At 44.2% G+C, this 72,089-nt stretch overlaps 1 protein-coding gene across 1 annotated transcript; it reads left to right on the forward strand.

The window, feature by feature from the left end:
- The first annotated feature begins 8,473 nt into the window (after nt 1–8,473).
- Nucleotides 8,474–21,086, forward strand: LOC120021104 (GDNF family receptor alpha-4-like). The gene is made up of 8 exons (XM_038964745.1): nt 8,474–8,492; nt 8,998–9,261; nt 9,364–9,456; nt 9,671–10,022; nt 11,074–11,183; nt 11,490–11,624; nt 14,450–14,613; nt 20,889–21,086. Exons 1-8 carry the CDS (start codon nt 8,474–8,476, stop codon nt 21,084–21,086), a joined length of 1,335 nt encoding a protein of 444 aa, XP_038820673.1.
- Nucleotides 21,087–72,089: the final 51,003 nt, after the last annotated feature.

Here is a 72,089-nt window from a genome sequence, read left to right on the forward strand (position 1 = left end):
CGTTGTGGAACGGGGAGGGGCTGTAACTTCCCTCTAGGCAAGTGCCGAGGAGCCTTGCTCTGAGCGCACACCGAGCAGGAGGAGACATAAAATCTCACGTCCTTAGCCAACGTGGGCCACCAGTATCTCCCTCTAAGACTCCGCACTGTCCTCTCGATGCCAGGATGACCCGAGGAGGGGAGAGTATGAGCCCAACGGATTAGCTTATCCCGGACCCCCCCCGGCACGTACTGAACCCCCGCTGGACAGTTAGGGGGGGTCTGCTCTAACCGTGAGGCTCTCTCTATCTCCGCGTCCACCTCCCATACCACCGGTGCCACGAGACATGAAGGTGGAATGATGGGAGTTGGCTCAATGGACCGCTCCTCGGTATCATAGAGACGGGACAGCGCGTCGGCTTTGGTGTTTTGGGAGCCTGGTCGGTATGAGATGGTGAACTGAAACCGGGTGAAAAACATGGCCCATCTAGCCTGACGCGGATTTAGTCTCCTCGCTTCCCGGATGTACTCGAGATTACGATGGTCAGTCCAGATGAGAAAAGGGTGTTTCGCCCCCTCAAGCCAATGTCTCCACACCTTCAGAGCCTTGACTACAGCTAACAACTCCCGGTCCCCCACGTCATAGTTTCGCTCCGCCGGACCGAGCTTCCTCGAAAAGAAGGCACAAGGGCGGAGCTTGGGTGGTACGCCCGAGCGCTGGGACAGCACGGCCCCGACCCCCGCCTCGGACGCGTCCACCTCCACTATGAACGCTAAAGAGGGGTCCGGATGCGCCAACACGGGCGCATTGGTGAACAGCTCCTTCAGACGACTGAAAGCTCTGTCCGCCTCTGCTGACCAACGCAAGCGCACCGGTCCTCCCTTCAGCAGTGAGGTAATGGGAGCAGCCACCTGACCAAAACCCCGGATAAACCTCCGGTAGTAATTGGCAAACCCTAAAAACCGCTGCACCTCTTTCACCGTGGTCGGAGTCGGCCAATTACGCACGGCTGTAACGCGGTCATCCTCCATCACCACCCCGTAGGTGGAAATACGATAACCCAGGAAGGAAACGGCCTGTTTGAAGAACTCACATTTCTCCGCCTTGCAATACAGGTCATGCTCCAGCAGTCGCCCAAGTACCTTACGCACCAGAGACACATGCGCCGCGCGTGTGGCAGAGTAGATCAAGATGTCATCAATGGGGCCTCCCGGGTGGCGCAGTGGTCTAGGGCACTGCATCGCAGTGCTAACTGCGCCACCAGAGTCTCTGGGTTCGCGCCCAGGCTCTGTCGCAGCCGGCCGCGACCGGGAGGTCCGTGGGGCGACGCACAATTGGGCTAGCGTCGTCCGGGTTAGGGAGGGTTTGGCCGGTAGGGATATCCTTGTCTCATCGCGCTCCAGCGACTCCTGTGGCGGGCCGGGCGCAGTGCGCGCTAACCAAGGGGGCCAGGTGCACGGTGTTTCCTCCGACACATTGGTGCGGCTGGCTTCCGGGTTGGAGGCGCGCTGTGTTAAAGAAGCAGTGCGGCTTGGTTGGGTTGTGCTTCGGAGGACGCATGGCTTTCGACCTTCGTCTCTCCCGAGCCCGTACGGGAGTTGTAGCGATGAGACAAGATAGTAATTACTAGCGATTGGATACCACGAAAATTGGGGAGAAAAGGGGATAAATTAAAAAATAAATAAAAAATAAAATAAAAGATGTCATCAATGTACACTACCACTCCCTGCCCGAGCAGGTCTCGGAGAATCTCATCTACGAAGGATTGAAAGACAGCTGGAGCATTTTTCAACCCATATGGCATGACGCGGTACTCATAATGGCCAGATGTAGTACTAAATGCGGTTTTCCACTCATCTCCTCCCCGGATACGCACCAGATTATACGCACTCCTCAGGTCCAATTTTGTGAAGAAGCGCGTCCCGTGAAATGATTCCACCGCCGTAGCGATGAGAGGTAGTGGGTAACTAAACCCCACTGTGATGGAATTTAGACCTCGATAATCAATGCACGGGCGTAAACCGCCATCCTTCTTCTTCACAAAAAAGAAACTCGAGGAGACAGGTGATGCGGAGGGCCGAATGTATCCCTGTCCCAGTGATTCAGTAACATATGTCTCCATAGCCGCTGTCTCCTCCTGAGATAAAGGATACACGTGACTCCTAGGAAGTGCAGCGTTCTCCAGGAGGTTTATCGCGCAGTCCCCTCCACGATGGGGTGGTAATTGGGTCGCCTTCTTTTTACTGAAGGCGATAGCCAAATCGGCATATTCAGAGGGAATGCGCACGGTGGAAACCTGGTCTGGACTCTCCACCGTAGTCGCACCAACGGCAACTCCTATACACCTGCCTGAACACTCCTCTGACCACCCCTTAAGAGCCCCCTGTTGCCAGGAAATCACCAGGTTGTGCTGAGCTAGCCAGGGAATTCCCAACACCACTGGAAACGCAGGTGAGTCGATAAGGAACAGACTAATCTGCTCCTTATGACTACCCTGCGTTACCATGTCCAGTGGTACCGTGGCCTCCCTGACCATTCCTGACTCTAATGGTCGGCTATCTAAGGAGTGCACGGGGAAAGGTAGGTCTAACGACACAAGAGGAATCCCTAGCCTTAATGCGAGCCCCCGATCTATGAAATTCCCAGCTGCGCCTGAATCGACTAGCGCCTTATGCTGTAGAGAGGGAGAAAACCCGGGGAAAGAGGTTAACACATACAGTCGTATGAAAAAGTTTGGGCACCCCTCTGAGGCTGCATAATAATTTACTCTGTCGTCACAGAAAATGATCACAGTGGCATGCCATTCATTTTCTAATAAAAGCTGAGTACTGGGGTATTGTCCAGACAAAGATTTTTAGTGTAGCAATATTAAGTTGTATGAAATTAAATCAGATGTGAAAAATAGGCTATGCATAAATGTGGGCACCCTTGTCATTCTGCTGATTTGAATACCTGTAACTACTTAGCACTGATTAATTGGAACACACAATTGGTTTGGTGAGCTCATTAAGCCTTGAACTTCATAGACAAGTGCATCCAATCATCAGAAAAGGTATTTAAGGTGGCCAATTGCAAGTTGTTGTTGTCTTTGACTCTCCCCTGAAGAGTGGCAACATGGGGGCCTCAAAACAACTCTCAAATGACCTGAAAACAAAGATTGTTCAACATTATGGTTTAGAGGAAGGCTACAAAAAGCTATCGCAGAGATGTAAGCTGTCAGTGTCCACTGTGAGGAACATAGTGAGGAAATGGAAGACCACAGGCACAGTTCTTGTTAAGGCCAGAAGTGGCAGGCCAAGTAAAATATCGGAGAGGCAAAGGCGAAGGATGGTGAGAACGGTCAAAAGCAGCCCACAGACCACCTCCAAAGACCTACAACATCATCTTGCTGCAGATGGTGTCACTGTGCATCGTTCAACAATTCAGCGCACTTTGCACAAGGAGAAGCTGTATGGGAGAGTGATGCGGAAGAAGCCTTTTCTGCACACACTCCACAAACAGAGTCGCTTGAGGTATGCAAACGCACATTTGGACAAGCCAGCTTCATTTTGGAATAAGGTGCTGTGGACTGATGAAACAAAGATTGAGTTATTTGGTCATAACAAGGGACGTTATGCATGGCGGCAAAAGAACACAGCGTTCCAAGAAAAACACTTGCTACCCACAGTAACATTTGGTGGGGGTTCCATCATGCTGTGGGGCTGTGTGGCCAGTGCCGGTACTGGGAATCTTGTTAAAGTTGAGGGTCGCATGGATTCCACTCAATATCAGAAGATTCTTGGGAATAATGTTGAAGAATCAGTCACAAAGTTGAAGTTACGCCGGCGCTGGATATTTCAACAAGACAACGACCCAAAACACTGCTCAAAATCTACCCGGGCATTTATGCAGAGGAACAAGTACAATGTTCTGGAATGGCCATCCCAGTCCCCAGACCTGAATATCATTGAGAATCTGTGGGATGATTTGAAGCGGGCTGTCCATGCTCGGCAACCATCAAACCTAACTGAACTGGAGATGTTTTGTAAGGAGGAATGGTCCAAAATACCTTCATCCAGAATCCAGACACTCATTAGAGGCTATGGGAAGCGTCTAACAGGCTGTTATTTTAGCAAAAGGAGGCTCTACTAAATATTGATGTGATTTTTCTATTGGGGTGCCCAGATTTATGCACCTGTCTAATTTTGTTTTGATGCATATTGCACATTTTCTGTTAATCCAATAAACCTCATTTCACTACTGAAATATTACTGTGTCCATCAGTTATTTGATAGATCAAAATGAAATTGCTGATCCAAACACCCAATTATTTATAAATGGAAATCATGGAAATTGTCAGGGGTGCCCAAACTTTTTCATACGACTGTGCATATGACTGATAGGAAGCTCTGGGTAAGTCTGGTGCTGACTCACCTGGGGTGATCGAGTAGTGTTCCGCCTGCCCTCCCGACTCCCAGAAGAGTTCCTCCAGCACCGGTCGGCCGTGTGCCCTCGCCGACCACAACTGGTGCAGGAGGACACTCCTCCTCCGGTCCCCCTTGACGCTGCCCCCCCTAACTCCATAGGGATAGGAGCAGGAGGGCTGGGAGGTGGAAACGACAGGACCTGTTCCGAACGTCCGCGGGTAGCCAGCAGGTTGTCGAGACGGATGGCCATGTCAATGAGTTCATCCAGCGTGAGTGTGGTGTCCCGACACGCTAGCTCCCTGCGGACATCCTCCCTAAGGCTACATCGGAAATGGTCTATTAAGGCCCTGTCGTTCCACCCTGCTCCTGCGGCCAAGGTCCTGAACTCCAGGGCAAAGTCCTGTACGCTCCTCGTCTCCTGACGCAGGTGGAACAGCCGTTCACCCGCCGCACGACCCTCTGGTGGGTGGTCAAACACAGCTCGGAATCGGCGGGTGAACTCAGGGTAATGATCCCTCGCCGAGTCTGGGCCATTCCACACTGCGTTGGCCCACTCGAGAGCTCGTCCAGTCAAACAGGAGACGAGGGCGCTCACGCTCTCCTCTCCGGAGGGAGTAGGACGAACGGTCGCCAGGTAAAGCTCCAGCTGGAGAAGGAAACCCTGACACCCGGCCGCCGTTCCATCATACTCCCGTGGGAGCGCCAGCCGAAGAGCCCCGGAGCCGGATGCGGTAACAGGAACAGGAGGTGCTGGAGGAGGGGGTGCTGGAGATGAGGTGGGAAGGCCACTCCTCTCCCATCGATCCATCCTCTCCATCATTTGGTCCATCGCTGACCCAATTCTGTGGAGAACACTGGTGTGATGGAGGACCCTTTCCTCCATCGATGGGAGAGGAGACGCGGCTGCTCCTGCTGATTCCATTTGGTGGTGCGGGATTCTGTCACGCGGGACTAGGTGGGTGAAAGAATCAGACGCAGAGAGAGAGCCGCTTGGGAAAAATATTCCTTTTTACTACTTCACAAAAAATGATAAGCCCGAACATACAGGGCGGAGAGAAACACTTGCAAAACCCAAAACACACGCACGTAACCAAAAGAAAATCCCGCACAAAACAAGGGCGGGTCAAACTCCTAAATATAGGGAAGCTCATTTACGAAACAAAAAAACCACAGGTGCAACTAATCAGACAAAACAAACAGACAAACGAAAAAGGGATCGGTGGCGGCTAGTAGGACGGTGACGACGACCGCCGAGCACCGCCCGAACAGGCAGGGGAGCCAACTTCGGCGGAAGTCGTGACAGTGTGTGTGTGTGTGTGTGTACCTTGTGTGTGTGTCTTGGATTTGTATGTGTTTGTGCATCAGGTGTTTTCTGACAGATGTTTTGCCATCTTTGCGTGTATGTATTTGTGCACATCACACACAGCTCACAGTTTAGGCCTAGGTGAGTATTTGTGCGCTCTTGTGAGTGTGTGCCAGTATTTGGCTGTGTATGACCCCCCCACAAGATGCACCCGTCATTCCCTGCCCTATCAAGGGCTGCTGTACATGTCTTGGCCAGTCTTATTAAAACTACAAGTCTTGTATGTATAACACTTACAAGAGCACAAGACCAACTTCCACAAATCCCAGTAGATGCATTTTCATGTTTCTTTTCATCTGACTAATCATTGCATATTTCCTCCCCTTTTTTTAAAGACCGTTAGGAACACAAAGTAAAGGAGTAATTATCTTTTTACCCTTCCTCTCTCTCCTCTCTGTCCCTCTTATCTTCATCCTTCCGTCTTTGTTTGTCGGTATGAATAAGCAAATAGGCCATCTTGGCTTTGCCTGTAAAATACAATTAATGATCAGTGATTTCAGGATGCTGTTTTCTTTTTCATTCAATCATTTTTCAACGTACTTATGGTTCAGGTCAAAATGACAAAACATTTTCTACCTTTTTGTATATGTCTACAGGTTTAATTACTTTATTTTGCTTTTCTTTTTGAAACAAAATAACTCAACTCACCCTAGATATTTGAAGGCTTGCTATAAGAGGAAGTACTGCTTGTTCTGCTCATTATTGTATATCTATGTCTTTCCCCACGGCAAAGAGTTGTTTTTGAAACCTCATACTGGGCTGACCTTGTAGCCCTGTGATATGAAAACCCCGGGAGTGGGAACCTCTGAAGTGGACCCTCCCAACATGTTTGTCATCATAACCACTTTACAGAGTTCACTAAAGTTGAGCGAATTTCTTTCATTTTGTTTCTCTTTCACCGTATGTTTGTAGCAGTTATTATCCAATAGTCAACCCTCAATTACACCAGAACAACAAGACTGATGTGCACTGAGCATATTAGATCCTGAAACTCCTCCAGTGTTTCCATGTTTCCAAAATGGTTACCAAGATGCCTCCTAAGGAATTGTTGTAGACGAGAGAAGCTAGATGGTGGAATCGACTGGTTGCAGAACTACTCTGTGACTAGGCAGTGTAGGCGTTTTGTGTGTTTAACTTACTGTGTATGGGGGAGAATGGATGAATAAGTAAATGTGTGTGAACTTCAAATGATGTGGAACAGTGTGTGTGTTGATATGTGGTTCGTGGCTGCTCTTATGACATTAACCTCAAGCGGGTCACTGAGCTAGAAAGCCATCAGCTTTGCCTCACAAATTCTATAACTCGCCCCACTGAGAAATCAATAGAGCGCATTAAGCCTTACATACCACAGGTATTCATCTCTCCTCCTCACTCTTAAGATTTTCAGTCCTTTCCTCTTACGCCTTACCTTTCACCCATCACACTCCTCCCTCCCTCCACCCATTTTGTCGTCAGTGAAACTGCCCAATGTAGCGTGGCGACTGTTCATCATTGTGTCAATAAAGAACACTCAAGTCATTACCATAATTATCACTTCTCTGCCTGACAAGATTTAACCGAGCTGGTCTGTACCTGATATGGGTTGTAATGATGTGTTTGTGTATTAAGATAGGCCCTCTGAAACAAAAGTTGCTGATGGTGTCTATCTTGGTCTTAGTCAGCCAGTACATGCTGGAGTGGAGAGTAATGAACAAACCACTGTCCATAATGGAGATTACTGGCAGGCTGTTAAATTGCATAACCTAAGCCGGGGGCCATGCCTGCTTTTCTGTGATTCTACTTTATTATGAGGTGTCATTGTGTGTGTGTGTGTGTGTGTGTGTGTGTGTGTGTGTGTGTGTGTGTGTGTGTGTGTGTGTGTGTGTGTGTGTGTGTGTGTGTGTGTGTGTGTGTGTGTGTGTGTGTGCCACATCTCCTAATACTCCTCATCCACCACATTTTTCATGGGGACATGAACATGGCAGTAGCTAAAAGACAACAATAACAATGTCTTCTCCAAATTAACGAGTTAAACTCTTTGGGAATTAATGTTCTTCACATTTCAATTTATTCAATAACTTCTCTCTGTAACCAGAGGACTTTGAAAAGGGCAGCGCTCTTATCTGTATGAACATGCTGGCTGCCCCACAGGACTCCATATTCCCCAACCTATCAAATGAGCTTAGAATGCATGTGATTTATTCAATTGACTGTGCTTCATTAGGATGTATATGGCGTTCTAGATGTTCATAAAAATGCACATTTTGCAGTTAGTTTAATATTAATGTATTTAAGTGCTTGGTGTCCTTAATATGATCCGTTACACTTACATTCTTGATCTCATTACCATATAACGTTACATGGCTCGTGGTCCTGTATCTTGGTGGGAGATCCAGAGTTTAAGCGCTTGCCTTGCCAGCCTCGTCTGCGAGGGTCCCCTGCCTGCAGTGACGGACCGTATCCCTCTGGTTTTGATGTGTCTCCTGCCCGATTGAGATGTGGACCTCATGGGGCGTCTGTGATTGTAACCACACGCCACTGGAATCTGATTTCAGCTGTACTGTGCACTCCCAGCCAGCATGGGCTTAATTGAAGCGTGTGACCATTTAATCAGGATGCCCCTTAGTGTGTGTGTGTGTGTGTGTGTGTGTGTGTGTGTGTGTGTGTGTGTGTGTGTGTGTGTGTGTGTGTGTGTGTGTGTGGTGTGTGTGTGTGTGTGTGTGTGTGTGGGCCTATAGCTATATACATGGTTTGTTTGTTTGCAGGTATGTGTGGGTGTGAGCAAGAGAGAGAAAGAGTCTGAATAACATGTTGAATGAGGATATAGCTGCAAATCCGGATCCCATTTGTAGTCGGACCTTTAAAACCATCTGGGGAAAAGCTGCATTTGCCACTTGGCAAAAACTATTTCAATACTACCACGAATGAGCTGAATTGAAGTTCCCCTTAACTGAAAATGGACAGTTGTGAATTAAACAACGTTGCTATCCACTCTTTTACTTAACCTCTTCAGTCTGTGACTCTGCCTGGCCTTTATCCTGACAACTGATGGGGCTGTCAGTTCTTCACAGAACAAAATCAATACTCTAAAGTGTTTTGTACACTGTCACTCGACTCCATCTCTGACGTGAGGCTCTTGCTTTTCACCAAATAAGCACTGAAACTCTTTGTCAAACAGGTGCTAACTGACAGAACGAAACTGTAAAAATAGCTGGTCAGGACCACTGGTGACCAACTATAATCATGTTCCCCATCCTCCACCTCTTCCAGGCAGCGTGCTGTCAGGCTCCATAGACTGTCAGGAGGCTGAGCGAGGCTGTGTACAGGATCAGGACTGTACAGCAGTGTACAGGGTGCTGGAGTACTGTGCTGCCGAGGAGGCCGTGTCGCCCCTGGGCCCAGACGCCCGGGGGGAGTGTCTGGAGGCCCAGAGCGCCCTGCAGCAGTACCGCCCCCTCCAGGCCTGCAAGTGCCAGCGCGGCTCCCGCCGGGAGGAGCTGTGCCTCAAGGTCTACTGGACCGTCAGATTCGCTGGTGAGTTTCACTGTGTGTGTTTTTTGTCTTTTTATGTGTTTCATTGTATCTCTGTGTATGTGAGATGTTTTTCTCTTGAATGTCTCTGTGTTGTTGCTGCAGTGTATGATGAGTACGAGGTGTCTCCGTATGAGGATCTGGAGGTGGAGTTTGTGAGGCACATAGAGATGTCACGCATGGCCTCCATCATGGCAGGTACTGCTTCACTCCCGTCACTACACAGCTCGCTCTTATCTGCCTCCTCTCTGAACAATGACTAGGACAGTCTGGGATGTCCAGAATCATGTCTTTTATGATTGTGTCTTCCTTTCTCTCTTATTCATTGCCCCTTTTCCCAAAACCCCACCTTCCTCCATTCTCCTCTCTGTTTTCTTCCTCTCCTCACCCTACCACTCCTCCCTCCACCCAGCCTCCTCTCTTCCTCTGGATGGGCAGAACCAGTGTCTGAAAGCAGCCCAGGACTGTGGTCTGTATGAGAAGTGTGGTTCTCTGAGGTCGGAGTATGTTGTGGCCTGCACCAAGCGGGCTCCGGGCTCCGACGGCAGCTGTAACAGACAGAAGTGCCACCGGGCGCTGCGGCGCTTCCTGGAGCGGGTACCAGAGGAGTACAGCTTCGCCCTGCTATTCTGTCCCTGCTCTGATGCCCTCTGTGGGGAGCGCCGGCGGAAGACCATTGTACCGTCGTGTTCCTATGAGGAGAGAGACAGCAAACCCAACTGCCTCAGCCTGCAGGGCTACTGTGCCAGGGATGAGCTGTGTAGGTGAGCTGAGCTGGCTGGGGAAACATGGTTTCTGGGAGGTGTGTGACATCAGGCTAAACTTTTCCACTCCACATTAAGTCCTGTATCGAGGCACATTAACAGTTATAATCACAATGCAAATAGGTTATAGAGTGTGAGGTTAGAGGCAGAGAGGACTGGATGTACCTATTTCATCAACCATTTGAATGTTTGCAATCCTCTCAGCACAAGAGGTTCAGATAAATAGTTACAGTACAAATAGGTTTGAGTTCCCTACAGGGAAGAGGTTGTTCACTAATCTTCATCATTGATAACATCCAGAATAATAAGGAGCAATGATACGTTGATAAAGCTCTGCGATGACTCCGACCCAGGCTACAGTGTTTTTATTCCACTGGCTGCTCAGTGGTGTTTTGTAGGGTTGAGTATGCCTGTGGAGCAGGTGAGAGGTGTTAGATGGGAATTATGAATACACAACTGGGTTTGACTAGCAGACTCTAAGTCCCAGTGTTCTTATCAAGTCAAATCAAATCAAATTTAATTTGTCACATGCGCCGAATACAACAGGTGTAGCCCTTACAGTGAAATGCTTACTTACAAGCCCTTAACCAACAATTACGTTTTAAGAAAAATACCTACAAAATAAGAAATAAAAGTAACAAATAATTAAAAGCAAATCTATATTCAGAAAATATGATATATATAGATATATATATACATACATATACATACAGGAAAAATCTAATATTCAGAATAATATTGCAGCACCTCGAGTCTCATGTTTCAGGTCAATGTTTTGAAAAATGTGTATTAAGAAACATTGCGGGTGCTCACACGATTCCAAGCTGGAACGTTCTCCTCCTCTATGCTTTCTTGTGCTTCAGATTCTGCCTTTCGCTAGGTACTGCATCCAAAAAACATAATTGTAAAGACGCCCTCAGAAAATTACACTGCCAAGTTGCCAACCCAGTATTGGCACCTGTGTACAATTATGTTTTTCTCCCTTTGTGTGTTTGTGTATGGGTGTGTGTTTGTGTGAATGTGTGTGTTGGTGTGTGTGTGTGTCTATCAGATCTCGTCTGGCTGATTTCCAGCACAACTGCCAGCCCTCGTCACATTCTCCCTCTGGCTGCATGAGAGAGAGTGGAGCCGTCTGCCTTAAGGCCTACGCCGGGCTCATAGGTGAGCTGGAGAGAGAAAGGGATTGAGGGGGAGGCAGACAGGAGATGGAGGGAGAGGATGGAAGAGGGATTAACAACACAAGGAAGGAACAATGTTAGAGAAGAAGTGCAGAGTTGACTCCAAGGGCCTTTTAATCAGGTCATTGTTGTTAGTTTTTGCTAACCTTAAGGTGTAGGTAGGCACTCATTTCATTGCCAATGGGCTTGTTTGGCTTTTCATCATACGTTCCATGTTCGTATGGAAGTCAGGTCTGCTGACACATCTCTGTGAACCCAACCTGCTCCTGTGTGTGTCTTTGTCAACCAGGCACCATCATGACCCCTAACTATGCCAACAATCTCAGTATGGACGTGTCCCAGTGGTGCACCTGTGAGGGAAGTGGGAACCAATGGCAGGACTGTCTGCGCATCATGAACATGTTCCACAGAAACGTCTGTCTGCGTGAGTCATACTCCCTCCCTCACCCACCCACAATGACACCCCCTACAGGCTACTGCAGCAAGAGCACTGGTCCTGTGAGCCTACTTGAAATCAGCAGATGACACAAATACATTAGCGGGCGGTCTGTAGCCCAGTAGCCCTAGAGAGCTGCTTACTTTTTCTGTATGGTATACTGTAGTATAGCGCTTAATTACAAATGTTGATGGACAGAGTTGTTAAATGAAAACGTTTTATTCACATATGATTTTACATATTGAGCATGCAACTGAGGTAAATAACTGAATTATTGCCAAGCCTTATTAAAGAGGGACTGCCCCTAAAAAGCAACTTCTCGTATTGAAAAATGGCCTATGTGGCATCGATATGAGTCAGAAGTATTTATTCTAGTGTCAAAATGTACTACAAGTAGTAATTGTGTTCAATTTGGTCATAAAGTCAGTCTCGTCCAAAACTGAGATGTATAAGATGATAGGAAAAAATGGTATGTCACAGAATGAAGGGTACTGTAGCTGAATGAAGGGTACTGTAGCAGAATGAAGGGTACTGTAGCAGAATGAAGGGTACTGTAACAGAATGAAGGGTACTGTAACAGAATGAAGGGTACTGTGACAGAATGAAGGGTACTGTAGCAGAATGAAGGGTACTGTAACAGAATGAAGGGTACTGTAACAGAATGAAGGGTACTGTAACAGAATGAAGGGTACTGTAACAGAATGAAGGGTACTGTAGCAGAATGAAGGGTATTGTAGCAGAATGAAGGGTACTGTAACCAAATGAAGGATACTGTAACCAAATGAAGGATACTGTAACCAAATGAAGGATACTGTAACCAAATGAAGGGTACTTTAACAGAATGAAGGGTACCGTAACAGAATGAAGGGTACCGTAGCAGAATAAAGGGTACCGTAACAGAATGAAGGGTACCTTACAGAATGAAGGGTACCGTAACAGAATGAAGGGTACCGTAGCAGAATAAAGGGTACCGTAACAGAATGAAGGTAACAGAATGAAGGGTACCGTAACAGAATGAAGGGTACCGTAGCAGAATAAAGGGTACCGTAACAGAATGAAGGGTACCTTACAGAATGAAGCGTACCGTAGCAGAATAAAGGGTACCGTAACAGAATGAAGGTAACAGAATAAAGGGTACCGTAACAGAATGAAGGTAACAGAATGAAGGGTACCGTAACAGAATGAAGGGTACCGTAGCAGAATAAAGGGTACCGTAACAGAATGAAGGGTACCGTAACAGAATGAAGGGTACCGTAGCAGAATAAAGGGTACCGTAACAGAATGAAGGGTACCTTACAGAATGAAGCGTACCGTGACAGTTTTCCTTTGGTTGGGTTTATTTCAATCCTGCCCACATGCCTACAGCTGGCAGCACCCAAATAATAATCAATTCAGAGTGCAGCTGTACACGACCGGATCATAATGCCCATGGTCAATTTGGTTTGACATAAGATATCCCTATGGGGCTCGTTAGGGACCATAAGTAAATTACACAATGTACATGGGACAATATTTTTAAATGTCAATAGCTCCAAATTTCGAAGAAAACCTCAAACCAACTATACATTGTAGAAATTCATATCCAAATATTTAAAGGATTTAATGAGACCACCAAAAGATGTGCAATATGAAAACATTGTCTCATTTACATTGACGGTACCTGACTAGCCCCAGAGATAGACTATCCAATGTTAAACCAACTTTGCCACGATCGCACACCAGCCAGCTGAAGCTAATTGGCGAAGGAAGTTGGCTATCACTAGCTATCCTAGGCGACTTCAAGACGCAAGACCTGCTTAGACGGTTTCAAGTTATCTAGAAGGGTGAATGGCTGTAACTGTGTACTGTTTAGGCAGAGGGAATGTACAAATGCTTGCCCCACACACGAGTGAACACACCCATTAACCCCCCCACCTTTAAGGGTTCAATGCCCAGTTGATTAATGAATTCATGACTACTATGAATAATTCTGAGGACATTTGCATCATCAGCAGTGGGTAAAATAGAGGTGATGATGTTGACGATGATGATTATGGTGATGATAATGGCAACGATGATGATTATGGTGATGATGATGGTGGTGATTATTATGACGATGATTATAATGATGGTGATGATGATGATGGTGACGATGATGACGACGATGGTGATGATGGTGACAATGATGGTGGTGATGATGGTGATGTGACAATGATGATGGTGATGATGGTGATAATGGTGATGATGATGATGGATGGTGATGATGATTTTTGGATGGTGATAATGGATGGTGATGATGATAATGGATGGTGATGATGATGGATGGTGATGGTGATGATGGATTGTGATGATGGATGGATGGTGATGATGATGATGATGGATGGTGATGATGGTGATAATGGATGGTGATGATGATGATAATGATGGATGGTGATGATGATGATGATGATGATGATGATGGATGGTGGTGATGAAGATGGATTGTGATGATGATGATGATGGATGGTGATGATGATGGATGGTGATGATGACATGGTGATGATGATATGGTGATGATGGATGGTGATGATGGATGGTGATGATAATGGATGGTGATGATGATGGATGGTGATGATGATATGGTGATGATGATATGGTGATGATGAATGGTGATGATGGATGGTGATAATGGATGGTGATGATGATGGATGGTGGATGGTGATAATGGATGGTGATGATGATGGATGGTGATAATGGATGGTGATGATGATGGATGGTGATGATGATATGGTGATGATGAATGGAGATGATGATAATGATGGTGATGATAATGATGATGTCTGTTGTTGTCTCAGGTAATGCTATCAGTTATTTGGGTGGCTCTTCCCCTCGCCCTGTGGAGAGCACGACCCTGCCCCCTCGTCACCACGCATCAGCCACCCCCTCTCCACGCATCTTTCAGGACAAGGACAAGATCAATGTCAACGTTAACATTTTATCAGAACGCAACAGTGTGAGTGTAAGTACTCTTCATTGCCTTACCAAACCCAGTCTGCATAATGGCTGTACACTAACTTAAAAACAATGGTGGACAAAAAGCTTGTTCCGTGAGTTTTTCTAAAGTGGGTTCTCACTGGGTCAGGGATGCTCTGTGAACTGCATGATGACCCACGGTGTGACATGAGCGCCAACGGAGCTGCTTGAGTGTCAACGCTCACTCACAGACCTGACCTGAGATACACTCCCAACACATCTGTCTCAACACAAGGCTCACAGTCAACACATTACTGACGCATTGAACAGAGACCCAGGATTTCCTCCTTACCTTTTTTCTCACTATCTCTCTGTCCCTAGCTTCTTCTCACTCCCTCTCTCTCTCACAGTGTGTGAGGATTAGGCAGAGGTGTTTGCAGGAGGGAGCATCAATCCTCTTGAGTTGTTGATATTCATTTATTCACACCCATCTGTCTCCTATCCTCCTTTCTCTTGCCATCCTAATCCTCCTCACTCCCTTTCTCCTCTCCTTTACACAGTTCCAATCCCTCCCTCTCTTCTCTACTGCTAACCTCTAAGTCTCTATTCCCACAACAAGATATGAAGGAGCGTCTGAGGAGTTGGGTGGCGAAAGAGAATTCTACTTTTCAATTCACATTACATCCTTGCCTTACCTTTCGTTGTCGCTGGCAACACAACATTCTTGGTATGCAGCTCAAATTGACTGTAAATATCACAGTAGTCACTAGCCAGTAAGCACAAACTATTCAACAATGACAGAAACTTATCTTCTAAAACATATTACACTATTGAATAATGCAACCTAACCATATTACACTCTTCAATAATGCAACAATTCAAAGCATGTATGTGCAGACAATTAAAGGGTTTATTTTTGTTGTCTGTAGGCTACACTCTACATTTTAACTTCAAGACAAAAGCACGGCGTTACTATGACGGCCTTCATCAAGTACGGTTAGCCTATCAAAAATGAATGATTGATTGATCACACGAATAGAAAAGTACAGTAGGCCTACCTTACAACAAACCAGGCTTCATTTGGATTAATATGGGGCTCTCGAGTGGCGCAGTGGTCTAAGGCACTGCATCTCATTGCTAAAGGTGTCACTACAGACCCTGGTTTGATTCCAGGCTGTATCACAACCGGCTGTGATTGGGAGTCCCATAGGGCGGCGCACAATTGGCCCAGCGTCGTCCGGGTTACGGTTTGGCCGGGGTAGGCCGTCATTGTAAATAAGAATTTGTTCTTAACTGACTTGCCTAGTTAAATAAAGGTAAAATGAAAAATATCATGCAAGTCATTACATGTGGTAAAAGCAAATTGTGACTGAAAACATGGGTATAAGTGAATTCACCACGACAAGCTCTTTAATATGGAAGCCCATACCCGCCACCAAAAATATAAATAAAATAAAAAACCTCATGATTTGCCAACTTGCACAATTAGTCTGTGATTCAGTCTGATCAACTGTAGCCTACTGATAACAACTACTATTTGGTAGCTTTGTCTTTAAATTGTTTAACTTGGGTCAAACGTTTCGGGTAGCCTTCCACAAGCTTCCCACAATAAGTTGGGTGAATTTTGGCCCATTTCTCCTGACAGAGCTGGTGTAACTGAGTCAGGTTTGTAGGCCTCCTTGTTCGCACACGCTTTTTCAGTTCTGCCCACAAATTTTTTATAGGATTGAGGTCAGGGCTTTGTGATTGGCACTCCAATACCTTGAATTTGTTGTCCTTAAGCCATTTTGCCACAACTTTGGAAGTATGCTTGGGGTCATTGTCCATTTGGAAGACCCATTTGCGACCAAGCTTTAACTTCCTGACTGATGTCTTGAGATGTTGCTTAAATATATCCACCTAGTTTTCCTCCCTCATGATGCCATCTATTTTGTGAAGTGCACCAGTCCCTCCTGCAGCAAAGCACCCCCACAACATGATGCTGCCACCCCCGTGCTTCCCGGTTGGGATGGTGTTCTTCGACTTGCAAGCCTCCCCCTTTTTCCTCCAAACATAACAATGGTCATTATGGCCAAACAGTTCTATTTTTGTTTCATCAGACCAGAGGACATTTCTCCAAAAAGTACAATCTTTGTCCCCATGTGCAGTTGCAAACCATAGTCTGATTTTTTTATGGCGGTTTTGGAGCAGTGGCTTCTTCCTTGCTGAGCGGCCTTTCAGGTTATGTCGATATAGGACTCGTTTCACTGTAGATATAGTTACTTTTGTACCTGATTCCTCCAGCATCTTCACAAGGTCCTTTGCTGTTGTTCTGAGATTGATTTGCACTTTTCGCACCAAAGTACGTTCATCTCTAGGAGACAGAACGCGTCTCCTTCCTGAGCGGTATGACGGCTGCGTGTTCCCATGGTGTTTATACTTGCGTACTATTGTTTGTACAGATGAACGTGGTACCTTCAAGCATTTGGAAATTGCTCCTAAGGATGAACCAGACATAGAATTTTTTTTCTGAGGTCTTGGCTGATTTCTTTTGATTTTCCCATGATGTCAAGCAACTAGGCACTGAGTTTGAAGGTAGGCCTTGAAATACATCCACAGGTACACCTCCAATTGACTCAAATTATGTCAATTAGCCTATCAGAAGCTTCTGAAGCCATGACATCATTTTCTGGAATTTTCCAAGCTGTTTAAAGGCACAGTCAACTTAGTGTATGTAAACTTCTGACCCACTAGAATTGTGATACAGTGAATTATAAGTGAAATAATCTGTCTGTAAAACAATTGTTGGAAAAATGACTTGTGTCATGCACAAAGTAGATGTCCTAACCGACTTGCCAAAACTATAGTTTGTTAAGAAGAAATTTGTGGAGTGGTTGAAAAACTAGTTTTAATGACGCCAACCTAAGTGTATGTAAACTTCCGACTTCAAATGTATGTATTTATAGCCTAAAATAGGCCCAGTTATTTGTATTCTGAGAAAATGTGAATTTGATCAAATGTGGTTTATATTCACACTTCGGGGGGCTAGGTGACCTTGGCCTTTTTAATCCAAAGTTATTGACTGGAATTAATCAATCGTAAGCTATAAAAAACAAAGAGAGTCGCACACTCCATATATACACTGCTCAAAAAAATAAAGGGAACACTTAAACAACACAATGTAACTCCAAGTCAATCACACTTCTGTGAAATCAAACTGTCCACTTAGGAAGCAACACTGATTGACAATAAATTTCACATGCTGTTGTGCAAATGGAATAGACAAAAGGTGGAAATTATAGGCAATTAGCAAGACATCCCCCAATAAAGGAGTGGTTCTGCAGGTGGTGACCACAGACCACTTCTCAGTTCCTATGCTTCCTGGCTGATGTTTTGGTCACTTTTGAATGCTGGCGGTGCTTTCACTCTAGTGGTAGCATGAGACAGAGTCTACAACCCACACAAGTGGCTCAGGTAGTGCAGCTCATCCAGGATGGCACATCAATGCGAGCTGTGGCAAGAAGGTTTGCTGTGTCTGTCAGCGTAGTGTCCAGAGCATGGAGGCGCTACCAGGAGACAGGCCAGTACATCAGGAGACGTGGAGGAGGCCGTAGGAGGGCAACAACCCAGCAGCAGGACCGCTACCTCCGCCTTTGTGCAAGGAGGAGCACTGCCAGTGCCCTGCAAAATGACCTCCAGCAGGCCACAAATGTGCATGTGTCTGCTCAAACGGTCAGAAACAGACTCCATGAGGGTGGTATGAGGGCCCGATGTCCACAGGTGGGGGTTGTGCTTACAGCCCAACACCGTGCAGGACGTTTGGCATTTGCCAGAGAACACCAAGATTGGCAAATTCGCCACTGGCGCCCTGTGCTCTTCACAGATGAAAGCAGGTTCACACTGAGCACATGAGCACGTGACAGACGTGACAGAGTCTGGAGACGCCGTGGAGAACGTTCTGCTGCCTGCAACATCCTCCAGCATGACCGGTTTGGCGGTGGGTCAGTCATGGTGTGGGGTGGCATTTCTTTGTGGGGCCGCACAGCCCTCCATGTGCTCACCAGAGGTAGCCTGACTGCCATTAGGTACCGAGATGAGATCCTCAGACCCCTTGTGAGACCATATGCTGACACATGCACATTTGTGGCCTGCTGGAGGTCATTTTGCAGGGCTCTGGCAGTGCTCCTCCTTGCACAAAGGCGGAGGTAGCGGTCCTGCTGCTGGGTTGTTGCCCTCCTACGGCCTCCTCCACGTCTCCTGATGTACTGGCCTGTCTCCTGGTAGCGCCTCCATGCTCTGGACACTACGCTGACAGACACAGCAAACCTTCTTGCCACAGCTCGCATTGATGTGCCATCCTGGATGAGCTGCACTACCTGAGCCACTTGTGTGGGTTGTAGACTCTGTCTCATGCTACCACTAGAGTGAAAGCACCGCCAGCATTCAAAAGTGACCAAAACATCAGCCAGGAAGCATAGGAACTGAGAAGTGGTCTGTGGTCACCACCTGCAGAACCACTCCTTTATTGGGGGATGTCTTGCTAATTGCCTATAATTTCCACCTTTTGTCTATTCCATTTGCACAACAGCATGTGAAATTTATTGTCAATCAGTGTTGCTTCCTAAGTGGACAGTTTGATTTCACAGAAGTGTGATTGACTTGGAGTTACATTGTGTTGTTTAAGTGTTCCCTTTATTTTTTTGAGCAGTGTATATAACTCCCAGTAATTTATTGGGTAAATCACCAACGTTTCGGCATCACTGTGCCTTCTTCAGGGTGATGTCATGAGTGCTTGTGCAACCAGTGCAACCAATGACAATAGTGAGGGGTGTGTCATAATTATTAGATTGATTAATTCAATCAACACAATAGTGATGACATACTGTATGAGTGTCTTTTTAATTACCCATCAAAGACCTAACGATGCAACCCTGCATACAGCCAGCTCAGCCCTGTTCGTTTTTTGTTTGTTTTTGTCTGATCGCAATTGTTGTCTCTGTCTGTGTAAAGGGTTTTAATGTTTTCATCCTTGGACGAGGAGTTTTTCCAGTCGTTTAAAAAAAAAACATATAACCTGATTAGAAAAGTAATCTGGTCCCATCATAGGCCATATCATAGGCCATATAAAACAGTTTTTTTTACAGCTGATTTATTACTATGACCTATGCTGCAACTAGGGTCTGGAGTTGGTTAGGTTAGCCTACTAACAGAGCAGGAACAATTCTACGTCCCAGGAAAACAATTTCCCCCCTACCGCTCGCTCCAGGACCTGCCACCTCTGAAATCACCACACAATGTTACAAATGAAAAACAAGTCTCAAAAATAAGGAAAATGTCTAAACATTGCTGCTGTTTCAAAAACATTGCTCTGCTTTTACCATTTATACTGTAGGAGTGTTGGCTCAATGAGACAATTATTTTTACGCTGCCCTGCTTCAAGGGGGCAACTGTCGGGGGAGTGTCGTGCACTACCTCCGGCGGTAGCGTTCAAGACATAGCAAGTACGCAAGTGTTCATTTGAGTAATATGTGTAGCCGATGGTATTTTTTACCCTACTAGTGTATTAAGTGTGAAGAGGCTGTAAGCCTCCCTCCCCCTGAGTGCAGGTTCAAGATGTTCCTTTTTAATACACTTCTCACTCTGTTGATCCAATACCATGACCAAGATTCTCACCTTTCTTTCTAATAAAAAAAGATGCTGACACCTTTTGGATTCTGAATTCAACACCTAAATACAACATGTTTTGCTTAATGCTGAGTTGCCATTCGTGTCTGGTAGGAAGCTCATGACTACTCACTGCAAATAATGGATCTTATTTTCTTCCAAGCTTGATCTTCGAATCCAATTTTCTATCACTATTTAGTTCTACCAAGCAGATACAGCATGCACAATGTGCGGTAGTTACCTGCAAGTTCTGCTCCCTTTATTTTAAAGTAAATGCCCAGTGTTTCCAGATTTCCATGAAATAAAAAGCAACTTTTCTGTGTTGGAATGTTGTGGGCGTATACCGGTCGTTAAAAATATTAACGCGAGTAGACTACTGATTGGCCAGCTCATCCTCCTCTAGAGCACTGATTGGCCAACTCATCCTCCTCAGGGAGATGACATGTTCTATGAGGAAATAGCAAACATTTTTGAAATGGTACGTTTGAGATACATGTTTGAGTTGGGGTTTTTGATGTGGTTTTTCTCCAATTTATGCTTTGGCCACAAATACGAGTATAGGATGAGCATTATTTGGATATGAATTAACAGAATATGAACTATTAAAAGTGTGATTTTCACTGGGCAGTTACTTTAATAACAAATGATTTATTATATTACATCCCCTCTGTCTTTCAGGTGGAGGACAGTGAGGAAGAGGAGGTAGAGGAGGAAAGCCAGGAATTCAATGTTATCCCACTGTATTCTGAGAAGGAGAAGTCTAGTGTGGGCTCCGGGACCCGAGGAGGCCGTAGAGGAGCGGCAAGCCACACAGCACCCATGCTGCCCCTGCTGCTGCTGCCTGCTGCTATGCTGGGCTGGTGGTGTCCGGTATAACGAGCCCCCTACTACCCCTCTTATGATCAGCTACAGTATCACATTCACTGGGTCACCTCCACCATGGCACTGAGACTGATGAGGAGACTTAAGGTTGAGGGAAGAACAACCACAATGAGGAAATGGACATTCACACCTTTCTCCTATGGCACTCTGTCTTACATCCGTTTCATGCTTTCGGTTTTCCTTTGTTAATTTCCATCATTATTTTTCTGCAATCTCTATCTCTCCTGCTCCGACTGCTCATGTTCTTTAGTAGTCCTAGCTGCCAATCTCTTAGCTCTTCTCTCTCACATCAGTACACATGGAGTTGAACAAGCTGTGCAGATAAATAAATAAATGGATGAATTAATAAGGTCTGTCTGGATGAATCGATGTGGCTGTCTGTCCAGTGCCTGCCTCAAGATTGGGCATCCAGCTTCACTCTCCCTCTTCATGAGGAGCCCACATCGCCCAAGGCCAGTAACAGCACCTATCTCAAAGAAAACATGACCAATGATTGGTGGAACCATGATAGTTCATTCCTTTTGATTTTTGGGCCATGCCTCATATCTTCTCTCTCCTCTGTTATCTTCCCTTATTTCATCATGCTATGTTCCCTTGGATAGCAGGGTTGTTGGTTAAGCCACTTTGTCTATGTTGTCTTTGCCATAAGCCAATAACTAAAGAAAAGATAGATTGAGGGATGATGTTGTTTTGTAGTTCTGTAGTTCTTCCTCCTATCTCTGTTGCTCCCTTTGTTTGCTTCCTTCTTCACCACTTCAGACTAGAAGCCACTGGCCCGTTGTTTCCCCTCTCTAGTTCATACACCACTTATTCTCCGCTTAGTTGAGGAGGTCTGAAAAATCCACCACAGGCACAATGAGACAAAATTCTAGTAATGACAATGGTCGAGGAAAACGGAATAAGCAATAAAAAATGAAATCAGATAGCTCAGCGGGCAGGTGCTGAGGCCGTCTGGGTTTGGGCTCAGGGGAGAGAGGAACCAATTTACTGCTGTCTGAGGTTCACAAATGCTTTCTGTCCCTAGGTGTTGTTATAGTTTTGGAGAGACAATATCACACTTAGCCATCCTTTTCCTGACTGTGTTTGATCAGGGAGAAAGTGGGGAGATGGGGTACTATAGAGCCTCTGGCAACTCTGATCATTGAGCATCACATTGAGCCTTTCTCTCTCTCTCTCTCTGCCTGATAAATCTTTTGCTGATGTTAATGTTTTTTTTTCTTGCGTCACTCATTTTCTTGTGAACTTGGAAAATTAGCTCCCACCTGAGGGGAAGTAGGTAAAATACTATTGGTGATGGTTAAAGGGGGACCTACTTTACTGTGGAATTGTGAATGTGTCGTTTATTCATCGACATCTTTCCCTTCTTGAGGGAGATGTTAGATAAGACTCATGTTCTCACAGATAATACATGATGCTTAAAAGAGATAAATATTTACTGGGCATATCAGTGCTACAGATATCTCTGCCAGCAGCATACCACCCTGCATCCCACTGCTGGCATGCCTCTGAAGCTAAGCAGGGTTGGTCCTGGATGGGAGATCAGATGCTGCTGGAAGAGGTGTTGAAATGCCAGTAGGGGGTGCTCTTCCCTCTAAGGAGATCCCAGGGCTGTGAAGGGGACATTGCCCTGCATATGGTGCTGTCTTTTGGATGGGACTTTAAAATGTCCTGACTCTCTGTGGTCAATAAAGATCCCATGGCACTTATTGTACGAGTAGGGGTGTTGACCCTGGTGTCCTGGCTAAATTCCCAACATCAAATCAAATTGTATTTGTCACATGTGCCGAATATAACCTTACAGTGAAATGCTTACTTACAAGCCCATAACCAGCAATGCAGTTTTAATAAAAATGTGTTAAGTAAAAAATAGATGAGTAAAAAATAAGAAATAAAAGTAACAAAAAATTAAAGAGCAGCGGTAAGAGAGGCTATATACAGGGGGTACTGGTACCGAGTCAATGTGAGGTAATTGAGGTAATATGTACATGTAGGTAGAGTTAAAGTGACTATGCATAGATAATAAACAGAGTAGCAGCAGCGTAAAAGAGGGGTCTGGGTAGCCATTTCATTAGCTGTTCAGGAGGCTTATGGCTTGGTGGTAGAAGCTGTTGAGAAGCCTTTTGGACCAAGACTTGACACTCTGGTACTGCTTGCCGTGTGGTAGCAGAGAGAACAGTCTATGGCTAGGGTGGCTGGAGTTTTTGACAATTTTTAGGGGCTTCCTCTGACACTGCCTGGTATACATGTAGAGGTCCTGGATGGCAGGAAGCCTGGCCCCAGTGATGTACTGGGCCGTAAGCACTACCCTCTGTAGTGCCTTGCAGTCAGAGGCCAAGCAGTTGCCATACCAGGCGTGATGCAACCAGTCAGGATGCTCTTGATGGTGCAGCTGTAGAACCTTTTGAGGATCTGAGGACCCATGACAAATATTTTCAGTCTCCTGAGGGGGATTAGGTTTTGTAATGCCCTTTTCACGACTGCCTTGGTGTGCTTGGACCATCATAGTTTGTTTGTGATGTGGACAGCAAGGAACTTGAAGCTCTCAACCTGCTTCACTACAGCCCCGTCAATGAGAATGGGGGTGTGCTCGTTCCTCCTTTTCCTGTAGTCCACAATCCTCTCCTTTGTCTTGATCATGTTGAGGGAGAGGTTTTTGTCCTGGCACCACACGGCCAGGTCTCTGACCTCCTCCCTATAGGCTGCCTCATCGTTGTCTGTGATCAGGCCTACCACTGTTGTGTCATCAGCAAACTTAATGATGGTGTTGGAGTCGTGCCTGACCATACAGTCATGAGTGAACAGGAAGTACAGGACGGGACTGAGCACGCACCCCTGAGGGGCCCCCGTGTTGAGGATCAGTATGGCGGAGGTGTTGTTACCTACCCTTACCACCTGGGGGCGGCCCGTCAGGAAGTCCAGGATCCAGTTGCAGAGGGAGGTGTTTAGTCCCAGGATCCTAAGATTAGTGATGAGCTTTGAGGGCACTATGGTGTTGAATGCTGAGCTGTAGTCAATGAATAGCATTCTCACATAGGTGTTCCTTTTGTCCAGGTGGGAAAGGACAGTATGGAGTGCAATAGAGATTGCATCATCTGTTGGGGCGGTATGCAAATTGGAGTGGGTCTAGGGTTTCTGGGAAAATGCTGTTGTGAGCCATGACCAGCCTTTCAAAGCACTTCATGGCTACAGACGTGAGTGCTACGGGTTGGTAGTCAATTAGGCATGTTACCTTAGTGTTCTTGGGCACAGGGACTATGGTGGTTTGCTTGAAACATGTTGGTATTACAGACTCGGACAGGGAGAGGTTGAAAATGTCAGTGAAGACACTTGCCAGTTGGTCAGCGCATGCTCGGGAGTCCACGTCCTGGTAATCCATCTGGCCCTGCGGCCTTGTGAATGTTGACCTGTTTAAAGGTCTTACTCACATCGGCTACGGAGAGCCACATTACCTGGTAAAGTAAGGGTCAATAAATAAATAATTGCATCATCTGCCACCAGTGTCTAAGAATGGATGGGACCAGGGTGAGGGGAGTAGCTGTGACTTCATTCTGAGTGTTAATTAAGCAGGCAAGATGGCATTAGTGGAGCCCAACACCCTCTCCAATCTGGACAGTGACGTTCATGATGACTGTTGTTGTTTTTTAATAGGCAGTCATTTCTCACTGCTTGGCAATGGATCCTTATGCTAGTGATCGTCAAAGTGAGTGACAGCACCAGAGAGGATATGAGAGAGGCAAACCTTGATTTACACACTGAAACATCCTAAGTAAATATGAGCATAAGCCATACAAGCAAACAGCAAGAGTTATCGAGCGTGCCAACTCTGAATTTTTTACGTTTGTACAGCTGTACACATATTTCCCTCCCCGGCCCAAACGCTTTTAATAATATCCAAAGATGTCTGATTTTGCGTTCTATTACCATACCCAATGGTAACATACCCAGTTGATATAGTGTTTTCGTACTAAAATAAATCCACGGATAAAGGGAGAGGTAGGGAGGGAGGGAATGAGAAAGTGAGACAGTGGGGGATTTGGGAGAGTGACCGACATAGATGCAGAGAGACTTAGAGAGTGAGAGAGTGAGAGAAAGACGGCAATGGCTCCTAAGGCTCTCAGTAGCATTAGTGTTGTAGTCAAGCCTCTGAGATGTATTTTTGTGCCTGTGGCTACGAGGCGAGTGTCTGTTCCACTGCACTATTGCTGTGCTTTAATGTGCCTTCACCTCAGTTTCTCCTCACAGACAGACAGCGCCACTCTCCCATACATACTGTACATTCCCATCACTGTCTGTCCTCAGGTCCATGTTACGATCAACTGCTACCCCTCACAGACAACATGCCTCTACGTCTACTACTACTACTGCTCATCTTTTCCTTTTATGTGGAAACAAACACTGTACCATCAAATACGTGCAAATATTGTTTTTGTTATTGTTGGTATGTATACTTTAAACCAAAAATGTATATACATTTGTTTGGTTTTGTTTTCTCTTGTTGTTATACTCCTTGAGAGCGGGCTGTGCCATATAGGGTTGTGTCTTCCCTGTTACATCACATATCGGATCTTATGTAATTCCTCTTGTAAGTGTTTATATGCATTGATTATGGTCAAGCATCTGTCAGTCTCTCTGTCTGTAACAGTGTAACCCTGTTATTCTGCAGTGTTCTGTTTGTGTTGCTGGCGTTGGCACAGGTAATAAACAGTAACGACAGCACCTCCATAGCTTGACCTTGATATCCATGTTGATGGTCATTTGTCGTCGGGTATATGATGATCATCATGTTCCACATTAGAATCAAACTGCTCATTTACTCAGCCAATGCCACCAAGCCCCTCTCAGTCGTGTGAAATAGGATTAGCTGTCTGAATCACACCACTCCTGAGAGTTGTTGCACTCTGTGGAAATGGTGTAAGACCACTTCTTGAACGTGATCCTCAGTTGGCAAGCTGGTTAATACGTTCAACTTGAGCAGTTGCCTGCCTCTCTGCCAGCCTTCTAAAACAGTTTTGGGCTCTGTCCATTAAAATCAAAATGGTCATCATTTAGAAAATGGACCTGTTATTTATGGCTGAGGCCAGTGAAAGACTTAGAAATTATACATGTAACATAGTAAAGCTCATTGCACTGAAGTGCCTATGAATACTTCAGTTGGAGCGAGGAACGAAGGACTCTAGGTGGTCTGAGTTGTACATGAAACAGCCACTGGATTAGCAGAAACATTAATCCTTGTTTTAATAATGAGTTTTTTTAGAACTTCAGAAAGTTCAGGAATGCCAAAATGTCCCAGCCATCAGCGCTGTTTTAAGCCACACAGTGCACTGCTCACCCCTACCTGTGTCACCATCCATCCACCTCCTTGGCCATGAGTTCAGTCTGGCCCGATTCCTAGCTGGTGAAATGGGTTTACAATCAGGTGTGAGCTCTGTGTGGTTCTTCATTAAGAGTGAGAAATGTACAATGCTGTGTGAAAAAACAACTACATACTGTCACGTTCCTGACCTGTTTTCTGTTGTTTGGTATGTGTTTATTGGTCAGGGCGTGAGTTTTGGGTGGGCAGTCTATGTTTTCTGTTTCTATGTTGGTTTTGGGTTGCCTGGTATGGCTCTCAATTAGAGGCAGGTGTTTGACGTTTCCTCTGATTGAGAGTCATATTAAGGTAGGTTGTTCTCACTGTTTGTTTGTGGGTGATTGTCGTCCGTGTCTGTGTCTGCGCACCACACGGGACTGTAGCGTTTGTTCGTTCGTTTGTAATAGTCTGTACCTGTTCCTACGTGCTTCGTGTTGTATGTAAGTTGTCATGGTTTAGGTCAGTCTACACTCCGTTTTGTTATTTTGTTAGTTAGTCAAGTATAGTTCGTTTTTTGTCTTTGTTTAATAAATCATTATGAATTCACACCCCGCTGCACGTTGGTCCAATCCTTGCTACTCCTCTTCGGATGAAGAGAAGGAGGAAGCCCGTTACACATACAATAATAAAAAAATCTTCAATTAATGTTTTCTATGTGCATTCTTTTGCATGTCTACACTTTTTGGGAGATCTGAAGCTCATGTTTTTACCAAAATTCCTACCCATTTCTCTGGAACTGTAACGGATTTCCTCTTCGTCTGAGGAGTAGCAAGGATCGGACCAATGTGCAGCGTGGTAAGTGTCCATAATAGATTTTTAATAAATCAAAATGAACACAGAACAAAAAAACGAACAAACAACCGAAACAGTCCCGTATGGTGCAAACACTGAAACAGGAAACAACCACCCACAAAACACAATAGAAAACAGGCTACCTAAATATGGCTCCCAATCAGAGACAACGACTGACACCTGCCTCTGATTGAGAACCATACTAGGCCAAACACATAGAAATATAACAACAGAACAAAACATAGAAAAACAACATAGAATGCCCACCCCAACTCACGACCTGACCAACTAAAATAAAGACATAAAAAAGGAACTAAGGTCAGAACGTGACAGGAACATAGATCAACACTGATCTGCAGCTTTATCTGAGCAGATTAAATATTAGAAGAATTGATGGGTTTGATGACTGGGTGATGCAGTTTTATCTGAGCAGATGAAATGTTAGAAGAATTTATGGGTTTGATGACTGGGTGATGCAGTTTTATCTGAGCAGATGAAATGTTAGAAGAATTGATGGGTTTGATGACTGGGTGATGCAGTTTTATCTGAGCAGATGAAATGTTAGAAGAATTGATGGGTTTGATGACTGGGTGATGCAGTTTTATCTGAGCAGATGAAATGTTAGAAGAATTGATGGGTTTGATGACTGGGTGATGCAGTTTTATCTGAGCAGATGAAATGTTAGAAGAATTGATGGATTTGATGACTGGGTGATGCAGTTTTATCTGAGCAGATGAAATGTTAGAAGAATTGATGGGTTTGATGACTGGGTGATGCAGTTTTATTGCAGGTGCATTAAGCACACTAATCAGGACAAAAGCGGGGACAGACGTTGCCAAACCCCAAAATCTATGAATTGAGAAAAATCATATTTCGAAAAGCTTTAAGGACAAATCTCAAGGACATCAGCTTCGATTCATGCATTAAATAATTACCCACTCATTAGAGATACTCTGGAGGATTGAAAACGACCTCATTTTTAAAAACTTCCCGTTTTGGACTCGAAGGGTCAATGTATGGCTAATACAGGCATAAACACTCTACAGTCCTCTACCAGCAGAAAAAGACACGAATCCTTACATTCTAACCTGCCATCATTTAGTGCATGAGATCTACATGCTCTGAACCAAAGGGGATTGCATGGCTGCATGGGCTTAGGGAAATGTCGAAATTTACTGGGGGGGTGTCAAGGTGTCATAAAAAATGCACCCCCTCCCCAAGGTTACAAATATTTTCACATGACCCTCCCCTTGTACTGTAAAATACATGGAACACCCTCCCCCCTCATAGAATGAACTAAAAATAATGTTTACGATCACATATAACAAAAACTGTGGTGACCCTGTGTTTATAAACATTGAAATTGACTTTGCCACTTCAGCATGCTTTTGTGGTACAGTCGATGCCACGCAGGGCTACGGCCCAGAAGGTTGAGGGTTCGCCGACCACCATAGACGAGCTCATGACAAACAGAAAATACATCCCTCCCTACCTTACAGATTTATCCAGTATCAAAGGCTTGGCTTGACAATCTCCGAATGTCATTCAACTTTTTGTAGTAGGGAATCCGGACTGAGGCTGAGGCTGGGGGCAAGGAGATTAGGAACCGGGTAAGCAGGTCTGGAGCGGAATTCAATGAATGAGTAGAGCGGGGATCCAGGGCAGGGAAGCAGGACTGAGGAGACGAGTGACTGGAGACAGTGACCAGAGTCAGAGCAGACGGACTGTAGCGGAGAGAAAAAGCAGCGTGAGGCCAGGGAAAACAGGCACAACAGGATAACAAAATCTATGCAGGAACAAACAGCTAGAAATGCAGACTCCTCACACAATCACATGCACAGAGAGAGAGGGGGAGAGAGAAAAGGAGAGCACTGGGGGAGTGGTGGCAGGTTAGGGAGGTCCAAGATGAGAAGAAGAGGGTGTGGCATGAGCAGATGTAACAGTATCCCCCCTCCACGGACGCGACCTGGCGCCCGACCGGGCTTATCTGGGTGTAGGGTATGGAAATGACGTAAGAGTGAGGGGTCCAGAATGTGACAGCGGGGCACCCAGCAGCGCTCTCAGGCCCATATCCCTCCCAGTCCACCAGGTACTGCCAGCCACAACCCCGACGGCGCACATCCAGAAGCTGCCGGGCGGTGTATGCAGGATGGTCATCGATGATCCGGGGGGTGGCGGAGCTGCTGCAGGAGGAGACGGGGCTGGAGCAGACAGGTTTCATCAGGGATACATGGAAGGTAGGGTGGATCCTGAGAGAGGCTGGGAGTTTCAGGCGCACAGCAGACGGGTTAATAACACGGTCAATTTCAAAGGGACCAATGAATCGGGGGGGAAAGTTTCTTCAATGCCACCTTCAATGGCAGGCCCTTCGATGAGAGCCATACCTTTTGACCTGGGGTGTAGACTGGAGCTGAGGCCCGGTGACAGTTGGTTTGGGACTGGGTCCTGTCGGAGGCATGAAGAAGGGCAGCCCGGGCCTTCCTCCAGGTACGATGACAATGGTGCAGATGGTCCTGGACAGAGGGGACCGCAACCTCGACCTCTTCGGCGGGGAACAAGGGGGGTTGGTAACCCAGAGCACATTCGAAAGGTGACATACCTGACGAGGCGTTGGTGAGGGTGTTGTGGGCATGTTTAACCCAGGGTAGCTGAGCACTCCAGGAGGAAGGGTTAGCAGAACTCACGCAGCGTAGGGCAGTCTCCATCTCCTGGTTGGCCCGTTCGGTCTGGCCGTTGGTCTGGGGGTGATATCCAGATGAAAGACTGACATTGATACCAAGAGCTGAACAGAAGGATCTCCATACCTGGGAGGTAAACTGGGGTCCCCTGTCGGAAACGATGTCAGTGGGAATGCCATGCAGACGAAACACATGGGATACTAGCAGGTCCGCAGTTTCCCTGGAGGTCGGGAGCTTGGAGAGGGGAATTAAGTGAGTCGCTTTGGAAAATCTGTCAATAATGGTGAGGATGACAGAGTTACTGTTAGATGGGGGAAGGCCAGTGACGAAGTCCAGAGCTATGTGTGACCAGGGGCGACTGGGTATGGGAAGAGGGCGAAGCAGCACGGAAGTGGGTTTAGTGAAGGTTTTGTTCGGGCACATACCGAGCAGGCTGAGACAAACTCCCGGACATCTCACCATTGTGGGCCACCAAAAGCGCTGACGCAGGAAGGCGAGGGTCCGGTTCATACCAGGGTGACAGGTGAGGTGGTTAGAATGGCCCCACTGAAGAGCATCAGAGCGAACACAATCTGGAACAAACAGAGCATTACTAGGACTGTTACCCGGGTCAGGCTGGTTCTGCTGAGCCTGGCCAATATGGGACGCGATCTCTCAGGCGACAACGATGCAGGTGGATGGCACAATGGCTTCTGGCTCGGTACCCATGTTGTCGGTGGTGAACTGGCTGGAGAGGGCATCAGGCTTGGTATTCCTCGAACCGGAGCGATAAGTGAGTGTGAAATTGAATCTTCCGAAGAACAAGGCCCACCTGGCTTGCCAGGAGTTCAGTCTGGATGTAGGACAGGTTTTTATGGTCAGTCCACACGATGAAGGGGGTTACAGAGCCATCCAGACAGTGATGCCATTCCTCAAGAGCCAGCTTAACTGCCAGGAGTTCCCGGTTTCCAATGTCAAAATTCCTCTCTGCAGGTGAGAGCTTACAGGAAAAGAATGCACATGGGTGGACCTTCTGATCAGAGAGGGAATGTTGAGACAGAACAGCACCTACCCCGGTGTCAGAGGCGTCCACCTCCACAATGAACTGGAGTTCTGGGTCGGGCTGAGTGAGGACCGGGGTGGAAGTGAAGCGACGCTTGAGTTCCAGGAATGCTGCCTCTCCCTCAGGCGTCCAGTGGAACGGAGTGGAGGTGGAGGTGAGAGTGGTTAGAGGTGCTGCCAGACAGCTGTAGTTGCGAATGAAACGTCTGTAAAAATGTGCAAACCCCAGGAAACGGTGTAGCTGCTTCAGGTTTGGAGGGCGCAGGCCACTCTGTGACTGCCATGAACTTGGCATCGTCCATACGTAACTGTCCCTGTGCAATAACATAACCCAGGAAAGACACCGAGGCAGCATGGAACTCACATTTTTCAACTTTAACAAAAACGCTTATTCTCCAACAGCCAAAAAATCAGGATGTCATCTAAATAGACAAAAACGAAGCGTCCAATCACATCCCTCAGCAAATCAATGACTCTGGAAAACAGCAGTGGTGTTAGTAAGACCAAAAGGCATGAACAAATTCTCAAAGTGACCAAGTGGTGTGTTGAACGCCGTCTTCCACTCGTCACCCTCTCTGATGCGGACAATATGGTAGGCATTCCGGAGGTCGAGTTTGGTGAACACCGTGGCACCATGGAGGGGGGCAAAAGCAGAGCTGATGAGTGGCAAGGGGTACTTGTTCTTTACTGTGATATTATGCAGCCCACGGAAGTCTATGCACGGCCTCAGTGACCCATCCTTCTTCACAAAGAAAAACCCAGCACCCACCGGGGAGGAAGAAGGCTTGATAAGTCCTGCAGCCAGAGAATCGTGGATACACCTCTCCATAGCCTCCTTCTCGGGGCGAGAGAGGTTAAATAACCGGCTACAGGGGAGAGGAGCTCCAGGCTGGAGGTCAATGGTGCAGACGCACGGCCGATGAGGCGGCAGCGACAACACAGGAGCTAGATCGTGATACTCGGGAGGAACTGATGACAGGTGCGGAGGTTCTGGAATGAACTGGGGCACAGACAAGGCAGGGGCCAGGCAGAATGTAGACAATTAGAGTGACAAAATGAACTCCAAGTGGTTACCTTTCCGGCGGTCCTGTCAGTCTGTGGATTGTATTTTGCGACGATTATGTGGAAACTGATCTTTTCCTGGTGGTTTCCAGAGAGAAGCAAGATGACAGGGACGGTTCTCTCACAGACACGGGCAAGGAGCTGTCCGTTGAGAGCGTTGGCATCGAGGGGTGAATTGAGTGGGACAGTGTCCAGGCCCAACTGGGTAACGACACTGCGGTCCAGGAAGCTCTCGTCGGTGCCCGAATCGATGAGAGCAAACAGAGGAAAAGCCTGGCTCTGCCACACAAGGTTGCCTTCAAGCAGGGGTCTGGGGGAAGATTGGCAGGCGATTTGGCTCAACAGTATATCCCCCACTACTGCTGAGCCTCCTCTTTTGCTGGACGCAGGGAACAAGTGGAGACAAAGTGACCAACCTGGCCACAGTATAGGCAGCTCCTAGCGCTAATTCGCAGCTGCCTCTCCTCTGGAGAGAGACGGGCCCGGCCGAGCTGCATGGGTTCAGGTTCTGGAAGAGCCTTGGGAAGGGATGCAGTCTGAGAAGGAGGACAAGGCAATGAAGCAGATGTTGTTATGGGGCATGCAACCCTACCAACCCTCTCCCTCCGACACTCACGAAGACGGTTGTCAATGCAGATGGCGAGAGAGATGAGTTCATCAGGCTCATCCCTGGACACCAACTCTTCATTGATGGTCTCAGTGAGCGCGTTCTGGAATGGTCCCTGAAGGGCCTCCTCATTCCAGCCGCTCTCACCGGCGAGGGTGCGAAACTCAATTGCCATCTCAGCGACACTCTGGGAGCCTTGACGGAGGGACAGGAGTCATTTAGCGGCATCCTTTAGCGGCATCCTTACAGCAGAACGGGTGGTCGAAGACTTTCTTCATCTCCTCCGTGAAGCTGGAGTAGGAGAAGCAGGTGGGGGACTTATAAGGATTTATAAGGTTCTAGTTTATTGTCTTTAATATTTTTATTATTTTTATTGTATTCTACATAACTGAGATAACCTCGGGCAAGACAAAGAAATGCATGCACATGCTTTTACGCTGTATGTTAAAGGACAATTGACTTGAGGATGGATCTTTTACTTCTTTCTAGCTATATGTGAAAAGAGATATTTGGTCCTGATTCCCCAGTTTGAATGAGAAAGTGAAAGGTGAAAGGGAGGCAGATTGTCTCCTTAGCAACATAAAAGTTGCTAAGGTTTGGGACTTAGTAAGTGTTAGGAGAATTAAGTTCTCATGTTCTTTAACTAATTAAATTAAATTACTCAGTCTGCTATATCAGGATTTGTAAGATACTGATAGAAATAAAAACAGACAGAGGCCCAGTCTACAATAGTCAAATGTTTATTTACGGGAACGTTCTGCCTATCATTTCCTGTACATTGGTCTATATACCTCACATTTTGTCATAAATGTCCCTCCTCCTCTCAGAAACAATGACAATATAGTTCACAAGTCTTCCTGTCATACATTGTCTGCCACCTGTTATACAATCTACTACAAGCCCAAGGTCTCTCCCCTCCCTGGGTGGGGACAGAATGTCCTGTAAGGAACACAGTAGTAGAGCTTGTCTGTCGATAGCTCCTCTTATCTCATACATTGTCTCACACTTGCACCCTGCTTACATACTAAAAAGGAACAAAAAGCCCTTGTCCTAATTCTGACTAAAACTACACACATCAGATTTATAGAGGTATGATTCTAATAAATTTCATACAATCATACAATGACAGGGTAGTTTTAGTTATAGTTCTACGTTAAATGTATACATCATTTAGTCATTATTCATGAAAATCCCATAACAGTAAGTCCCATAGGAGGGATATATTGGGAATTTTCCAGTACATGTGTCCACATTATGCATCTTAGAGTAGTAAGCATAATCAATAGAAGCCATATGTGTCTGGGCCAATAGACTAAGGGAAACCATTAATAAATTGGTTATTAGGCTAAGGGAAGCCATTACCTAGTCCTGTGAGGTTCATTAGATGTGCATTAGGAGGTTTGTATTACTAAAAGCCCCATTAGACATGCACCTCCATGTCTGTTTCTGTTTGTATCATTGCTATGGTTATGCCACCAATATAATCTATGCCCTAAGGTCTGTGCCAATAAGAAAATGGAAGCCAAGCTGAAATAAGTGCAAGGCAAAAAGATAATGGTGGCTAAATGCCCAAGGGGATGAATCATTAACATAAAGTGGAGTGACTATGTGTGTGACGTAAGGATGAAAACTGTATAAAAAGTGTGTGCCGAGGCTGGAAAGTCAGTTAATCCATGGACCAGCTTGGCTTGTTACTTTGCAATAAAGTATATTTGAATTCACAAGTTCCGGTATCTGAGAAATATTATTGAGCAAATATTTCTACGACATTATCTAGTGTTTTCTGCTGTTATCTACTGTTATCTAGGGTTCTCTACTGTAATCTGCAGTTATCAAGTGTTATCTGCTGTTATCTGCCAGTATCTACTGTCCCTTTAACACATGAACTGTTATCTTTACAACATCGTAATGAAATCACTGTCATTTATAAAATGGCAAATAAATGTTATTGCATTTTTTTTTAAATGGAAGCCATTCTTCACTTTACAAAAAACATCTGAAAAGTTGTACTTGAAAATGTAATGATAATTGCAAAAAAATAGAATAGATAAGTTACTTTAAAAAAAGACCAAGTTCTAATCATTCTAATGCTTACATTTTTTTGTTGTTGAAATGGTAGAAATGAAAACGTTACAAGAAAGAGGAGAAGGTTTGAATGAGCCAGTTGGGAACTGGTTTAGAGATCTGTTGATTCTCTGGCTACAGCTCAACTCTCTCACTAAGCGACTCCTCTAAGAGCTTTATTCAATCATGTATCGCTGAAGTAAAAGCTAATGCGCAATATACAGTGCATTCAGAAAGTATTCAGACCCCTTGACTTTTTCCAAAATGTTTTACGTTACAGCCTTATTCTAAAATGGACTAAATACATGTTTTTTCCTCTTCAATCTATACACAATACCCCATAATGACAAAGTGAAAACATGTTTTAAAAAATAGTGCATGTCAGAGCAAAAACCAAGTCATGAGGTTGAAGGAATTGTCCGTAGAGCTCCGAGACAGTATTGTGTCGAGGCACAGATCTGGTGAAGGGTACCCAAAAATGTCTGCAGCATTGAAGGTACCAAAGAACACAGTGGCCTCTATCATTCTCAAATAGAAGAAGTTTGGTACCACCAAGACTCTTCCTAGAGCTGGCCGCCTGGCCAAACTGAGCAATCGGGGGAGAAGGGCCTTGGTCAGGGATGTGGCCAAGAACCCGATAGTCACTCTGACAGAGCTGCAGAGTTCCTCTGTGGAGATGGGAGAACCTTCCAGAAGGACAACCATTTCTGCAACACTCCACCAATCAGGCCTTTATGGTAGAGTGGCCAGATGGAAGCCATTTATCAGTAAAAGGAACATGCACCTAAAGGACTCTCAGACCATGAGAAACAAGCTTCTCTGGTCTGATGAAACCAAGATTGAACTCTTTGGCCTGAAGGCCAAGTGTCACGTCTGGGGGAAACCTGATACCATCCCTACGGTGAAGCATGGTGGTGGCACTATCATGCTGTGGGCATGTTTTTCAGTGACAGGGACTGGGAGACTACTCAGCATTGAGGGAAAGATTAACAGAGCAAAGTACAGATAGATCCTTGGTGAAAACCTTTTTATTTTAGCCTACTTGGTAAATATTTTGTTCATCTTGAACTGCAGTGTTGGTTAAGGGCTTGTAAATAAGCATTTCACAGTAAAGTCTACACTTGTTGTATTTGGCGCATGTGGCAAATCAAGTTTGATTTGATTTGAGTAAAGGGTCTGAATACTTATGTAGATGTTATATTTCAGTTTTTTTATTTTTAATACATTTGCAAAAATGCCTAAAGACCTGGTTTTGCCTTGTCATTATGGGGTATTGTGTGTAGACTGATGGGGGGAAAAACGATTGAATCCAATTTAGAATAAGAATGTAACGTAACAAAATGTTGAAAAAGTCAAGGGGTCTGAATACTTTCCGAATGCACTGTACATTTTTATTCAATCATGTATCACTGAAGTAAGCGCTAATGCTCAATATACATTTTAAAGCAACGTTCGGTTCGCGGAGACGGCATTCACGGTAAATGCTGCATATGTGGGCTCAATCGCAAATTACCTTTGAATATATATTGTGCATTAGCGCTGAACTTCAGCTATACAGATTGAATCGAGCCCTAATTCTTCCAAGGTAGAGTACGGGCTATTTCATTGTCTACCATTATGAATCTAGCCTGGACACCAGGAGACATGGTCCTACCAAACTGGTATACATAAGCATCATAGTCTGGTATGTCAGACTGAATTTCCTTGGAGAATTTATTGGTCCATTGCCACCTATTGGTATCATACTCCGTGGTGGCTTTATTTTCGTTGGAGTAGAAGCCAACCCAGGAGGTCTTAAACACATCCATCCAATCACTGAAGGACTTCTTGATGTACAGGCGAGCGCAGGCATAGCCTTCTCTAACAAATAGTTGCAGACTGGCGTCGTAACCGTTTACATCAGTGTTTGTATTGGCAGGTCTCTGTATTTCCCAGTCTGAGGTACGGGCTTTTTCTCCAGATTTTCTCCAGAGTATGAATCTAGCATGGACGCCAGGAGACATGGTCATCTTAGACTGATACACATACACATCATACTCTGGTATGTCGGAGCGGGTTTCCTTGGAGAAATACACAGCCCACTGCCACGTATAACACTTAGAGGTGCCTGTGTTTCCATTGGAGTAGAAACCAACCCAGGAGCTCTTAAACACATCCATCTAGTCAGTGAAAGAGTTCCTGACGTACAGGCGAGCGCTGGCCTTGCTATCTTTAACATAGAGCTGCAGACTGGCGTCATAACCTCTTATGTCAACAGGAATCTCCCTGTTGGTGTCGTAAAACTCAAGACCTCTCCAGAGCTCCTCACCGGCAATTTGCTGTCTCTTCCAGTTGGTTTTGCTCTTGTGAAGCCTGCCCTGCAGGCCGGGGTTCAGCGCTTCAGTGGTGTTGAAGTTCCCAGAGGCCTCGATTATCTTGGTGTTGGCTAGCTGTATCTCACTGTCCTGTTCTGATAAAGCACCATAAACACATCTCGGTTCAAGTGCTTCTTAGGGATGTCATCCCAGCTGATCCTGGCTCTCCCTTCACTTGTGGTCTTTACCTCCAGCTTAATCTTCAAATCATCACACTTCATTACTCACTGAACGGCGACGGCGTTGCCCAGGATTAAAATAGCATTTACTGACAATATCTATTTTTTAATGATAAATAATATTGAGAAACAATACTAATCTCTTCAAGGGGTCTTTGATTTGATATGTTGGGCCTATATGTATGCCGTATTAGTTTTGGATATCAGTCGCTGAGAGGGTCTGGAACGTCTGGATCTCTCTCAGGAGGTTGGGGGTGATGCGGTAGGTGTTATCTGGGTCGTATGCAGAACCTCTCCCCCAGTTGGGTGGATTGTGATGAACATCAATGTATACTGATCACTCTTTCTGTTCCCTCTTTCTCTGACTCTGAGGATGAGCCTGCATCAGTTGTTCTGTAACCTCTCAGAAGGTCCCTCTGAATGGTAAAATTTTATAGTGACATAATCTGGGAATTGTAGAGAGTTTTCAAATTTGAAATTTCCCAGGGAGTAGTATGGTCCAGTGTTCTTAGAAAGAGAAGGAAACACCTCTTCTATGTTTCCATAATAATGAGAGCCATAGTCTCCTCTGGTTGGATCAAAATTGAGTTTCATGATGTTGTTGTTGTCTATGTAGTTGATGTTGCTGGTGAGCCAGTAGAGCAAACTGAGCCAAGGTGGGGGGATGGGATAATCAAAATCTAAGTCCTTTAGATCTTGGATTGAGTTGAGGGTTTTATTAGGGTATGAATAGAGGGTAGTCAGGGTAAAGAACAACAGGAGAGACCGGATAAGGATTCCACTCTCCATGGTCAAACCTACGGAAAATAAGAACAAAAAGTTAAGTCAAGTGTTATCTGTCATTGTGGCTGAAAATGTTAACATTTGAAGTTGACTCTTTCTTAATTTGTAGGTAGCAGTTCACTACTGAATTCTGTTGGACGCCTTTGATATAACAAATATTTTCCTTTCATTTTTACATTATGAATATTGAAACAGTGAGAAATTATGACCCAAAAATCATTACTCAGACATGTACTGTATATGTACTGTATGTTGTTGAAGAAGATTGAGTGAGATTGACAGGAAACTTTGGACAAAGTTTCAAGTTTTATTGTCATGTGCACAAGAACAGTGAAGTGCCTTTCTTGCAATCTTCTTCCCAACAATGCAGTAATCAATATCAGTAGTAAAAATATTATACTATAAAATAAAGTAAAGGAGAAATAAAAATAAGAAGAACACGAGAAAGTAAGAAAGCTATATGCAGGGTCAGTTCCAGGGTCAGTAGTTAAATACAGGGTCAGTTCCAGGGTCAGTAGTTAAATACAGTGTCAGTTCCAGGGTCAGTAGTTAACATTTACATTTACATTTAAGTCATTTAGCAGACGCTCTTATCCAGAGCGACTTACAAATTGGTGCATTCAGCTTATGATATCCAGTGGAACAGCCACTTTACAATAGTGCATCTAAATCTTTTAAGGGGGGGGTTAGAAGGATTACTTTATCCTATCCTAGGTATTCCTTAAAGAGGTGGGGTTTCAGGTGTCTCGGGAAGGTGGTGATTGACTCCGCTGACCTGGCGTCGTGAGGGAGTTTGTTCCACCATTGGGGTGCCAGAGCAGCGAACAGTTTTGACTGGGCTGAGCGGGAACTGTACTTCCTCAGAGGTAGGGAGGCGAGCAGGCCAGAGGTGGATGAACGCAGTGCCCTTGTTTGGGTGTAGGGCCTGATCAGAGCCTGAAGGTACGGAGGTGCCGTTCCCCTCACAGCTCCGTAGGCAAGCACCATGGTCTTGTAGCGAATGCGAGCTTCAACTGGAAGCCAGTGGAGAGAGCGGAGGAGCGGGGTGACGTGAGAGAACTTGGGAAGGTTGAACACCAGACGGGCTGCGGCGTTCTGGATGAGTTGTAGGGGTTTAATGGCACAGGCAGGGAGCCCAGCCAACAGCGAGTTGCAGTAATCCAGACGGGAGATGACAAGTGCCTGGATTAGGACCTGCGCCGCTTCCTGTGTGAGGCAGGGTCGTACTCTGCGAATGTTGTAGAGCATGAACCTACAGGAACGGGCCACCGCCTTGATGTTAGTTGAGAACGACAGGGTGTTGTCCAGGATCACGCCAAGGTTCTTAGCGCTCTGGGAGGAGGACACAATGGAGTTGTCAACCGTGATGGCGAGATCATGGAACGGGCAGTCCTTCCCCGGGAGGAAGAGCAGCTCCGTCTTGCCGAGGTTCAGCTTGAGGTGGTGATCCGTCATCCACACTGATATGTCTGCCAGACATGCAGAGATGCGATTCGCCACCTGGTTATCAGAAGGGGGAAAGGAGAAGATTAATTGTGTGTCGTCTGCATAGCAATGATAGGAGAGACCATGTGAGGTTATGACAGAGCCAAGTGACTTGGTGTATAGGGAGAATAGGAGAGGGCCTAGAACAGAGCCCTGGGGGACACCAGTGGTGAGAGCACGTGGTGCGGAGACAGATTCTCGCCACGCCACCTGGTAGGAGCGACCTGTCAGGTAGGACGCAATCCAAGCGTGGGCCGCGCCGGAGATGCCCAACTCGGAGAGGGTGGAGAGGAGGATCTGATGGTTCACAGTATCAAAGGCAGCCGATAGGTCTAGAAGGATGAGAGCAGAGGAGAGAGAGTTAGCTTTAGCAGTGCGGAGCGCCTCCGTGACACAGAGAAGAGCAGTCTCAGTTGAATGACTAGTCTTGAAACCTGACTGATTTGGATCAAGAAGGTCATTCTGAGAGAGATAGCAGGAGAGCTGGCCAAGGACGGCACGTTCAAGAGTTTTGGAGAGAAAAGAAAGAAGGGATACTGGTCTGTAGTTGTTGACATCGGAGGGATCGAGTGTAGGTTTTTTCAGAAGGGGTGCAACTCTCGCTCTCTTGAAGACGGAAGGGACGTAGCCAGCGGTCAAGGATGAGTTGATGAGCGAGGTGAGGTAAGGGAGAAGGTCTCCGGAAATGGTCTGGAGAAGAGAGGAGGGGATAGGGTCAAGCGGGCAGGTTGTTGGGCGGCCGGCCGTCACAAGACGCGAGATTTCATCTGGAGAGAGAGGGGAGAAAGAGGTCAAAGCACAGGGTAGGGCAGTGTGAGCAGAACCAGCGGTGTCGTTTGACTTAGGAAACGAGGATCGGATGTCGTCGACCTTCTTTTCAAAATGGTTGACGAAGTCATCCGCAGAGAGGGAGGAGGGGGGAGGAGGGGGAGGAGGATTCAGGAGGGAGGAGAAGGTGGCAAAGAGCTTCCTAGGGTTAGAGGCAGATGCTTGGAATTTAGAGTGGTAGAAAGTGGCTTTAGCAGCAGAGACAGAAGAGGAAAATGTAGAGAGGAGGGAGTGAAAGGATGCCAGGTCCGCATGGAGGCGAGTTCTCCTCCATTTCCGCTCGGCTGCCCGGAGCCCTGTTCTGTGAGCTCGCAATGAGTCGTCGAGCCACGGAGCAGGAGGGGAGGACCGAGCCGGCCTGGAGGATAGGGGACATAGAGAGTCAAAGGATGCAGAAAGGGAGGAGAGGAGGGTTGAGGAGGCAGAATCAGGAGATAGGTTGGAGAAGGTTTGAGCAGAGGGAAGAGATGATAGGATGGAAGAGGAGAGAGTAGCGGGGGAGAGAGAGCGAAGGTTGGGACGGCGCGATACCATCCGAGTAGGGGCAGAGTGGGAAGTGTTGGATGAGAGCGAGAGGGAAAAGGATACAAGGTAGTGGTCGGAGACTTGGAGGGGAGTTGCAATGAGATTAGTGGAAGAACAGCATCTAGTAAAGATGAGGTCAAGCGTATTGCCTGCCTTGTGAGTAGGGGGGGAAGGTGAGAGGGTGAGGTCAAAAGAGGAGAGGAGTGGAAAGAAGGAGGCAGAGAGGAATGAGTCAAAGGTAGACGTGGGGAGGTTAAAGTCACCCAGAACTGTGAGAGGTGAGCCATCCTCAGGGAAGGAACTTATCAAGGCGTCAAGCTCATTGATGAACTCTCCAAGGGAACCTGGAGGGCGATAAATGATAAGGATGTTAAGCTTGAAAGGGCTGGTAACTGTGACAGCATGGAATTCAAAGGAGGCGATAGACAGATGGGTCAGGGGAGAAAGAGAGAATGTCCACTTGGGAGAGATGAGGATCCCAGTGCCACCACCCCGCTGACCAGAAGCTCTCGGGGTGTGCGAGAACACGTGGGCAGACGAGGAGAGAGCAGTAGGAGTAGCAGTGTTATCTGTGGTAATCCATGTTTCCGTCAGTGCCAAGAAGTCGAGGGACTGGAGGGAAGCATAGGCTGGGATGAACTCTGCCTTGTTGGCCGCAGATCGGCAGTTCCAGAGGCTGCCGGAGACCTGGAACTCCACGTGGGTCGTGCGCGCTGGGACCACCAGGTTAGGGTGGCAGCGGCCACGCGGTGTGAAGCGTTTGTATGGTCTGTGCAGAGAGGAGAAAACAGGGATAGACAGACACATAGTTGACAGGCTACAGAAGAGGCTACGCTAATGCAAAGGAGATTGGAATGACAAGTGGACTACACGTCTCGAATGTTCAGAAAGTTAAGCTTACGTTGCAAAAATCTTATTGACTAAAATGATTAAAATGATGCAGTACTGCTGGCTGGTGAAGTAGGCTAGCTAGCAGTGGCTGCGTTGTTGACTTTGTTTGAAAGTGTTGCTGGCTAGGTAGCCTCGATAACTGGCTAGGTAACCTCGATAACTGGCTAGATAATTACTCTAAACTACACAATTATCTTAGATACAAGGACAGCAAAGACAGCTATGTAGCTAGCTAACACTACACTAATCAAATCGTTCCGTTGTAGTGTTTCGGTAGAAGTTGGCTAGCTGGCTAGCTAGCAGTGTTGACAACGTTAGGACGGCGAAAATAGCTGGCTAGCTGACTTTGTTTGAAAGTGGAGCTGGCTAGGTAACCTCGATAACTGGCTAGATAATTACTCTAAACTACACAATTATCTTAGATACAAAGACAGCAAAGACAACTATGTAGCTAGCTAACAATACACTAATCAAATCGTTCCGTTGTAGTGTTTCGGTAGAAGTTGGCTAGCTGGCTAGCAAGCATGGTTGACAACGTTAGAAGATTCGATAATTCGATAATAATCTAAACTACACAATTATCTTTGATACAAAGACGGCTATGTAGCTAGCTAAGAAAAAAAGTGCTAAGATCAAACAAATCAAACCGTTGTACTGTAATGAAATGAAATGAAATGGAAAAAAAATATATATATATATATAAAAAAAAAAATATGCAGGGTCAGTTCCAGGGTCAGTAGTTAAATACAGGGTCAGTTCCAGGGTCAGTAGTTAAATACAGGGTCAGTTCCAGGGTCAGTAGTTAAATACAGGGTCAGTTCCAGGGTCAGTTGCTAAATACAGGGTCAGTACCAGAGTCAGTGCTAATACCATATTTACAATGTGCAGGGATACTGGAGTGGTAGGGTTAGATATGTATAGGGGTAAGGTGACTAGGCATCAGGATATATGATAAACAGGGTAGCATGATGATTGTATGTGAGTGAGTGTGCATGTGTGTGTGTAGAGTCAGTATGAATATGTGTGCGTGTTATGTGTGTGTGAGCAAATTGAGTGTGTGTGTGTGTGTGTGTGTGTTGGAGTGTCAGTGTGAGTGTGTGTGAGTGAGTGTGTAGAGTCCTGTGAGTGTGCATAGAGTCAGTGCAAAAAAAATACAAGGCTCAATGCAGACAGTCTGTGTAGCCATTTTGTTAGCTATTTAACAGTCATGGCTTGGGGACAGAAGCTGTTCAGGAGCCTGTTGGTGTCAGACTGGTTGCTCTGGTACCGCTTGCTTGCCGTGCGGAAGCAGAGAGAACACTCTATGGCTTGGGTGTCTGGAGTCTTTACCAATTTTCCGGGCCTTCCTTTCACACTGCCTGATATAGAGGTCCTGGGTGGTAGGGAGCTTGGCCCCAGTGAAGTATTGGGCTGTCTGCACCACCCTCTGTAGCGCCACGCGATCGATGGCACTGCAGATGCCATACCATGCAGTGATGCAGCCAGTCAAGATGCTCTCAATGGTGCATCTGTCATGACAATGCCATGACAAAGACCACAAACCGGAGAATAGTTTTTGCCAGTTGACTTTAGCACATATGCTTATGTTTCCTCTGATTGTGAAGAGGATCCTGCAGCTAACCAATTTATCTGGTTTTCAATGCACTTCATTTGGCAAGTCGTTGTGCTGTTCTATGCTCTAATATTGTCATGGCCTGTTTGGTTGTTCTGCTTGGGAAACATTATCATACCATTCAAGACTGATATGGGGGAAAAAGCAGGAAATTGCAGTAATGAATTACAGTACACTGAAAGTTCTTCTTCTGGTTATAATTATCAGACTCCTCTGGAGTCAGTCAACGATGGGTATAAATGTCATTCCAACAATAATATCTGCTTACAAATCCTAACTATGCTTTTCCTCTAGGGCTGTTTCCATTATTCATGGTTTCCAGATGTTGACTATTATATAACTGGTTGAACGAACTCATGGTCTAACGCACAAAGAAACATTTATTTGAACCCCCTAGACTCGATGTCCCCGCCACCACGGACACTGCATTAGCATAATAATAGAAAATCCCCATTTAAAATCCATCAGTTTAAGCTAGAGATATCTTTTTTTTTTTGCATTGGATTCACTTCCATATCTGCGGTGAAAGGTGACAGAGCTAGAGCGATGTTTGTCAGACCATACGGTCTTCTCACAAAATCATCTGTAGAGTCCGAACGGTTTGGCCTTCAAACTATTATTATTGCTCTACGATCCGCACAAGCATCTTGGGAGTCGTCTGAAGTTGGTACAGCCGATCTGCCAACTTCTGTATGTAGCGTCCGAACAGTTTTGGCTACAAACAAATAACACCCCTTTGTGGAAAGGGGACTCTCACGAACACGTACATGTCAGTTGTTTTGCTCTAGGATGCCCACAGGCCTCGCAAGACTCGTCTGAAGGTCCCCAGGTACCAGTTGAAAAAATGAATGGAGGTATACTGTATATGGAGACTGTTTAGTGACAAAAATAAGGGATTAAATACATATAAAAATAGGACAGAACAAACGTCCTTTAGATTTTGTGGGGGACTATCTGTTGTTCCATGTATTGAATCTGTTGTTCAATGCGTTTTTATGGGCTAATAGCAGTAAGGACCCAACATTTTTTTCAGCAAATTATTTTGGTTTTGGGAATGATCCTAGGACCTCCAGGAAAATCACTGTTTTCATTCACGTTATTACACCTTGTCAATGCATGAAAAAAAATCTAATTGATATTTAAAAGCCTTGACATGATTTCCCCTGTGTTTTATATATTTCCACAGTATCAGGTTGAAATAATACTGTGAAATTGTGAAAATTATGATAATGCCCTTTTAGTGTAAGAGCTGTTTGAAAAAACCACCTGCAATTTCTATCTTTTTTGGTGGGATGGAGTTTTGACCTGCCTGGTGATGACATCAGTGAATAGCAAATAACAGGCACCAATTTTATTTATTTAACTAGGCAAGTCAGTTAAGAACAAATTCTTATTTTCAATGACGGCCTAGGAACAGTGGGTTAACTGCCTTGTTCAGGGGCAGAACGACAGATTTGTACTTTGTCAGTTGGGGGACTTGAACTTGCAACCTTTTGCTTACTAGCCCAATGCTCTAACCACAAGCCTACCCTGCTGCCCCCCAACCATACAGAACGAAACTGACAGAAACAGGGAGGGACTACCTGAACATGTCCAATAAGAAATGCTAATTTTTGTTTTCCGTTATAAAATGTTTTGCTACAGTGTGCCCTATTGAATAGGACCAGTATTGGCATGATAGATCAAATAAATGTTAAAGACACAGTGCAGTCAAAAATGAGATTTTATTAAATATTTCCTCACTATGAGGTTGAAATAATACTGTCAAATTGAAATTGTTTTAGTGTAAGAGCTGTTTTAAAAGACCGCCTAAAACCTTTAGCTTGTTTTGTGGAATGGAGTTTTGGCCTGCCTGGTGACATCATCAGTAGACCAATAAGAAAGAGTTCCAAACCTCTCTGCCAATAAGAGCTAGTTTTCAGTTTCCTCCTCCCCACTCAGACCACTCCCAGACAGTCCTAACAAAATTCTTGCTTGAGAAATTACTCTTTGCTAAGAAGCTATTTTGATAATTTGTGACAATTTTAAATGAAAGCAATCACAGTAAGGTACTTCATTGTTACCCCAACATTTTATTGAGATAAAAAATAGCTGCATTGGACCTTTAACCTATTTAAAAGCTATGTGTCTACATTGTATGTAATACACACTGAGTGTACCAAACATTAAGAACACCCCCCCCCCCTTCATAACAGCCTCCATTTGTCAGGGGCATGGACTCTACAAGGTGTCGAATGTGTTCCACAGTTGTGTCAAGTTGGCTGGATGTCCTTTGGGTGGGGGACAAATCTTGATACACACGGGAATTTGTTGTGTGAAAAACCCAGTAGCGTTGTTGACTCCAATGTTTCCCACAGTTGTGTCAAGTTGGCTGGATGTCCTTTGGGTGGTGGACCAATCTTGATACACACGGGAAACTGTTGAGTGTGAAAAACCCAGCATACCCCGTTCAAATACACTTTTTTGTCTTGCCTACTCACCCACAGAATGGCACACATACACAACCCATTTCTCGATTGTCCTCAGAATGTCACACATACACAACCCATTTCTCGATTGTCCTCAGAATGTCACACATACACAACCCATTTCTCGATTGTCCTCAGAATGTCACACATACACAACCCATTTCTCGATTGTCCTCAGAATGTCACACATACACAACCCATTTATCAATTGTGTCAAGGGTCAATAATCCTTCTTTAACCTGTCTCCTCCCCTTCATCTACATGGAATGAAGTGGATTTAACAAGTGACATCAATAAGGGATCATAGCCTTCACCTGAATTAACCTGGTCAGGGGCGACAGGTAGCCTAGTGGTTAGAGCATTGGGCCAGTAACCGAAAGGTTGCTAGATTGAATCCCCGAGCAGACAAGATAAAAATATGTCGTTCTGCCCCTGAACTGTTCCTAGGCTGTCATTGTAAATAAGAATTTGTTCTTAACTGACTTTCCTAGTTAAATAAAAGGTTAAATTATTATTTACATTTTTTTTAAATGTAATGGAAAGAGCAGGTGTTCCTAATGTTTTGTAAACTCAAAGTATCTATGAGCATGAACAACTACAGCATACGTCTACAGGTACAATACATGTACCATGCAGGTACAAAACATGTACAGTACAGGTACAATACAGGTACAATACATGTATAATACAGGTATAATACAGGTGAAATACAGGTACAATACATGTACAATACATGTACAATACAGGTACAATACATGTACAATACATGCACAATACAGGTACCATGCAGGTACAATACAGGTATAATACAGGTACAATACATGTACCATGCAGGTACAAAACATGTACAGTACAGGTACAATACAGGTACAATACATGTATAATACAGGTATAATACAGGTGCAATACAGGTACAATACATGTACAATACATGTACAATACAGGTACAATACATGTACAATACATGTACAATACAGGTACCATGCAGGTACAATACAGGTATAATACAGGTACAATACAGGTATAATACAGGTACAATACATGTACAATACAGGTACAATACAGGTATTGTACATGTGCAATACATGTACAATACAGGTACAATACAGGTATAATACATGTACAATACAGGTATAATACATGTACAATACATGTACAATACAGGTACAATACAGGTACAATACAGGTATAATACAGGTACAATACAGGTACAATACAGGTACAATACAGGTAGGTAGGTAGGTAGCAATGGAGGCTGGTGAGGGAGAGCTGTAGGAGGATGGGCTCATTGTAATGGCTGGAATGGAATCAATGGAACGGAGTCAAACATGTGGTGTCCACATGTTGATGTGTTTGATTCCGTTCAATGTATTTCATCCAGTCATAACAATGAACCCGTCCTCCTATAGCTCATCCAACCAGCCTCCACTAGTAGGTAGGTTACCATGAAACTCTTACCTTGTTTAAGTCAGAAGCCAGATATCAAATGAGGTGACCAGCTAGTGAGTCTCTCTATGTACTCTACAGAGAGCTGTCGTGTCTCTGCTGGCCACTCCCTTCAGTGAAAATGAAAGGGGTTTGTTGAAGTAAACACTACCCACTGGGCACACCACGTCATCCGAGGGGACCATTTCATAACAAGGTAAACGTGATCGTGCCAATCAGGACGTTATAACTCCCGTGGTAACAAAAACAAGAAACTGCAGGAAATGTTTAGGCAAGCTTCCAGTACTCGAGAGTAGAAGTAGTTCATCATTTCACCTTTCATATAATTTCAACGTGGATAGTTGGGTAATGTGTGGTTGAGACGTTGATCCATGAGATTACAACCTACAGTACATTTACCCACTCAAAAAGAAAGCCAAAAGTTAGTTGAATTTCCAATGTGTTATCACTATGCTTTCAACCATCTAAAAGCACAACTGAATTCCAATGGTTTAGTTGTCACCCAAATGTCTATCACTGTGCTTTCAACTATTTAAATGCACATGGTTTACGTTAAAAGTACATAGTGCAAGTAATTAATTCCGTTCGAGATCCTGCACAGATTATTACATCAATTGTGAAGATCTCCCCAGACCTGCAATGACCTATGCATGCTATCTTGAACATGCACACTGAGTGTAAAAATCATTAGGAACACCTTCCTAATATTTAGTTGCACCCACTTTTGACCTCAAAACAGTCTCCTTAGGGACTTAAAACGTTGCATATTTATTCTATGAGTTTTATTTGCCCATATGAAGTCTGTTATGGTCGAGTATACTTTTTAAAATAATGTATTTTTGGGGGTAATTGGTATTACCGAAAATACATTTAAAAAATGTGGGAGCCATGCCATTCTAAAGAGGTTAATTCTACCTGTAAGATTTATGGGGAGAATGTTCCATTTAATTAGATCTGCTTTCATGTTGTTGAGCAATGGGATAAAGTTATCTTTATATAGTTGTTGTTTGTTGTCACTTAGTAAGCATCCTTTAATATTGTTTTGTGGTCCACTTAAAGGATTGCTGTAGATCATGAGTTATTATTTTTCTTATTCCTATTGTGATTATTTCAATTTTGTCCACGTTGATTTTATATCCTGAGATTTTTGAGTATTCTGAAAATATTTTTAACAAAGGGTGTATTGAGTTTTCGGTATTAGTCAGGTATATCAGGAGATCGTCAGCAAATAAGTTTAGTTTATATTCATGTTTACCAATACTGATATTAGTTTGAGTCCTGTCTAATTCTTTCTTCAAGCGGTCAATTGCCAGTACAAACAGGAGGGGGGAAAGAGGACATTCCTGTATTGTGCCCCTTTCTAAAGATATTTAATCAGATAATGTATTATTTGTGTATATTTTTGCTTTAGGATATTTATACAATATTTTTATGAAATCAGTTTCATCTGGAAAGTTGAATGCTTCCAAAGTTTTGAATAGAAAAGGTCACTCAAGATGGTCGAAAGCCTTTTCGGCATCAACAGCCATTATTGATGAATCTACATTTGGGTATTCTATTATACTGAAACATATTCTTGTATTTGTTTGTAAGTGTCTATTTTTTAAATAAATCCTGTTTGATTAATATGTATCATGTCTGGTAAGATTTTTGCAATTCTGTTGCTTATGAGTTTTGTTATTATTTTATTGTCGCAATGTATTAAATGTATGGGTTTGTAATCTGCAGGGGACTCTCCAGATTTTCCTGGTTTTAATATAGCTGAAATAACTGTTTGATGCATTGAACCCTGAAGCACTGAATTGAGTGACATGTGTGTTTTCATTTGAGTAAAAGGGGTGCTACTTTGTCCCAGAATATCAAATGAAATTCTATGGGAAAGCCATCCATCCCTGGTGCTTTTCTCCGCGCAAATGTCTTAACAGTGTCTAATATTTATTTTGGGGTAATTTCCATTTTTAGTGATTATCTTTTATCTGCTGATGGTTGCTTCAGGTTCATTGAGTCTAAGTAGGCTGTAGGATCAGTCCAACTGTTATTTAATTCTGATTTATAGAGATTTTCATAGAAGCTTTTAAATGTTTTATTAATAGCGTTGTTATTCCTATTTAAAGCATTTGCATCCTTATCTTTTACAATTATAACTGGTTTGGCGTGTATTTGTTTTGTGAGGGCTGCAATGTGTTTACCAAGTTTATTTGCCATTAAATAGTATGCTTTATTTGAGTTTAACCTGTAGTTTGTTCAGATATTTTATTTTCTTCTTTACCTTGTAAAGATTTATTTGTGGGCTTTTTCTAAGATAGTGATTTATTTTTCTTTCATTTTAATTTCTAACTCAGATTTAACTTTTGCCCGAGTATGAGATTATTATTCCCCTAATGTACGCCTTAAAAGCATCTCAGATTATGTCGGGCACAGCTTTTCGCTGGCCTCTATGTCTATATTTGTAATGGTTAAGGTCTTATGTTTTGGTTTACGTACAGTATTTAATACATTTTGGGTCTTGAAAATGCGCTCTGTTCATTCTCCATATTCTATCAATAAGTGTATTTTCTGTTGGTATAATTAAGCATGATACAGGAGAATGATCCGATATCACTATATCATGGATTTTAGAACCCAGTATATTGTTGAGTGCATTTTTGGAAATAAAAATGTAGTCAATTCTTGAATAGCTTTTCTTACTTTGAGAAAAAAGGGAATAGTCTTTTGTAGTTGGGAATCATAATCTCCAGATGTCCTGTAAATTATATGTAGAGATGAAAATATTCAGCCTCTTTGGAGGCTCCTTGAATTTCCCTTTTTTATTGCTATGTCTGTCTAACTTGCTGAACGCTTGATTTAGGTCACCTGCCAAAATAATAGTTATTGTCTGTGTTTTATCTAATATAGCTTGAATTCTATCTAAAAACACCAGGTTTGCCCCTGGGGGGAATATACAATGAAATCAATATGTATTTTTCCCCATGTAAGGTACAATAAAACATTTGAAAACATCCTTCTTGGTCCGTGTGCTGGGATATAAGGGAAAAGGGCGTATTGTTATTTATCAGGATGCCTATACCTCTGCTGTTACTACAGTATGTGGCAGCATAGGCCTCCCCAACCCAGCTCCTCTTTAAATATTACATTTCTCCTTTAGTTATTGTAGTTCTTGCAGGAAAGTGTTGTGCTTGCAGGCAAACCACATATGCTGACAATGTCTTTAAATGTTCAAGAACCTTATGCTTTTTTTGCCATTATGAAGCCCATGCACATTCCTTGTAATAAGTTGGATATTGTTGGCCTTTATCTGGCTTGGTCACCAGGAGATACGGTCCCTCACTGACACCCAGTATGAATCTGGCCTGGTCACCAGGAGATACGGTCCCTCACTGACACCCAGTATGAATCTGGCCTGGTCACCAGGAGATACAGTACCTCACTGACACCCAGTATGAATCTGGCCTGGTCACCAGGAGATACTGACACCCAGTGTGAATCTGGCCTAGTCACCAGGAGATACAGACCCTGACTGACACCCAGTATGAATCTGGCCTGGTCACCAGGAGATACGGTCCCTCACTGACACCCAGTATGAATCTGGCCTGGTCACCAGGAGATACGGCCAGACCAGAGTGGTACATACAGCTCATATTGTTGTCTATGGTTTGTAGCCTGTTGTTTTTGCCGAAAAAGTTAACCCTAATTCTATCCCTCTATCCCTTCCCAGGTCTAAACCAGTCCCTGATTAGAAAGCAACAATGAAAACGCAGTGAAACTGGCTTCGAGGTCCAGTTGAGTTTAAGGGCCCTATAGAATTATTGTTTTGCAAGGGAAACATATTGTTGCTGATCAGGGAATCTCATAATGTAGATATCCTGTGGTAACAAAAACAGAAAACAACTGGAAATGTTTAGGTAAGCTTCCAGTATTGGAGCGTGAAAGTTAAAGTGGTTTGTTGAAGTAAACACTTACTTATACAGAGAGTAAACTCCCTGCCAATGGTTGTTTGTATGTTTGTTCACCAAGGCCTTGACTAGTATTCTTGTTGTTAATCAGCAAGGCATTGACTAGTATGTTTGCTGTTAACCACCAAGGCCTTGACTAATATGTTTGTTTGTTTTTAATCACCAAGGCCTTGACTAGAATGTTTGCTGTTATCAACAAGGCCTTGACTGGTATATTTGTTGAAATCACAAGGCCTTCACTAGTATGTTTGCTGTTAATCATCAAGGCCTTGACTAGTATTCTTGTTGTTAATCATCAAGGCCTTGACTAGTATGTTTATTGTTAATCATATGTAATACCCTTGTTAGAACCAAGTATTGAGTTTATTTGTTATAATTAATTGGTATTAGATTTAAAAGGTGATTGAATTGCTCTGAATTGTAATGTTGTTAATGCATTTCTTTTGAATAAATATTTATTTAAAGTATAAGTGAATAGGTTGGTTTATTTTTAAGTTTAAGTTTTGACAAATAAGGTTGCTTGTTAAGCTGTGGCCAATGGGAGTTGACCTGGTTAACGGGAGGCCTGGGGAAAAAAGAGAGGGAGGGAGACGTTGAGAAAAAGGATGGACATAAAAAAAAGTGAATAATTAATTAATTAAAAAAGGATGGACGTTACATTATGACCGTTGGTGAAGAAAAATTATAAAAGAAGACGATAAAAAAGAGAACAAAACCCATACCTAACGAGTTTTGAAGGGAAATACTGATTTTATTTTATAAGAGAGTTGTTATAATTTTGTTAATAATAAGAAGGACTTAGTAAAGACTGAAGCTACCGTCTCATCGTGGAGGTATTTGACAGCCTTGAGGTTAGCCTAGCATCGTGTGAAACCCGAGAGTTGCTTGGGAAAGATTAACGAGTTCATGTTCCCATGGGATATCGGTTACTCCTAAAGAGTACTGTCTGCATTGATAGCTGTGCTTGCTGTGGATCTTGTGAGGAAACCTGCAAGGAACTGCCATACTTCGCTGAAGGAATATCTATGAGTAGTGAGTAACCACAACGGTGGGGTGCTTCGGGACTTTATGTGTGTCGTAATTTTTTTTTGCTCCAAAGCGCGCCAACAGGTTATTAAGCAAGCTTGAAATAATTTGGACATGGGTTGTGCACGACACATTGGGGTTTATTATTTTTATTTATTTTAATGTGGTGCTTTGAAAATGTAATAATACACATCTTGAACCTTATGTATGTTGCCTTGGTGGAGTCATTTACTGTTTCAATTTAATTGAATGCATGGGAAAGTATATCCTTATACAATAACAAAAATCTATAATCATTCCATCTGAACTTAATACGCTATTTGTCATCACCCTAGATAGTTTACAATAGGGATTCTTATTAGAGATGTCCTTCTCACCTAACATCCCATGCTGTTGAGATACTCTATGTAAGTCAAATTCGAGCCTGGTGAGAGGGTTACACATAAAAGCCTTGACTAGTATGTTTGCTGTTAATCATCAAGGCCTTGACTAGTATTCTCGTAGTTAATCAGCAAGGCCTTGACTGGTTCTTAAGCTCTAAAATGAAAGATACCCTATTTAGGCCTAGGTGTAGAACTAGTCTCGCATGGCCAATGCCATCCTTCCAAATCCTGTTTGTTTCCATGACTATTGGCCAGTGCAGCACTGACAACAACCTAAAAAGCCGCTGTTAATTTGTGCCAAATGCAACCACGTAGAAAACTAAAAGGTTAATGATGTACCCAAAGTGGTGACTCTGCTAGTTGTCTAACCCAATCCACAATCCATAGCTCTAGAATGCAGAGAAGCTGGATTTAATTCAACTACTGAGCATCTCCTCATGTCCATATCGCTGCCATGGTGGGGAACGATGATTTACCCTGCGAAAGTGCTTGATAAGTATTTACCATGGTAATTTGCTAGACGGGAGAGCCTCCACACCTGGGATCTCTCCCGCCCTTTTCGAGCTGATTCACTGCCGCCATCAACAGTCGTCACCTCGCTCACAGTGAAATATCTTCTGATTCCCTTTTTGCTCAACTCTCCGGGGAGTTCTTCTACTTTGACTGTGCTAAAGCATGAGGTAGGTGACTCAACCAGAAGACGACGTAAAGCTTTTAATCCATTAATGGGCGCCATTCTATCAGAGCTGCCTGCATCTGTGAGACGAATTCTCAGACTAGATGTAGGCCTTAGAGCCACATCACGTGCCTAATGTAGGTTATAGGCCCTTATTTGGTTATATATCCTTAATAAGAGCATATCATTCTCTGGGATTCAAATTGGCCTATACATTTTCTGATGCATGCAGGGTGGGGGAGTGACCACATAAGGAGTAGCCTAGCCCAAATATTGTAGGGATTTTCAGATGTGGGTGAGAGACTGGGTGAATAACTCCCTAAAAAATGTTTTATTTTGACAGTATGTCTGTCTGTACAGATATTGTACTATCAGCCCGAGGTGAGGAAAGTCCAAGGATTGGTGGGCACACAGCCAGCCAGCCAGCCAGCCAGCCAGCCAGCCAGGTGTGTACAAGAGGATGGGGCATGCATGATCCCCGCTGCACATCTGTAGTTGGAGTTGGCCTGATTAAACGGGTGGATGGAGGAAAACATCACTTAGAATCATCTGCATCACCTGCAGGCTCTTTCACTGAAGACGTTAGACACAGTACCCACTGTGCACAAACTGTTTAAATCAATGTTGTTTCAACTTAATTTGTCACCGTATTGTGACATGGAATCTACTTGGAAAATACACTGGAAAGCCATCAACTGTTGTTTTGAGAGTGATTTCAACCACAGGATTATGTAACATGGTACCCAATTTTCAATATAGGCAAACCTTGTATAAAATATGTTGAAATTTTACCTTTGAAAAAACATCAGATCTTCAACGTAATATCCACTACAATAAAAAAACAATAGGCTGGGCAGCACCTCCTACTGGAGAGTTGATCTATCTACAGCTATCCCTTCGGTCTCCCATCCAGGGTTTTAACCAAGCTCAGCTTTGATATTTGTCACCGACTATTACCAATGTGCTATCGTGAAAATGATTGTTGCGAAATCTCCATTTAATAGATTAATTGTTGCAATCAAAGTAATTCCAAAGGGTGGGTTTAACAGAGCAAATGAAATGTAACCATACTTTATCAATCATATATCATCAATGAGGCTATTTAGGCCTATATAGCATTTTGGGAGTTATCAACAGCTATTATTTAAATACAGCTATTATTTAAATTCAGCTCAGGATTCATCTAAAAATAGACAATACATATACTGTAGGCCTAGGTTTTCAAGCTGTAGATGATTTCAAATGGAATCTACAAATTAATGATAAATATGTTGGATTCACATCTCCATCTCAACCATAAATCTAAGAAAATGAATACATCAAATCAAATCAAATTTGATTAATCGCACGCCCCGAATACCACAGGTATTACCGTGAAATGCTTACTTACAAGCCCTTAACCAACAATGCAGTTCAAGAAATAGAGTTAAGAAAATATTTACTAAATAAACTAAAGTTTAAAAAAAAGTAGCACAATAAAATAACAATAACGAGGTTATATACAGGGGGTACCAGTACCGAGTCAGTGTGCAGGGGTACAGGTTAGATGAGGTAATTTGTATATGTAGGTAGGGGTAAAGTGACTATGCATTGATAAAAAACAGCGAGTAGCAGCAGTGTAAAAACAAAGGGAGGTAGCAGAGAGAACAGTCTATGACTTGGGTGACTAGAGTCTTTGACAATTTTTTGGGCCTTCCTCTGACACCGCCTAGTATATAGGTCCTGGATGGCAGGAAGCTTGGCCGCAGTGATGTACTGGGCCGTACACACTACCGTCTGAAGTGCCTTATGGTCGGATGCTGAGCAATTGCCATACCAGGCAGTGATGCAACTGGTCAGGATGCTCTCGATGGTGCAGCTGTATAACTTTTTGAGGATCTGGGGACCCATGGCAAATTTTTTCAGTCTCCTGAGGGGGAAAAAGTGTTGTCGTGCCCTCTTCACGGCTGTCTTGGTGTGTTTGGACCATGATAGTTTGTTGGTGATGTGGACACCAAGGAACTTGAAACTCTCGACCCACTCCAATACAGCCATGTCAATGTTAATAGGGACCTGTTCGATCCTCCTTTTCCTGTAGTCCACGATCAGCTCCTTTGTCTTGTTCACATTGAGGGAGAGGTTGTTGTCCTGGCAGTCTCTCACCTCCTCCCTATAAGCTGTCTCATCGTTGTTGGTGATCAGGCCTGTTGTGTTGTCAGCAAACTTAATGATGGTGTTGGAGTCGTGCTTGGCCACGCAGTCGTGAGTGAACAGGGAGTACAGGAGGGGACTAAACAACCACCCCTGAGAGGCACCAGTGTTGAGGATCAGTGTGGCAGATGTGTTGTTACCTACCCTTACCACCTGGGGGCTGTGTCACTGGGCAGCTCACGGCTGGGTTTCCCTTTGTAGTCCGTAATAGTTTGCAAGCCCCGCCACATCTGACGAGCCTCAGAGATGGTGTATAAGGATTCACTCTTAGTTCTGTATTGACACTTGCCTGTTTGATGGTTCGTCTGAGGGCATAGCGGGATTTCTTATAAGCGTCCAGATTAGTGTCCCAGTCCTTGAAAGTGGCAGCTCTTGCCTTTAGCTCAGTGTGGATGTTGCCTGTAATCCATGGCTTCTGGTTGGGATATGTACGTACGGTCATTGTGGGGACGTCGTCGTTGATGCACTTATTGATGAAGCCGGTGACTATGTTGGTATACTCTTCAATGCCATTGGATGAATCCCGGAACATATTCCAGTCTGTGCTAGCAAAACAGTCCTGTAGCGTAGCATCCACGTCATCTGACCACTTCCGTATTAAACGAGTCACTGGTATTTCCTGCTTTAGTTTTTGCTTGTAAGCAGGAATCAGGAGGATAGAATTATGGTGAGATTTGCCAAATGGAGGGCGAGGGAGAGCTTTGTATGCTTTTCTGTGTGTCGAGTAAAGGTGGTGTAGAATGAATTTTCCTCTAGTTGCACAAGTGACATGCTGGTAGAAATTAGGTAGAACAAATTTAAGTTTGCCTGCATCCCCGGCCACTAGGAGCGCCGCTTCTGGATGAGCATTTTCTTGTTTTCTTAAAGGCTTATACAACTTGTTGAGTGCGGTCTTAGTGCCAGCATGGGTATGTGGTGGTAAATAGACAGCTACGAATAATATAGATGAGAACTCTCTCGGTAGTTAGTGTGGTCTACATCTTATCATGAGGTACTCTACCTCAGGCGAGTAATACCTCGAGACTTCTTTAATATTAGACGTTGCGCACCAGCTGTTATTGATGAATAGACACACACCCCCGCCCCTCGTCTTACCAGATGTAGCTGCTCTGTCCTGCCGATGCAAGGAAAACCCAGCCAGCTCTATATTATCCATGTCATCGTTCAGTCACGACTCGGTGAAACATAAAATATTACAGTTTTTAAATGTACCATTGGTAGGATAGTCTTGATCGTAGATCATCCAGTTTATTTCCCAGTGATTGCACATTGGCCAATAGGACTGATGGTAGAGGCGGTTTACCCACTTGCCGATGAATTCTCACAAGACACCCCAACCTCTGCCCCCTGTATCTCCGTCTTTTCTTCACGCAATGACAGGGATTTGGGCCTAGTCTTGGGGGAGAAGTATATCTTTTGCTTCGTCCAGTTCGAGGTGAGTAATCGCTGTTCTGATATCCAGAAGCTCTTTTCGGTAATAAAAGACGGTAGCAGCAACATTATATACAAAATAAGTTACAAAAAATGCGAAAAGACACACAAAATAGCACAGTTGGTTAGGAGCCCGTAAAACAGCAGCATTCCCTGTATTTAAAGTGCATTTAAAGTTTGATTTGATTTGATTTGATTTAGATTTTACTCCAATTTTTGTTTGTAATGGAGACGTGAATCCAACATATCAATTATTCATTTGTAGACAAATTGGAATTAAAGCCAGACTCAGTGGCACAGATGGAACTAGCCAACCAGAAAATACATCTCGTTCAAATCTTGATATTTTGTTGCATTGACAACCAAACACAATTCAACATCACTTTTGCAATACAGTAAATAGCCTATTATCTTGTCAGCTATACAACAAATGATATGTTGGATTCACATCTCCATCTCAACCAAAAATAAAAGTTAAAGAATGGGATTAAGCCAGTGGCTCAGATGGAACCATCCAAGCAGTGGATACATCTCCTTTAAATGTTGATATTTGGTTGCTTTGTCAACCAAACACAATTCAATATTACTTTTGTAATACAGTAAATAGCCTAAAGTTAAGGCCATCTTACATTTAAGGCCAACTTTTGAGGTTACTGTAACAATAAATGTCTTCTTATGCGAAAGATTTTCAATTCGAATTTGGTTTTGCTTTTAGATGGTTGAAATCATAGTGGTAACACATTGGGAATTCAACAGCATTTTGAGTGGGTGAAAAGAGGTTGTAATCACATTGATCAACATGTCAACCAAATATTATCCACGTTGAAATGAGGTGGTGTGCCCAGTTGGTAGGCTAATCCCTTTCCCCCCCATTTCAATGAGAATATAGGTGAGCCTATCTATTCTATACAAATCATAGCTTCCAAAGTATCCTTTTGGATGAGTGGTTATATCGTCATTTTTGTTTAAGCTAATTCAGGATGCAGAAAAGACTAAAAGTGGATTCAGGAAAAAAGAAGAAGGTTAAAGGATGAGGGTAGTGTGATCATAGCCCTTGTTCATGATGGCAGGCAGAAATGGTTGGGAGGCACATGTGTAAAAGATTCCCACTGGGCATAGACATCAATTCAACGTCTATTCCATGTTGTTTCAAAGTAATTTCATTGAAATGACATGGAAAGAACATTGATTCAATCAGTGTGTGCCCAGTGGGTTGTTTCCACTTTAACTTAAATTGAGTAGTACCATGTGAATGTCTTGTGAAATTTTCATAACTGCACATGTTTTGTATCACATCAGGAGAGACAGACCGACTCCCACCAGGAAATGCATGTCCCAGGGAGAAAGCAAGAGGAACTGTGTATGTGGGTGTGTTCATGTGTGTGTGTGTGTGTGGTCGTGTTCATGTGTGTGTGTGTGTGTGTGTGTGCGCGTGGGTGTGTTCATGTGTGTGTGTGTGGCACGTGTGAGTATGTGCCCTGCATGTGTGTACGTGAAAGGGTTTGAGAGTTATCTATCCTTGCAGTCGCCAAGTGAAACCCTTACAAATTCTCAGAAGAAAACAAAATTGATAAAATGTAAAGAAATTAAATGTACCTGCTGGAGCAAGCAGAAAAAGATAAATAAGTGAACGAATAACTTACTTCAGAGAGGGAGCTGGGTGAGGGGCGAGGAGTGAGGGGAGTACACAGGGCCACTAGGGCCTGGAGAAAGCGATATGAAGGATGAGGTGTAACCCTTTGGGTGCTGGTTGATGGTAGCCGAGTGGGACCTATGCTGTGCTACTCTGGAACTAGGGTTCCAAAAGGGTTTTTCGACTGTCCCCATAGGAGAACCTTTTTGGTTCCAGGTAGAACCATTTTGGGTTCCATGTAGAACCCTCTTTGGAAAGGGTTCTACATTGAACCCAAAAGGGTTCTACCTGGAACCAAAAGCTTTCTACCTGGAACCAAAAGGGTTCTTCAAATGGTTCTCCTATGGGAGAACCACACATTCAGGTTCTCCTGTGTGAGAACCTGAGTTAGCCACACATTACTCTGGATGTGTAATACCCAACAGAGCACAGTTCTGTTTTGATGGGCTGTAACAGCCACTTACTTGGTTCCCATGCTTTTGGTCAGTTTTTCTGTCTATCACTTGATACATCTTGTGAAATTTGAGTACATCTACAGCGATGACAATTTCTGATTCCGCTACTGCTTTTCTGAGTGGATGCCTGATACTAAAACTCAAGTTTTACTCTCCACTGGCCAAGAGCTAAAAGTAATGTCTACAATCATGAAAAGCAAGCAGTTTCTTCTCCTCTTGCTATTTGGAATGGACTCTTTACCTCTGACTCAGTTCTTTTCCAACTTCCATAATATTGATTCCTATTTTGGAGTGTTGTAAACTCAACCAGGGGAGATTAAACAGGTGAATACCAGTGAACAGGAGAAAACCATGTTTTGCACATTCAGATTGCCGTCTTGCCTGGTCAAGATACAAATCCCCCACAAAAGAAGACTTGGGTTGGAATGGAATATATTTTTCAATTAGAGGGTGATGACCTCCAATCTGTGTCCAGACCTGAGTTCCCTCCCCTCAGATGACCCCATCACTGCTACACCAGGCTCTGCTCTTGCAGTATTTACCAAATTGTGCTTTCTGCATTTTAGCAATTTTCTGATTACATGAGTTGTAGAGCTATGCGATTGCTGTCTGTCACTTGCTTAATTTAAAGACTAGATCTTATTATAAATCTATTAATCTGATTACAACACATCCATTATAGTACTACTACTTTACTGCCACAACCATTTATTAATACAAGCTCAGAGTAGCTACTTATGATATTGTTATAGTAATATTATCGCAATACTGGCATCAACATAAACAACTCTATTGCTAGGTGTCTAGATATATGACTCATAAATGTATCAGCACAAGAGTAGAGGCAAGTCACTCCATAGGAACAGGAGTCGATCAAGCTGTCAATTTGCAGATGTTTTGGCAGAGCCGCAAGATTGTTCCCCATCATTACAACTCACCTATCGTGACAGGTATTTTTGATTAAGATTGTAAATTCTGGAGTGTTTGCTAACCCCTGTAATCTCTCAAGTGTTTGTTTATAACACCCGTTGTCTCAAAAACAAACATACTTCGTCTCCCACGCGTTCCACCAGCTCTGTTTCCTCTTAAGAAGCTCTTTTCCTCTGGTGTGTGTAATAAGGTGAAACAAATCTATTCTAACAATTTAGGACATTTCTGATTTAGTCTCTTTCTCTCCGCTACTCACACACCTGATCTGTCTCACTGTCTCACCTGCTGTGACTTCTCCCTTTCTGTATAATTCTACATCTAGGTCTCAATCTCTCTCTTCTTTACTCTCTCTCTCTCCTTTACTCTCTCTCTCCTTTACTCACTCTCTCTCTCTCACTCTCTCTTCTTTACTCTCTCTCTCCTTTACTCTCTCTCCTTTACTCTCTCTCTCCTTTACTCACTCTCTCTCTCTCACTCTCTCGCCTTTACTCTCTCTCTCTCCTTTACTCTCTCTCTCCTTTACTCTCTCTCTCTCTCCTTTCTCGCTCACTCCTTTACTCTCTCTCTCCTTTACTCTCTCTCTCCTTTACTCTCTCTCTCCTTTACTCACTCTCTCTCTCTCACTCTCTCTTCTTTACTCTCTCTCTCTCCTTTACTCTCTCTCTCCTTTACTCTCTCTCTCTCTCCTTTCTCGCTCACTCCTTTACTCTCTCTCTCCCTCCTTTGCTTTCTCTCTGGAGAGTCACCTCTCTGTCAGCCCTCTGGCTAGTTTCACTCCATCTGTCACCTCATGTCTCTCACTCCTCTCACGCTATCACTTCTTTCTCTCCCTTTCTCTCTCGTGTCTCACTAACTCTTCCTGCTAGTCTTTCACTAGGTACATCTGTACCTTTGGTGACCTGTATATGCAGAGGCAATGTATTGCATTGATGAATGTCTGAGAAACAGAGAAGGATTTTTATTTCCCTCCCACTCTTTCTCTCTCATGCTGTTGCTTTAATATAATATGTGGAAATGTTTTGCTCCTCTTATCCTCTGGGTGGCCTGACTTATTCAGTGGGCAGCTGCGTTTGGAATGCAGGCTTCTCTGTGCCTGCCCTGCGTCCAGGGCTCCCAACCATGCCCTCCCTCTGACTTCTACCACAGACAGCAGTGTTGTTGGAGTCAGGGCCTCTACTTCTACCACAGACAAATCAAATCAAATTGTATTTGTCACATGTGCCGAATACAACAGGTGTAGACCTTACAGTGAAATGCTTACTTACAAGCCCTTAACCAACGATGCAGTTTTAAGTAAATACCAACAAAAGAAAAGTACAAAAAAAGTAAGAGATAAGAAAAACAAATAATTAAAGACCAGCAGTAAATAACAATAGTGACTTCAACAACAGCAGTGTTGTTGGAGTCAGGGCCTCTACTTCTACCACAGACAGCAGTGTTGTTGCAGTCAGGGCCTCTACTTCTACCACAGACAGCAGTGTTGTTGCAGTCAGGGCCTCTACTTCTACCACAGACAGCAGTGTTGTTGGAGTCAGGGCTTCAACTTCTACCACAGACAGCAGGGCTGTTGGAGTCAGGGCCTCTACTTCTACCACAGACAGCAGTGTTGTTGGAGTCAGGGCCTCTACTTCTACCACAGACAGCAGTGCTGTTGGAGTCAGGGCATCTACTTCTACCACAGACAGCAGTGTTGTTGGGGTCAGGGCCTCTACTTCTACCACAGACAGCAGTGTTGTTGGAGTCAGGGCCTCTACTTCTACCACAGACAGCAGTGCTGTTGGAGTCAGGGCCTCTACTTCTACCACAGACAGCAGTGTTGTAGGGGTCTGGGCCTCTACTTCTACCACAGACAGCAGGGCTGTTGGAGTCAGGGCCTCTACTTCTACCAGAGACAGCAGTGTTGTTGGAGTCAGGGCTTCTACTTCTACCACAGACAGCAGTGTTGTTGGAGTCAGGGCCTCTACTTCTACCACAGACAGCAGTGTTGTTTGTGTCTGGGCCTCTACTTCTACCACAGACAGCAGTGTTGTTGGAGTCAGGGCCTCTACTTCTACCACAGACAGCAGTGTTGTTGGGGTCTGGGCCTCTACTTCTACCACAGACAGCAGGGCTGTTGCAGTCAGGGCCTCTACTTCTACCACAGACAGCAGTGTTGTTGGAGTCAGGGCCTCTACTTCTACCACAGACAGCAGTGCTGTTGGAGTCAGGGCCTCTACTTCTACCACAGACAGCAGTGTTGTAGGGGTCTGGGCCTCTACTTCTACCACAGACAGCAGGGCTGTTGGAGTCAGGGCCTCTACTTCTACCACAGACAGCAGTGTTGTTGGAGTCAGGGCTTCTACTTCTACCACAGACAGCAGTGTTGTTGGAGTCAGGGCCTCTACTTCTACCACAGACAGCAGTGTTGTTTGTGTCTGGGCCTCTACTTCTACCACAGACAGCAGTGTTGTTGGAGTCAGGGCCTCTACTTCTACCACAGACAGCAGTGTTGTTTGTGTCTGGGCCTCTACTTCTACCACAGACAGCAGTGTTGTTGGAGTCAGGGCTTCTACTTCTACCACAGACAGCAGTGTTGTTGGAGTCAGGGCCTCTACTTCTACCACAGACAGCAGTGTTGTTTGTGTCTGGGCCTCTACTTCTACCACAGACAGCAGTGTTGTTGGAGTCAGGGCCTCTACTTCTACCACAGACAGCAGTGTTGTTTGTGTCTGGGCCTCTACTTCTACCTATCATCCTCTTCAGCAGTCTGGGTCTCCTGCCGAGTCAGTAGAATAATGTCACGCTGTTCAGATAGGAAGTTTGCTTTGAATTATTAACTTCTTTTGATCAAAATAAAGCCAAATGAAACCTGCCGATTTATGACATACAGTAGATCTTGGCCTTGATCATAATATACAGTTGAAGTCGGAAGTTTACATACACTTAGGTTGGAGTCATTAAAACTCGTTTTTCAACCACTCCACAAATTTCTTGTTAACAAACTATAGTTTTGGCAAGTCGGTTAGGACATCTACTTTGTGCATGACACAAGTAATCTTTGCAACAATTGTTTACAGACAGATTATTTCACTTATAATTCACTGTTTCACAATTCCAGTGAGTCAGAAGTTTACATACACTCAGTTTACTGTGCCTTTAAACAGCTTGGAAAATTCCAGAAAATGATGTCATGGCTTTAGAAGCTTCTGATAGGCTAATTGACTTCATTTGAGTCAATTGGAGGTGTACCGGTGGATGTATTTCAAGGCCTACCTTCAAACTCAGTGCCTCTTTGCTTGACATCATGGGAAAATCAAAAGAAATCAGCCAAGGCCTCAGAAAAAAATTGTAGACCACCACAAGTCTGGTTCATCCTTGGGAGCGATTTCCAAACGCCTGAAAGTACCACGTTCATCTGTACAAACAATAGTGCGCAAGTATAAACACCATGGGACCACACAGCCTTCATACCGCTCAGGAAGGAGACGCATTCTGTCTCCTAGAGATGAACGTACTTTGGTGCGAAAAGTGCAAATCTCAGAACAACAGCAAAGGACCTTGTGAAGATGCTGGAGGAAACAGGTACAAAAGTATCTATATCCAAAGTAAAACAAGTCCTATATCGACATAACCTGAAAGGCCGCTCAGTAAGGAAGAAGCCACTGCTCCAAAACCGCCATAAAAAAAGCCAGACTATGGTTTGCAACTGCACATGGGGACAAAGATTGTACTTTTTGGAGAAATGTCCTCTGGTCTGATGAAACAAAAATAGAACTGTTTGGCCATCGTTATGTTTGGAGGAAAAAGGGGGAGGCTTGCAAGCCAAAGTACACCATCCCAACCGTGAATCACGGGGGTGGCAGCATCATGTTGTGGGGGTGCTTTGCTGCAGGAGGGACTAGTGCACTTCAGGTGGATATATTTAAGCAACATCTCAAGACATCAGTCAGGAAGTTAAAGCTTGGTCGCAAATGGGTCTTCCAAATGAACAATGACCCCAAGCATACTTCCAAATTTGTGGCAAAATGGCTTAAGGACAACAAAGTCAAGGTATTGGAGTGGCCATCACAAGGCCCTGACCTCAATCCCATCGAACATTTTTGGGCAGAACTGAAAAAGCGTGTGCGAGCAAGGAGGCCTACAAACCTGACTCAGTTACACTAGCTCTGCCAGGAGGAATGGGTCAAAATTCACCCAACTTATTGTGAGAAGCTTGATGAAGGCTACCCGAAATATTTGACCCAAGTTAAACAATTTAAAGGCAATGCTACCAAATACTAATTGAGTGTATGTAAACTTCTGACCCACTGGGAATGTGATGAAAGAAATGAAAGCTGAAATAAATCATTCTCTCTACTATTATTCTGACATTTCACATTCTTAAAATAAAGTGGTGATCCTAACTGACCTAAGACAGGGAATTTTTACTAGGATTAAATATCAGGAATTGTGAAAAACTGAGTTTAAATGTATTTGACTAAGGTGTATGTAAACTTCCAACTTCAACTGTATTTTGGGTTGAAGTTGAATTCTAATGATGTGAAGTCAAAATGTAATTTAACTACATTATCCATGATCTCAGCTTGACGCATCCTGACTAGAAAAACGGCGTGTAGTCTTTTTGTAGAGAGTCCTGGATGAAGATGTAATCAGCCAGTTTCCTCATCTCCTCTGTTTTATAATTTTATCACTCCTCATACCTGTCCATTGTTTTTCTTCACTGCACTTTCTGTTGTTATGGTAACTTTCACAACACTTACGTGTACAAGAACACGCATACACACGGACAGCGATGGTATGGTTAATATGCCAGTGTGAGTGATGGTATGGTTAAAGGCCAGTGTGAGTGATGGTATGGTTAAAGGCCAGTGTGAGTGATGGTATGGTTAAAGGCCAGTGTGAGTGATGGTATGGTTAAAGGCCAGTGTGAGGGATGGTATGGTTAATATGCCAGTGTGAGTGATGGTATGGTTAATATGCCAGTGTGAGTGATGGTATGGTTAAAGGCCAGTGTGAGGGATGGTATGGTTAATACACCAGTGTGAGTGATGGTATGATTAATACACCAGTGTGAGTGATGGTATGGTTAATACACCAGTGTGAGTGATGGTATGGTTAATATGCCAGTGTGAGTGATGGTATGGTTAATATGCCAGTGTGAGTGATGGTATGGTTAATACGCCAGTGTGAGTGATGGTATGGTTAAAGGCCAGTGTGAGTGATGGTATGGTTAATACGCCAGTGTGAGTGATGGTATGGTTAAAGGCCAGTGTGAGTGATGGTATGGTTAATACGCCAGTGTGAGTGATGGTATGGTTAAAGGCCAGTGTGAGTGATGGTATGGTTAATATGCCAGTGTGAGTGATGGTATGGTTAATACACCAGTGTGAGTGATGGTATGGTTAATACGCCAGTGTGAGTGATGGTATGGTTAAAGGCCAGTGTGAGTGATGGTATGGTTAAAGGCCAGTGTGAGTGATGATATGGTTAATACACCAGTGTGAGTGATGGTATGGTTAATACGCCAGTGTGAGTGATGGTATGGTTAAAGGCCAGTGTGAGTGATGGTATGGTTAAGACCCCAGTGTGAGTGATGGTATGGTTAATACGCCAGTGTGAGTGATGGTATGGTTAATACGCCAGTGTGAGTGATGGTATGGTTAATACACCAGTGTGAGTGATGGTATGGTTAATACGCCAGTGTGAGTGATGGTATGGTTAAAGGCCAGTGTGGGTGATGGTATGGTTAAAGGCCAGTGTGAGTGATGGTATGGTTAATACACCAGTGTGAGTGATGGTATGGTTAATATGCCAGTGTGAGTGATGGTATGGTTAAAGGCCAGTGTGAGTGATGGTATGGTTAATACGCCAGTGTGAGTGATGGTATGGTTAAAGGCCAGTGTGAGTGATGGTATGGTTAAAGGCCAGTGTGAGTGATGGTATGGTTAATACGCCAGTGTGAGTGATGGTATGGTTAATACACCAGTGTGAGTGATGGTATGGTTAATACGCCAGTGTGAGTGATGGTATGGTTAAAGGCCAGTGTGAGTGATGGTATGGTTAAAGGCCAGTGTGAGTGATGATATGGTTAATACACCAGTGTGAGTGATGGTATGGTTAATACGCCAGTGTGAGTGATGGTATGGTTAATACACCAGTGTGAGTGATGGTATGGTTAATACGCCAGTGTGAGTGATGGTATGGTTAATACGCCAGTGTGAGTGATGGTATGGTTAAAGGCCAGTGTGAGTGATGGTATGGTTAATACGCCAGTGTGAGTGATGGTATGGTTAATATACCAGTGTGAGTGATGGTATGGTTAAGGCCAGTGTGAGTGATGGTATGGTTAATACACCAGTGTGAGTGATGGTATGGTTAAAGGCCAGTGTGAGTGATGGTATGGTTAATACGCCAGTGTGAGTGATGGTATGGTTAATACGCCAGTGTGAGTGATGGTATGGTTAAAGGCCAGTGTGAGTGATGGTATGGTTAAGACCCCAGTGTGAGTGATGGTATGGTTAATACACCAGTGTGAGTGATGGTAGGGTTAATACACCAGTGTGAGTGATGGTATGGTTAAAGGCCAGTGTGAGTGATGGTATGGTTAATACACCAGTGTGAGTGATGGTATGGTTAAAGGCCCGTGTGAGTGATGGTATGGTTAATACGCCAGTGTGAGTGATGGTATGGTTAAAGGCCAGTGTGAGTGATGGTATGGTTAATACGCCAGTGTGAGTGATGGTATGGTTAAAGGCCAGTGTGAGTGATGGTATGGTTAAAGGCCAGTGTGAGTGATGGTATGGTTAATACGCCAGTGTGAGTGATGGTATGGTTAATACACCAGTGTGAGTGATGGTATGGTTAATACGCCAGTGTGAGTGATGGTATGGTTAAAGGCCAGTGTGAGTGATGGTATGGTTAAAGGCCAGTGTGAGTGATGATATGGTTAATACACCAGTGTGAGTGATGGTATGGTTAATACGCCAGTGTGAGTGATGGTATGGTTAATACACCAGTGTGAGTGATGGTATGGTTAATATACCAGTGTGAGTGATGGTATGGTTAAGGCCAGTGTGAGTGATGGTATGGTTAATACACCAGTGTGAGTGATGGTATGGTTAAAGGCCAGTGTGAGTGATGGTATGGTTAATACGCCAGTGTGAGTGATGGTATGGTTAATACGCCAGTGTGAGTGATGGTATGGTTAAGACCCCAGTGTGAGTGATGGTATGGTTAATACACCAGTGTGAGTGATGGTAGGGTTAATACACCAGTGTGAGTGATGGTATGGTTAAAGGCCAGTGTGAGTGATGGTATGGTTAATACACCAGTGTGAGTGATGGTATGGTTAAAGGCCAGTGTGAGTGATGGTATGGTTAATACGCCAGTGTGAGTGATGGTATGGTTAAGACCCCAGTGTGAGTGATGGTATGGTTAATACGCCAGTGTGAGTGATGGTATGGTTAATACACCAGTGTGAGTGATGGAATGGTTAAAGGCCAGTGTGAGTGATGGTATGGTTAATACTCCAGTGTGAGTGATGGTATGGTTAAAGGCCAGTGTGAGTGATGGTATGGTTAATATGCCAGTGTGAGTGATGGTATGGTTAAGGCCAGTGTGAGTGATGGTATTGTTAATACGCCAGTGTGAGTGATGGTATGGTTAATACGCCAGTGTGAGTGATGGTATGGTTAATACGCCAGTGTGAGTGATGGTATGGTTAATAATCCAGTGTGAGTGATGGTATGGTTAAAGGCCAGTGTGAGTGATGGTATGGTTAATACGCCAGTATGAGTGATGGTATGGTTAATACGCCAGTGTGAGTGATGGTATGGTTAATACGCCAGTGTGAGTGATGGTATGGTTAATACACCAGTGTGAGTGATGGTATGGTTAATATGCCAGTGTGAGTGATGGTATGGTTAATATGCCAGTGTGAGTGATGGTATGGTTAAGACCCCAGTGTGAGTGATGGTATGGTTAAAGGCCAGTGTGAGTGATGGTATGGTTAATACACCAGTGTGAGTGATGGTATGGTTAAAGGCCAGTGTGCGTGATGGTATGGTTAATACACCAGTGTGAGTGATGGTATGGTTAAAGGCCAGTGTGAGTGATGGTATGGTTAAGACCCCAGTGTGAGTGATGGTATGGTTAATACGCCAGTGTGAGTGATGGTATGGTTAAAGGCCAGTGTGAGTGATGGTATGGTTAATACGCCAGTGTGAGTGATGGTATGGATAATACGCCAGTGTGAGTGATGGTATGGTTAAAGGCCAGTGTGAGTGATGGTATGGTTAAGACCCCAGTGTGAGTGATGGTATGGTTAATACGCCAGTGTGAGTGATGGTATGGTTAATACACCAGTGTGAGTGATGGTATGGTTAAAGGCCAGTGTGAGTGATGGTATGGTTAATACGCCAGTGTGAGTGATGGTATGGTTAATACGCCAGTGTGAGTGATGGTATGGTTAAAGGCCAGTGTGAGTGATGGTATGGTTAATATGCCAGTGTGAGTGATGGTATGGTTAAGGCCAGTGTGAGTGATGGTATTGTTAATACGCCAGTGTGAGTGATGGTATGGTTAATACGCCAGTGTGAGTGATGGTATGGTTAATACGCCAGTGTGAGTGATGGTATGGTTAATAATCCAGTGTGAGTGATGGTATGGTTAAAGGCCAGTGTGAGTGATGGTATGGTTAATACGCCAGTATGAGTGATGGTATGGTTAATACGCCAGTGTGAGTGATGGTATGGTTAATACGCCAGTGTGAGTGATGGTATGGTTAATACACCAGTGTGAGTGATGGTATGGTTAATATGCCAGTGTGAGTGATGGTATGGTTAATATGCCAGTGTGAGTGATGGTATGGTTAAGACCCCAGTGTGAGTGATGGTATGGTTAATACGCCAGTGTGAGTGATGGTATGGTTAATACACCAGTGTGAGTGATGGTATGGTTAAAGGCCAGTGTGCGTGATGGTATGGTTAATACACCAGTGTGAGTGATGGTATGGTTAAAGGCCAGTGTGAGTGATGGTATGGTTAAGACCCCAGTGTGAGTGATGGTATGGTTAATACGCCAGTGTGAGTGATGGTATGGTTAAAGGCCAGTGTGAGTGATGGTATGGTTAATACGCCAGTGTGAGTGATGGTATGGTTAATACGCCAGTGTGAGTGATGGTATGGTTAAAGGCCAGTGTGAGTGATGGTATGGTTAAGACCCCAGTGTGAGTGATGGTATGGTTAATACGCCAGTGTGAGTGATGGTATGGTTAATACACCAGTGTGAGTGATGGTATGGTTAATACACCAGTGTGAGTGATGGTATGGTTAATACACCAGTGTGAGTGATGGTATGGTTAATACACCAGTGTGAGTGATGGTATGGTTAAAGGCCAGTGTGAGTGATGGTATGGTTAATACACCAGTGTGAGTGATGGTATGGTTAAAGGCCAGTGTGAGTGATGGTACGGTTAATACGCCAGTGTGAGTGATGGTATGGTTAAGACCCCAGTGTGAGTGATGGTATGGTTAATACGCCAGTGTGAGTGATGGTATGGTTAATACACCAGTGTGAGTGATGGAATGGTTAAAGGCCAGTGTGAGTGATGGTATGGTTAATACTCCAGTGTGAGTGATGGTATGGTTAAAGGCCAGTGTGAGTGATGGTATGGTTAATATGCCAGTGTGAGTGATGGTATGGTTAAGGCCAGTGTGAGTGATGGTATTGTTAATACGCCAGTGTGAGTGATGGTATGGTTAATACACCAGTGTGAGTGATGGTATGGTTAATACGCCAGTGTGAGTGATGGTATGGTTAATAATCCAGTGTGAGTGATGGTATGGTTAAAGGCCAGTGTGAGTGATGGTATGGTTAATACGCCAGTATGAGTGATGGTATGGTTAATACGCCAGTGTGAGTGATGGTATGGTTAATACGCCAGTGTGAGTGATGGTATGGTTAATACACCAGTGTGAGTGATGGTATGGTTAATATGCCAGTGTGAGTGATGGTATGGTTAATATGCCAGTGTGAGTGATGGTATGGTTAAGACCCCAGTGTGAGTGATGGTATGGTTAATACGCCAGTGTGAGTGATGGTATGGTTAATACACCAGTGTGAGTGATGGTATGGTTAATACGCCAGTGTGAGTGATGGTATGGTTAATACACCAGTGTGAGTGATGGTATGGTTAATACACCAGTGTGAGTGATGGTATGGTTAAAGGCCAGTGTGCGTGATGGTATGGTTAATACACCAGTGTGAGTGATGGTATGGTTAAAGACCAGTGTGAGTGATGGTATGGTTAAGACCCCAGTGTGAGTGATGGTATGGTTAATACGCCAGTGTGAGTGATGGTATGGTTAATACACCAGTGTGAGTGATGGTATGGTTAAAGGCCAGTGTGAGTGATGGTATGGTTAATATGCCAGTGTGAGTGATGGTATGGTTAAGGCCAGTGTGAGTGATGGTATGTGTCATGACGTTGGGTTGGGGTTAGGTTTATGACAGTCATAAATACCTCTTTCCCCCTTTTTCTCTCTCCCTACTATAACTGATGTGACATAAGGAAACCCATGGGTTAACATAGAGATTCTGGGTAACATCAGAAGTTGGGGGAAATGAACTATATTCTGGTAATTCGACCAACTGAACATATGCGGTGGTACTTAAGGTATATTATGTCAGTTCGGTTGCCCTCTGACACATTCTCATCAAGGATTGAATGACATAAACTCTACTGTGGAAAGTCTAAATGTCAGAGATATCGGATTCACATGGAATTGTTGTTTAATTCAAATGTTTGAATATGACATTATTTGTGAAGAGATTAAATGTAATTTTAGCTTCCAAATGAGAGAGATGTGTTTTCATAAGTTTGGGCTTCTGGTCAACTAGGGGCCCGCCCCTGTGAAGAAACATGGGTAATAGACTTTTCAGACACACCCCTCTCCCTCCACTATAAAAGCCAATGAACAAGAAAATAACTTTCTGTTCCGGGTACTCTAGGATGACGATCCAGTGTCAGAATGGTTCAGATAATCACTATAGATGAAGCCAACATCAGCATGGACTTTGATTGTGAATGGTATGAACTTTGAACTCGTATTCACTACATGAAGTGATATCTCCTAGCCTTGGAGTTAGCAACAGCTAAACGCAGGTTCGGAAGGACAGTCCAAGTATCCCGTCTAATACACACAACGTGTTCCCGTGACGACCAGAGACATTCTTCAAAGGACAGAGGACTCGGGTGATGACACGGGCCATCTACCACCAACCTACTGAAGCGCAGCTCAGAGTAAATATTGATTGCATTTTCCTCTTCAAATGGGCGGTAATTTAGAATGCATAAGAAATGTATTTACGATAGCACAGCTCGCCTATGTCAAGTCTCCCGCTCTTTCACTAGGACTCCCCCCCTTTCCTTTGTGTAACAAGCTGTCATATCGATTCTGCCCGCTAGGGACGTTTTTCTGTATGACGTAATTTGTGATCAAGTTATGATTTAATTGTGTATGTGTGTTTCTGTGTGATTAGTTAGGTATTTAGTAAATAAATAATTAAACCCAATTTTGTATTGCTGATTCAACTTGTTAGCCAGGATTCTTGCAAATAATCAAGGACTTACAACTTTCAGATGAGACTGAATAAAATGACGATTAATGTGACTGCTATTTAGTAAAATATTACTAAATCTTTAAGAGTTTATTCGAAAGATAATAGCTCTATAAATATTATTTTGTGGTGTCCCTCTCTAGTTAATTCATATTTACATGATTAGTTCAATCAGGTAATATTAATTACGGAGAAATTATTTTATAGAATAGCATGTCATAGCAATTAATCTGGCATAGTCAAAGACACGACATATGGTTAATACACCAGTGTGAGTGATGGTATGGTTAAAGGCCAGTGTGATTGATGGTATGGTTAATACGCCAGTGTGAGTGATGGTATGGTTAATACACCAGTGTGAGTGATGGTATGGTTAATACGCCAGTGTGAGTGATGGTATGGTTAAGATCCCAGTGTGAGTGATGGTATGGTTAATACACCAGTGTGAGTGATGGTATGGTTAAGGTCAGTGTGAGTGATGGTATGGTTAAAGGCCAGTGTGATGGTACACTTGGTTCTATTGGAATGTGTTTCACGGGAACGCCAGCGTCATCCTG

This window comes from Salvelinus namaycush, chromosome 26 (assembly GCF_016432855.1).
Source record: "Salvelinus namaycush isolate Seneca chromosome 26, SaNama_1.0, whole genome shotgun sequence".
Taxonomy (NCBI): domain Eukaryota; kingdom Metazoa; phylum Chordata; class Actinopteri; order Salmoniformes; family Salmonidae; genus Salvelinus; species Salvelinus namaycush.

What these genes read in the sequence shown, in the direction of transcription:
- LOC120021104 (XM_038964745.1), top strand. An exon ending in GCCAGGGATGAGCTGTGTAG is followed by an intron (nt 10,023 to 11,073) that starts GTGAGCTGAGCT and finishes TGTGTCTATCAG; the next exon opens with ATCTCGTCTGGCTGATTTCC. An exon ending in CCACAGAAACGTCTGTCTGC is followed by an intron (nt 11,625 to 14,449) that starts GTGAGTCATACT and finishes TTGTTGTCTCAG; the next exon opens with GTAATGCTATCAGTTATTTG.